The sequence below is a fragment of the Clarias gariepinus genome, chromosome 21, assembly GCF_024256425.1.
Source record: "Clarias gariepinus isolate MV-2021 ecotype Netherlands chromosome 21, CGAR_prim_01v2, whole genome shotgun sequence".
Classification (NCBI taxonomy): domain Eukaryota; kingdom Metazoa; phylum Chordata; class Actinopteri; order Siluriformes; family Clariidae; genus Clarias; species Clarias gariepinus.
The window spans coordinates 7,742,497-7,807,490 of NC_071120.1; the positions used below are offsets into that span (position 1 = coordinate 7,742,497).

Consider the following 64,994-nt stretch of genomic DNA (forward strand, 5'->3'; position numbering starts at 1 on the left):
CTCGAGGATGTGGAGATCTCACATATTTTTAGGGGCCACAGCAGTCACTGGTGCAGGACATATTGGTAGCACTTTTTTTTTCTCTGTTTTGTCCAAACCTTCACGCAGCTGCTGAATGGTTTCTGGAGCCAGGCATTTATCTGCCAGCCCAGTGGGCTATTCTCTCCAGTGGATCTGGGACCTAATACCCTGTTCCTATACATAGAAAGGATATTAAGTCATTTCTGGCTCCTTTTTGAACACACTGCATTATATATTCTGGCTTGATTTTCATCATATCCCATGACATTATCATTATCATTTTAATGGTCGAGACCTTATTGCAGTTGGAGTGACTGCACCATCTGCCTAGCCAAGATCAGCATCACCTCAAAGTCTTTTCAATTCTTGAATAACTTTTCGAATTGCATTGAACAACTTCTGAATACACTTTGGGCGTTTCTTCAGTGACCTCGTTTCACACATGGAGTCTATTACCTCTGCTTGTGATGTGTTCTGTCAGGTATAAAAACCTGCAAAACATCTGGAGCTGTCCTTAAATGATTCAAACATTTAGTAGTGCAGAATTTTCTCCTTTCTGACCCATTTAAAGCATTTTTTAATCTCATTAAATTATGCACAAACTAAATATTTAGAAAAATTTACTTTTAGTGTAAAATTCTTCAAAGGCCCATTTAAAGCATTTTTTAAATCTCATTAAATTATGCACAAACTAAATATTTAGAAAAATTTACTTTTAGTGTAAAATTCTTCAAAGGCCCGGCTAATTTTGTCTAATTTACAAAATATTTTATTTTTTTCTTGCTAGTTGCTTCATTATAATTTTGCTAGTCCTCTGTGCCATCTTTTGACACTGCTGAGCACTAAACTAAATCCCATGGCTGGTCTACAGGAGTCAGTGCTAAGCTTGTTTGTAGATCAACTTATTTTTCTCCATTAATATTTTCACAAGACTCTATATTTCATACTTTTTTTACAGAGCAATGGCATTGGGATTGTACAATGGTTTCTTTTTATTTAATTATGTCCCAATCTGTTCATTTCTATGGCTGTGGCACTGCTGGAATTTTATCCATCCATAAATCCATCCATCTAGGAACCTCTGTAGTCCGTCTAGGGAGTATGTAGGCCAATGGTGACCATTGTATTGTTTGTATGACTGTGGTAGGACCATCACTGATGGAATTTATACTGGTAAAATTCCAACAATGGGATGAACACAATGAGTATCCGACTTAGCATAGACTTACAGAATTTATCAGCATTCCTGAAGACGTGCTGGAACTTGTCTATGATGACAAAATACTGGAAGTTCTCAGAATCTTCCCCTTACTTACCCTGACCAGGAAAAAGCTGAGGAATATGAATGACTGGGGGAAAATACTATAGGCTTTAGACCATGGGAAGGTCTTCAGGATAGAAAAGTTTATATAGAAAAGTTATATACAGTATGTAATGTGCTCTCTCTCTCTCTCTCTCTCTCTCTCTCTCTCTCATAGCACTGACATGATCTGTCCATGTTAGTTTCTAACACAAACCTCATTAATTTAAATCTTTAACTCTACAAAGATAACATAGTCAGTAACAAATAGTAATACATCAAACATCATGCAAAATCTTTGGGACAAAAATAATTATTGGTCTAACTAATTAACTGACAACAAAATAAACACGTACTGAATGCTTTATTTTATTTTTTATTTCAGCAGCATAATTTCAGACGCAACTTCATCCGAAACATCAAATACTAAAAAAATACAGCTTGGAATTCTGAATAACAAAATTGCTTTTAATTGTTAATTTTTAGAGACAACTATAAACTTATATAAATCACAACTGCAATATTTTCAATATTAATAATTATGACAAGTTTGCACATTTATAAAAAAAAAAAAGAGAGAGAGAGAGAGGGAGAGAGAAATATTTAGCAGAGGGTAACACTGCCTGAACTTGAATATAAGTCAGAGTAATTCAACCCTGGATAAATTGAGCAAGTCACGACATGTGTTCTAAGTCTGCACATCTCAACTCACCACCAAACAATTTCTTTTGTACATTTTTCTGTCAAAACCAAAACTGAGTCAAAAACTATATATAAAATAACAAGCAAGAATTAATCCATTAGGGATTAAAAAAACAACAACATTAGGGTGTTATGGGGAAGTTTATTTACTAAGGCAATACTGTGCACTGACTGTGTATAGATTCTATAAGGATTCTGATGTGACATATCAATTCCATGTAACCAACTGAAAAAGGTCTCATTCTTCAGTTTGAAGAGTACAGCATGAAAAAGCATCAACAGTTCCAACAGAAGAGCTTGACTCGCAGCTCAGCGTCCTCCAGTATCTGTCAGTTCCTCCAACACCCATCCGCCTGTCTAGACATTGAGCTGTTTGCGCATGGGCCAGTTACTTATGTAGAAATGAAAGCAAAGGCAGCAGCGTGTCTCAACGGTACCGTCAGATCTCTGTACACACATCTGAGTTGTTTTTTTTTGTTGTTGTAAGACAGGATGCACTGCTTTAGGACGAGTCCCGAGGCTCACGTTTAACAAATGAAGCGACTCCTGAGCAACCATCGATAACAAAGCAGTTCAAAGCAGTTTTTCTTTTTTTTGCATGTCATTAGGGACCCTCTCCCTCATTTTTCTTAGAGCCGGTTAGCGAAACAATCAAGACGATAATGATGGCCAACACCACGACTCCAACGATGATGGCCAGGATCACCTTCAGCTTCATGTTCTCCCACTGCTTTTTCTGCTTCACTTGGGTGGCAGTTTTGGAAAACACCTTGCTCTGTAGGAAATCAAGCACAAAAATAAGATCCATGAGCAAACAACGGAATGGTGACATCATTAAGGGCCTTTATCAGCTTTTTATTATCAGCCTGTCATTATGAGAAAGTGAACGTTTTTATCTCGAAACTGACCTCAGAGCTTGAACTCCCCAATCTAGACAATATTTAGCTTTTTTTTCCCTAAAGGAAGTAGAGTTCTAAACTTAACCCTGTCAGCAAAAAATCAGGATGTAAATTCTACATTCTTCTGTTCCCATAATCTCCAGCCTCCAGGTTATTTATAGTGCGTTCAATATGACATTTCCTGTTAGGCCTTGGAACTGTGGAAAGCATGATTAGTGTTTTAACTGCCCTTCCTGATTTTCATGGAGAACGCTGTTAATAAAATAAATAAAACTTCTATTCTAAAACACGGGCTAACAGGATGTGGCCTATCTTACATAAAAGAAAGATAAAAAAAAAATTAAAAAAAGAGTTACACATCTCGAGAATGTTATGATGTTATGAACCATTTAGTTTTTTCCTATTTTGTTCACCTGTTCGAGCAGCTGGTCAGCTCTGTCCTCCAGTTCTCCCAGTTTCCCCTCACGCTCACTGGCCTTGTTCAGGTTGTCCATCATGATATCGCAAACCTCGTCCACGTCCTGCTGAGCCTGCTGCAGCCGGCTCCGCCCGTTCTCCTGAACACATACAGAACACGTAGCTCAGGATCAGCAATCAGGTCAGGAGACTGGGACGTAACAAGATAGCAGAAATTGGGAAAAGACTAAAGGTCGACTGATATTGGTTTCTCTATGACCAGCGTCGACCAGATCATTAGAAATCAGGACAGCTGATGGCCGATATATGATGATTATTTATTTATTTATTTTATTTTATTATTTTTTTTTATTTTTTGCTGTGTTTGGAGTAAACAATGCAATTTTTTCCAAAAAAAAAAAAAGAAATACAACTTTAATAATAATGATAATAATGAATGTTACGCAAATTTTTTTAACTTAAAGGTACATTTATTAATTATTTAAAAAAATACAAGGCAGGTATTTTAAGTGATTCATTCTATAATTCCGTTATTCCATGCACATCACAATCTATCTATACTGTGTTGTTGTTGGTGAGGTAGCATAAGCCTAGTCTGACAGATAACATTAGCTAACAGCTCCTAGTAACCTGAAGAACTCACATAAAACATGTTCATAATCATTCCCCTTTTCATCATCATAAATAAGATTTAAACATTTCACATAATTATTAGCTAAACTAGTAGGTAACAACAGCTAGAATTTAGCACATTTTAGCTAGCGATTCCCACTATGCTAACATAACATTATAAATCCCATAAACATGCTAGCTCAAGTCACATCATACTGTTATAAATTCGCTACAAGACACAAACAGCTGTTTCTATGTTCTTTATTAACTATGATGATTAGTGGGTGTCACTGACAGGCAAAGAGTTTGTGGAAATAGTTAAAAGGTTAAAGCCAAAAATGAGCTGATCAGCTGTAATGTAATCAGTGATATTATCTCTGGTTGAAGTCCACGTAAATGTCTGTCTGTCCTTCTGTATTGAAGAACTTTCTGTCTAACTTATAAATGCAAAGAAATAAAATTGCGTAATTGTGAATATCTTACACCTTGTTTGTGCTAAGCAGTAATTCTTTTATCATCAGCCAAATCCACTCCCTGTTCGGTAATCGGAGAGTGAATCACAGATGAGAAATAAAATTTAAAAAAAACGACTCCAGCGTGTCAAAATTCACTTTATTATTTAAATTCACTTTTTTACACTATACGTTATTTAATATAAACTAATCCCAGTAGAAAAAAATATCCAGTTTAGCTTTTCTAATTAATATCTATTGGTGCAGGTGTTTGTTTACATTGAGCAAGCATTAATGGTCATTAAAATCTGTTCAGCCAGTTTTGCATGATAAAATGATGTTTTAATAGATTTTACAGCTTAGTGTCCTCCAGTATGCAACAGTTTCTTTAACACCCATTCACCTGTTCGCACAGTGGTCAGTTACTTATGGAAAATTGGTACTGGCACATAACTTGTCATAAAGTCACGTCTACTTAACTTATTTTATTTACTATATAGGAAAAAAATGTAAGGAAAAGAACATCAGTTAATGTGCCACTCAAGTGGCTTAATATTCTGAGGTATTGGCTGATACCAACTATTAAAAAAAAAGGCCAAAATCAGCCCAGTCAGTCAACCTGTAAAGAAGACAGTAAACATAAACAAAAATGGGAAAATATAAGTATATACAATATTATTTTTGTAAATTGTCCAGCTAAAGTTTTCTATATCTGTATAAATTTCTCTTATTTCATGTTAAATTTCTTTATTTGAATAGTCTATTTACCTTTTATTTAAACTTTTAGGTCACTGGTGGTTGTGTAAGCATTTCACTTCATATCATACTGTGTATTTGAATTTGATAAGAGGAACATTTATAATGAACTGGAAATTAGAGGTAAAATATAAAAGGAAACTAAAATGAGTACATAAGAGTCCAACAGGAAAGAGGAGAAGAATGTAAAGTGTGAAACACAAGGGTGTAACAGGACACAGAAGTAGATTGTAAAAGGTAACAGCATACAAGGAAACAGGGTGCAACTATAATAGGATGAAAAAATTTTATGTCGAGGCGGGACGAGAGTGTAAAGTGTAACAGTATTCCAGGGAATGTAACAGGAAACAGGTTCGGACTGTGATGTGAAAAAAACTTATCAGGAAAGTGGAAGATAACAACATACCAGGTATTGGGACACAATCACCTCGTATGTTGTTTTCTTACAATAATATTACCAAGAAATTGATAATGGGTTGAGATGGTGAAGGGAAAGAGCATGTCCAGTTTCTTGGTATATTGATGCCTCAACCAGTTAGCCATTAAGTTAAACTTTACAATATTTTGGACATACTAGTGTAAACATGCGATACAATGGAATGTGAATAGGAAGCAGGAAATGGGATGGGATGGAGGCTGACAGAATAAGTCATCCCCCCGAAAATATAGAAATCTGAAGATGTTATTAAGACATAATACAGGAAATAAAAATCAGGGAACTCATCAGGAAACTGCAATTATTACAGGATGTTTGAGAGGACAGGAAAAGAAAATGGAAGTCTGCGTGGATGTTACGATAGGATAGGGGTGGAAACCAGGCAATAAAAATATGACAGGATCAGGATGTAATAGGACAGCATTACAAAAATACCAAGAAATGAGACATAAGTGAGAAACAGGAAATTCTAAAAATCTAGTAAGGACTGGGAAACAGATGTGAGAAGGATTTTACAACAAGCAAGGCAGAACAACTTGTGAGGGATTATAACATAATACAAGCGAGAATAGCAAGTGAGCTGTCATGTTTCATTAACATGTTAAGTCCAACATTAAAAAATGACAAAGAGTATGACATCTTGTAAATTAAAATAATTTAATAATTTGCAAACTGTTTAATTAATTACGTTGTTTCTTAATTGTGATAAATGTGTGATAAATAGATTTGTAAGAACCACTGACTCAGTCTTGAGTATTGTGGCGTGGGCGGGGCGGCGGCTGACGACCAGCATGCCTTGTCGGTGTGTGTTCACCATGTTGGGGAAAGGTGTTTGGGTTGGTGGCTTCGGCCCTGTTTGTGTAAGGGGTGTATGACGTGTGATATGTGCTCCAGTTCAAGCTAGTGCTGAATTGGATGTAGGCTCCTGAGTGAAGGTGCTGCTCATGCCTTACATGCTGTGTGCTTAATAAAGTACTCCCAGCCATTGCATTGGGTAGCAAATAAGCTCACTCGTCTCTCCAGCATTCTTCCCGGCGTAAAAACGCTACAATATTAATATCTACATAAACTCTGTTCTGGATCATATTAACAGGGGTATGGATTGGGTGACCACGCAAAGAAACATAGTAGCATTCCCTAATCAGAAGCCCTGGATGAGCCGGAAGGGTCTGCCTTCTGCTCAAAGCCTACAGCCTTCAGGTCTGGAGAGCGGGAGGCCTACTGCGTCGCCGGAGTGAAGGGGAATCTGCAAAGCCAAATAAGAACACAAACTGCGGATTGAGGAGCACTTTATCCCTGATGACCCCCGACACATGTGGCAGGAGATCCAGGCCATCGTTGACTTGAAACCACACAGCTGGGTACCTCCAACCAGCTCTGCGTCACTTCCAGACGAGCTCAACCTCTTTTCAGCTCATTTTGAGAAAGGGATAGAGCCAATGGTCAAAGCAAAGCTACTACCAGGTGAGAGGCGCTCACAGTCTCCACCTCTGAAACTTGTGCTACTCTGAGAAGAGTGAATGCAAGGAAATTCCCAGCCAAGTATTCAGAACATACGCGGAGCAGCTGGCTGAGGTCTTCACAGACATCTTCAACCTGTACTTGGCCCCGTCTGCTAGTGTCAGTGCCAAAGCACTTCCCTGCAACAACACTCAGTGACTTTTGACTCGTAGCACCCATCCTTGCAAAGTGCTTTAAAAGACTGGTCCTCACCCACCTCAAAGCCTGTTTGCCACCCACTCTGGAGCCAAATTAGTTTAATGGTCAACTGAGGATGCCATTACCACGGCGCTCCGTTCTGCCCTGACTCATTTAGACAACGCTGACACCTACGCCAGGATGTTGTTGCTAGATTGTTGCAACTGGACCCTAGACTTCCTTTTAAACAGACCACAATCTGCAGTCTCACCTTCAGCACTGGAGTTCCTCAGGAATGTGTATTGTATTATACTCCCTTTTTACCTATGACTGCTACCTGCCTTTGTCTTCGACAGCACTATCAAGTTTGCAGATGACATCACGGTGGTGGACCTGATCAGACATAATGACGAGACGGCTTATAGGGAGGAAATCAAGCATCTGGTATCATGGTGTGAAGACAACAATCTGGAACTAAACATTAAGAAGACGAAAGATTTTCGTCATTGTGGATTTCCAACGAACTGGCAATCACACTCATCCTCTCATTCACATCAACGGAGCTGCCGTCAAGAGTGTAACCAGCTTTAAGTTCATTAGAGTCCATATCTTTGAGGACCTCACGTGGTCCCTGAACTCTTCTTTCCTGATCAGGAAGGCACAGCAGCGTCTGTACTTCCTGAGAAGACTTAAAAAGTCCCACCTGTGTTCCAGGATACTGGAGAACCTTTAGCGCTGTGCCTTTGAGAACATTCTCACAAACTGCATCTCTGTGTTGGACAGCAATGGCACTGCTCAGCACCCTAAATATATACCATATCTCTATTACCAAATGCATCTTCTGTTTGTGTAACACACTGTATTTATTTACTGTAATTAGGACGCTTATGCACTTCTGGTTAGATGCTAACTGCATTTCATTGGTTCTGTACATGTACTCCGCACAATGACAATAAAGTTGAATCTAATCTAAAACGAATACACAACACTGAATGATGTGTTGACAAGACGTGATAAGATTCTCGTCAGTGGTTTAGCTGAGCTAGCTTTTAGCATGAGGCAGTAAACTTTCCTTTTATGTAAGCCCTAAACTTGTTGAGAACAGAAGGGGGACAGTTTGTTTGGAAGGCATCCAGTCTGGTTGCTGTAGCTCTGGGAATGCAAGTCTGGATCCTCGCCTGTGTGTGGCGTCTCATTTTCGCAAGCTAAACAAAAGACAAAGTGGGCCAGAGCCACTCTGTGCTACCCAAAGCTCACAATATGCTCACTGTGAGTGTGGTGTGGGTTCATGACTCTAAAAAGGAGGCATTTAAAGATGTTGACCTGCCGTGACCTCTCTCAATTCCAGGGAACATGATTCATCAGCAAGACTTGATTAGATGGTCAAGCACAAATGACCTTTCTCATGTACAAATAAAGATAACAGTGCACAAGGATGAGCAGACGTGCAAGGAATTTATATATCCGTGCTGGAAAACCGTCATTCAGGAGATCAACAAGCTTTCTGATTGAACCTCCTTATTTTTCATTTTTAACTGCCTCGCTACACATAAATGACGGACACCTCTGAGCCTAAAAACAGGAAATGGCCGAGTGTGAGCATTACGATAAGGAAAACCCTTAACGGGACAATGACAGTAAAAGATATTAAAGGTTTACTCAAGGCACAGTGCTGCATTTTTATAGATATATAAAATTATTGTACAAATATTTTATTCTTTATTAGTTAAATTTACTTCTATCTTCTTTTCCATATATATTTCCTAATAATAGTCTTTTATTTTAAGGTCACGGGTGGTCGTCTAAGCATTTTACTGCATATCATACTGTGTATGACTGTGTATGTGACAAATAAAAATTGTAATTTTAATTTGATATATATATTTTTACTGTTCCCTACAATAGTCTTGATAGTCTTCCCATTGTCAGTCTACATGGGACATGATAACTAAATATTAGAGCGGCTTTAATCCACACACACACACACACACACACACACAGTAACTTCCAAACCGGGAACTTAAAGGTTAATGCGTTCTAAATTAAACACACTAATCACTATAAAGGGCACCAAAAGCTGGAAGTGTTCCAAACCACCAAAAAATCATCACTATATATGGCAATATGAGCTGGAACTGCAACAAAATTACACACCAATCACTATGTATGGCACTAGAAGTTGGCTGTGTTCTAAACTTCACAAACTACTAAATATATCAAGCACTATGAGCTGAAAGTGTTCCAAATGTCACATTTATTACTACATAGGACCCTATAAGCTGAAGAGATTCTAAACTACACACATTAATCACTATACAAGGGACAATAAGCTGGAAGTGTTCTAAACAACAACACAAATCACTATATTAGGTATTATAGGATGGAGGTGCTCCAAACTACACAAACTAATCACTGTATGGGGACTATAAGCTGAAGGCGTTACAAAATGCAGACACTAATCACTATATAAGATCACTTTGAGATGGTGTTATTAACTACATACACTAATCACTATATAGGACAGTATAAGATGGTGTTATAAACTACACACACTAATCACTATATAGGGCACTACAAGATGATGTTTAAACTGCACACACATCAATTACTATATAAGTCACTATAAGCTGAATGTATTCCAAACTACACTAATCACTATATAGGACACTATAAGCCAGTTTCTAAACCATACACCCTAATCGCTATATAAGGCATTATAAAATGGACGTGTTCCAAACTACAAGCACTAATGACTTTATGTGGCACTATAAGACAGTGTTATAAACTACACACACCAATCACTATATAAGGCACTACAAGATGATGTTTAAACTGCACACACTAATCACTATATAGGTCACTATAAGATCATGTTTAAACTACTTCCACTAATCACCAAATAAGGCACTATAGGATGGTGTTATAAACTACACACACTAATCACTATATAAGGCACTATACGATGGTACTATAAACTACACACACTAATCACTATATAGGGCACTACAAGATCACGTTTAAACTACTCACACTAATCACTATATAAGGCACTATAAGATGGTGTTATAAACTACTCACACTAATCACTATATAGGTCACTATAAGATGGTGTTATAAACTACTCACACTAATCACTATATAGAGCACTATAAGATGGTGTTATAAACTACACACACTAATCACTATATAGGTCACTATAAGATGGTGTAATACACTGCACACACTAATCACTATATAGGTCACTATAAGATGGTGTAATACACTGCACACACTAATCACTATATAGGGCACTATAAGATAGTGTTATAAACTGCATACACTAATCACTATATAGGACACTACAAGATCACGTTTAAACTACTTACACTAATCACTATATAAGGCACTATAAGATGGTGTAATAAACTGCACACACTAATCACTATATAGGGCACTATAAGATGGTGTTATAAATTACGTTCACTAATAAATATATAGGACATTATACAATGTTGTTATAAACTACACACACTAATCACTATATAAGGCACTATACGATGGTGTTATGAACTACACACACTAATCACTATATAGGGCACTATAAGATGGTGTTATGAACTACACACACTAATCACTATATATGACACTATACGACGGTGATATAAACTACACACACCAATCACTATATAGGACACTATACGACGGTGATATAAACTACACACACCAATCACTATATAGGACACTATACAATGGTGCTATAAACTACACACACTGATCATTATATAGGGCACCACAAGATCATGTTTAAACTGCTCACACTAATCACTATATAGGGCACTATAAGATGGTGTTATAAACTACACACACTAATCACTATATAGGGAACTATAAGATGGTGTTATAAACTACACACACTAATCACTATATAGGTCACTATAAGATGGTGTAATAAACTGCACACACTAATCACTATATAGGGCACTACAAGATGGTGTTATAAACTACACACACTAATCACTATATAGGGCACTACAAGATGGTGTTATAAACTACTCATACTAATCACTATATAGGGCACTACAAGATGGTGTTATAAACTACTCACACTAATCACTATACAGGGCACTACAAGATGGTGTTATAAACTACACAAACTAATCACTATATAGGGCACTACAAGATGGTGTTATAAACTACACACACTAATCGGTATATAAGGCACTATAAGATGGTGTTATAAACTACACACACTAATCACTATATAGGGCACTACAAGATGATGTTATAAACTACACACACCAATCACTATATAGGACACTATACGATGGTACTATAAACTACACACACTAATCATTATATAGGACACTATACAATGGTGCTATAAACTACACACACTGATCATTATATAGGGCACCACAAGATCATGTTTAAACTGCTCACACTAATCACTATATAGGGCACTATAAGATGGTGTTATAAACTACACACACTAATCACTATATAGGGAACTATAAGATGGTGTTATAAACTACACACACTAATCACTATATAGGTCACTATAAGATGGTGTAATAAACTGCACACACTAATCACTATATAGGGCACTACAAGATGGTGTTATAAACTACACACACTAATCACTATATAGGGCACTACAAGATGGTGTTATAAACTACTCACACTAATCACTATATAGGGCACTACAAGATGGTGTTATAAACTACACACACTAATCGGTATATAAGGCACTATAAGATGGTGTTATAAACTACACACACTAATCACTATATAGGGCACTATAAGATGGTGTTATAAACTACTCACACTAATCACTATACAGGGCACTACAAGATGGTGTTATAAACTACACAAACTAATCACTATATAGGGCACTACAAGATGGTGTTATAAACTACACACACTAATCGGTATATAAGGCACTATAAGATGGTGTTATAAACTACACACACTAATCACTATATAAGGCACTATAAGATGGTGTTATAAACTACACACACTAATCGGTATATAAAAAGAAATCGTCTAGTGAAAGAGAATCTCCTCTGTACTCTTCATGCTAATTCTGCACGTCGCTCATCACCCCATACATATTCTAGGTCAACTAGCTGAGGCGGGTCTCTGTGTCGTAAAGCCTGGTTGCATTCTGGGACTTTAAGTGAGTACATTTTCCACTGGATCTGTGCTTTCGATTCCAATGTGACATCAGAGTGAAACACAACAAATTAATAAAATGATCACCAGCATGACCAAGCCCATGAGAAGAGTCCCACTGATATACAGTTCAGCATGTCTCTAGGTGGAGGTTTGTCTTTAAATACATTCAGGGAGCACAATGCTTATAGTAAGTGGGCAAAGGGAAGGATGTACCAGTCTAAGCACTTCCTCCCGGAGCTTCCTTCCTTTCTTTCCTCTCTCTCTCTGTCCTTCTCTTTCCTGAAGCTGGAATTTCCTCCGATGCTCTTTATTCTCCTGTTGCATGCGATTGCTCATCTCATCATCATCACGCGCCATCTAAGAGGCGCTTCGACACTTTCAAGAAAAGGTTTTTTTCTTTCTTCCACATGACTTCTCTGTGGTATAAACCTGTGGGTGTCTAAATATGATACATAAATATCCCTCAGCATACAGAGTTATCTGGCGAGGACCAGCTGCAGGAAATAAACCATGTGGCGTGTGCGCGTCTGTGTGTGTGTGTGTGTGACTTGTGCTAGTCCAGTCCTTATGTAACCCCAATTGCTTAGTTTTATCTTACACCCATGCAGCAGATCTGCTCAGCTGTCACATCTTTTGTGTGTGTGTGTTGCAATCAAGTTAAAGGAGGGTGTGTTTAGACACACAGAAGAACGAAAAAGAAGAAAAAAAGAAGAAGGAGGAAAAAAACTTACCATGTTGATCAGGGTTTCTGACTTCCTCTCTGAACTTGTGTCACTGAAGTCTTCTAGCAGACATCTGACAAAGAGCCTTAAACATCCAGCTGTTCTCTCTGTCTTGGGAGCTCTCTTTCTTTGTGTGTGTGTGTGTGAGAGAGAGAGAGAGAGAGAGAGCGAGAGAGAGAAAGAGTTCTTGCCTCTCGTCAGGACCTCTGAGCTCAGTGCTCTGTGCTTGGTTTTTAAAGGGACCTTCTCTGCTCTGTGGTTGCACATGTGGGTGAACAAGCCTGTCCCTCGCCCTGGGTTGCCAGATTGACACAAAATAATTGACAATCATAATCATCATCTAATGTCATACACATATACAGTTCATAATGCATTTTATTAGACGGTAGATTAGATTTCGGTGTCTTGGTGTTATTATGTTTATATAATTAAAATAATAATAATCTTAACATATTTATAATGTACAGTATATTATAAACAGTTAGTTCCAACCGAGTAATCTGATTGGACGAGTGGCATTCCATAAGTGGTGATATAGGGAATACGGTGACAGCACTGGGATGTTTAATATGCATTACTGGTGTTCCAATAAGCGTTAATTACACTAACTCCCTGTCGCAGTATGTGTGGAAGTAGGTCGGTTCACCCCGTAATACTGAGGAGAGAGCAGCTGCCTGCCAAAACCCACATGCCAAACCAGTCACCAGCACTTTCAGCAGGAACACACATCTGATAACTTTATGTCATCGTAAACAACAATTTGTCTCCATTTTGTCTAATAATTGCTTCTAAGTCATTCTGAACTGTCCATGATGTTTATGGCTTAAGCAAGCTACAAAGCGAACCAGCTTCTAACACAAGGCTGAATCCCAACTCCCTCTCCAACCCCTGATCAATTCCATTTAACGCTATTCAGGATTCAACCCAGAACCCGCACGTTAACGGAGCTGATATTCTAAAGCTGAACAAGTGCAAATCTAAAGTAAATTGTAAGTTTCTCAGGACCATCACCCCCTCCATGGTTTATTCCCCTCACCTTTTGGCCACAGAGTATCAGGAAGAATTGAAAACTACTTTTACTCCAGTTAATTACGCTAACTGTCAGTCGCCGGGCTTCTGCAGGCTAGAAGAATAATAGCCCTTTCTTGGGAAAAAGTGGACATATTTGGATAAAAGAGATGACAACTTGTATGACACTAGAAAAACTAACTTACATAGTTAAGAGGAAGGCAGCAGAGTCGGCAAGTGTGTGGAATCCTTTTATTCAATTTCTTTAGCAAAAAGGTTTACAAATATTTCAAGCTTGTTATGTTTTTTTTACTATTTTCATTTTGTTTATTATTATTATGATTATTATTATTACTATTATTATAATTGTATTGATTTATTTATTTTGCTTAATGATTGGTTAATGATTCTTTTACGTCTGTATGTAATTGGTTGTTTGTTCTGTATATAAATATGGGAAAGTGATTTTATTTCTAAACATTTGCAGAAAGTGGACGATATTCTTTATACTTTAGTTTAATTCGTATTACTGTTATCATCTACTGTTATGCATAGAATTATTTGTAAAACTCAATTAAAATATTGTAAAAAAAAACAAGCAAACAAAAAACCTGTCAGTCACATGCTCCACCAGTCACGGTTAGTTAGTTCCACCAGTAAGGATATGTGTTGGTGAAGCAACATAACCAATTAAATATTTAAATAAATCATACTCATAATCTACGACCACATCGTAGCTCTGCTAAAATTCTGTCCAACAGCACTGATTTGCTTAATTATATACTTAATTAGATGCTGTATATAACATTTTAATTCAATTAAATATAAAAAAGTAAACCCAGAGAAGTCCTGTAAATTATACTATTTTATACATGTTATAATAATATAGCAACTATATAATAAATGTATTATTTAAAATACAAACATCTGTGCATTATAAGTGTAAAAACTTAAACATAACTTTAAAATTATTTTTACTTGCATTGTTATTTAGCTACAGTTATTTTTATGAGCTGCTATGAAAATGTAAATATTGTAAATATTAGTAAAAGTGTAAAATAATATACAATATATTCATAATAAAAATAAAAGTCTGTCACCATGTGTATAAATATTTCTAAATGAAATTATTATTATTGTTAGTAGAAGTAGGAGTAGGAGTATTGTTAGACGTTTAAAGTGGCTGGACCTGGCAACCCGTGTCCCTGCACTACAGTTTCCATCTCGAGCGTCAGCCCCCTCCGCCCTTCCCCTCATGTGAGCGGGGTAGTAAGTGGGGGCAGGAAGAGATTTTCATATTCGAGCAGCGATATCCACCCGGCCCTGATCCGGTTTCATCTCTCCAGCTCTACAGACCACAAGGATTATTGTAAAGCGTTACAGAGCAGCAGGATGACAGTAACTGCACCACCAGTGCTGAATGTCTGAGCAGTTGCACTTTCACTTTTGATTTCCTAACACAATGGAAAAGACCTAAAACCCTCAGTGAAGAGGGAAAGTGTTGCATTAAATGTGGGTGTTACTGGGTATTCTGGTATTTCCTGCCACACTTTTTGGTTCCACTTTACATGTAGTTATAAAAAACAAAACAAAAAAAACAACTGGGCACAAAACTTTCAGTCTTCAAGTCATCCTCGGTTCCAGCAGCACTGAAACACAGCGTGTGTGTAAATACAAAAAGAACTTGCTAATGCTAATAAAGTCAAGTTGTCTTTTACTATCATTTCAACCACGTACGGTCCAGAACACAGTGGGGAAAAAAGGACCATATGTTTTTTTGGTTTTATGTTTTTATGTAAAGTGGAACCAGAAAGTGAGCACGCTGCAGGAAATACCAGAATACCCAGTAAGAGAGAAGGTCAATAGTGGTGGCAATATTGTGCAAAAAACATTTGCAGGTTGGTGTGTGTGTGTGTGTGTGCATGTGGTGTGGGTGTGAGCGGGTGTGTGTGTGATGTGGGTGTGTGTGTTTATCAGTTCAGTCCAGTTGTATTGAGGTGACTGTGATCATCTGTGTGTGTGTGTGTGTGTGTGTGTGTGTGTGTGTTTAGAAGTTTACCATTCCCACAGTATTGAGGAGTCGGATGTCTTAAACTGTTACACAGTGTGTATGTGAGGGCCCGAACACTTCCCTGTACCTTTCTCCAGATGGCAGGAGAGTGGAGAGTGTGTGTGAGGGGTGTGTATGATTTGGGATACTTAGCTTCCCAAAGAGGTTCTACATGGAGGCCTTTCTGAGAAGGAAACCTCCTGTTGTGAGAGTTTAGTAATGTAAAGTAAAGTTGGAAATGATGCTGATCGAGCTGCATTATAAACCACAGTATATTAAATATATTATTTAAGTTAAAAAAAAAAAACATTGAAAAAACAGTTTTATAACAAGTCAGCATCACAAAATCAGTGTCGCGCCATTTTGTAATTTTGACACATGAATGCCTTGAAAGAAAGCGATTTCACGATATCCACTAGGAATTCATTTAGGACAAAAGAATTGGCCCCCTTTATGTTTCTATCACACGTCAGGACAGTACCGCTCCTTACCACCAGAGGTCATCACATATATTTCCTGGTTCGTACACTGTATAAAACATCTTATCTGCTAAGGAGAACGCTTGGAGGCTTGATGGTGTCACATCACATGCTCCATCAGCCCCATAACCCCATGACTCCGCCACATGTCCTTCCACTCACACTCGTTTTTAAACGTGAGTTTTCGCTGTTTAGCTACGAGGCCTCTGTTGTGCGTTTCTTCCTCCTGATTTCGCTCAACGTATGATTTTTATCTTGAGCATCTTTGTTTCAGCAGGCCTGTGTTTACTGCAGCCTCGACGTCCTGACGGAAAGCAGGAGCTCTTGCCTAACCTAAGTTGATTAAATTCCAAGGCTTTTGACTATTTAAATGTGAACTACTCTTAAGATGTGTTTAAAAACATAATTCATTTATATACTGCATCAAAAAAGTATATAACGGTTTCCATCCATCCATCCAGGAACCTCTGTGGTCCCTCTAGGAGGACTGTGGAGACCAGTGTGGACGCCGGTATTTATACACATTTTACAACAGTGGTGCAAACCTTCAGTCAACATTCACACACTACATTTGGGAACGCCAATCAGCCCAATCTGCATGTCTTTGAACTGTGGGAGGAAACTGTAGTACCCGAAGGAAACCCACTAGTTGCAAACTCCATGCACACAGTTTCCCAAGGTGGGAATCAAACCCTCAACCCTCAGGTGCAAAGCGACAGTGCTAAGCACTACGCCACAGTGCCGCCATATAAAGGTTTAAGCGTGTCCATTTAACGGGAAAACAGAAGAAGCAAAAGTCCCACTTGCTTAAGGAGGGAAATTTGTTCATGTGGACACATTTTTACCAAAACTTCTCCTTTTATTAGTTGTAAAATAACTGACACGTGTGTTTCCTTCACATTGCGGCTGTACCGTATATTAACATGTGATGCAGGAAGTGTGGAAATGTAGGGGTGCACGCGCTAGATACGCTAAACTAGGTACTACCATTTAGCCAAAATATACAGCTTTTTTTTTTTTTTTTACTGATTCGATAAATCTAGATCACGGATTGTGATTGTTTACTTATTTATTATAAATTGTTATAAATACAACAAATTTGATCCAGTATTTGTATGAAGTCAAATAGTGTGAACCTGGGAATGAACAAAACAGATTCAGGCCATAACAAGAGCACCGGAAGTGTAGAAACACAAACACACACACACACACACACACACACACACACAGTGCGTGCAATTAATTTATCTAATGGGATTTCCATGCACATCAGAGTCTTACTAATAAACGTACAGTTAATGATCATCTTGCATTACGTTTATCTGAGTCACGATGTTATGCACTCGAACAATGGTGTATTCATTTTCTTTGATGGGAAACACACACCCTGTCACTTACACACACACACACACACACACACACACACACTCAAAGCAATGTGTGACAGCAAAGCTTTTAAATCTACTTATCCTCCTGAAACAGTAGGTTCGTTATTTCTCATCCGAGTGAATAGATGCATGACGTCTCCACCACACGTCTATTATCTTCCTGTCATGTGTCTGTCTTTGTCAAAGACAACTTTCACATGCTACACTTACCGCGACCACATCCTCCATCCAGACTGCATACAGAAGTTTGTACTGTCTTTAATTAAGAGTGAAAATGAGAAGAAAAATGTAATTTATTGATTCCTGAAGTGTGACAAGTGTCACAAACCCTCCCTAATTATAATAATTATATATAATATCTATATAATGTATAATATCTATAATTATTATTATTATTATTATTATTATTATTATATATTATCACCAAACCAACACACACACACACACACACACACACACACAATGCTTAAATATCATACCTTAAGTATAATAATAGTGAGATCTATGAATAAAAAATGGAATGTGACCAACCAGAAGCTTGGTCTTGGTTAGAAGACGTTCTGCAGATTAACGTTTCGCTCCCTCTAGTGGAAACCACCCCTCAGTGCAGATATTTTGGGGAAAAACAACAATAAACGCATAACCAAGTTACTGACATTAGTGTCCTTACACTCAATAGCTCTACCGGCTTCATGCTTCATTCAACAGAGAATTAAAGAAGACAAAACCACATTCTCTAACACTGTGCATGTTACGGTGTTCAAACTCCTGATTGCTGAGTCCCCACTTTCATGAATGTCCTTCATCAATTAGATAGAGATTAGCATTGTTTACTTCAAAGAAAAAACGAGGTCCATTTTCAGATATTTCCCATTTTAATTATTTAGTGTTTATTTTCAAACATTGATTCATTTTCATATAGATGTCAAATTGACTTTAAAATTATTTCAATTTCTCACCTAAAGGTCAGCTTTTATCTTCTTATAATTTCCATATATGTTTAAAATGCAACTTCTAAATATTTAAAAGTTTTCAGAAAAAATCTAAATCCTAAAACCTATCTATTTTAGGCTAATTCTGTATAGAATTTCTTTTTATCTCGTGCTTTAACATAGGTTTTCCCAATGTTTGCTCATTTAACTTTCATTTCCTAAACATTTTTTTATATGTAGCTTATAATATCTTTACTTTACGGTTTCCAGATAAGTTCAACATGCAATTGTGTAAAAACCTCAGATTCCAGTGATCTGTGCGAAATTCTTATAAATCTGTTGAAGAACCAGCAGAGATTTTCAAATATTTCAATGAATTTTAGGAATAAAAAAAAAAAAAATGCTGAGGAAAAAAAAAACAAAAGAAAAAAAGCAAAAACAGTATTGTGGTTTATATACAGTACAATTTAGTGATTATATCAAGACTGAATACATTATTACATGTAATTGTATATTTAAACAACAGTTCATGATATAGTGTTTTACACTCCTTTTGACTTACACCATACTGCTGATTGATATCAAATTTTCAGGAACCGAAGCTCTGACACTAATGTAGATCACAAGTTTTATATTAATGTACTTGTTTAAATGCAATATCGGTTCTATTTGAACACCAAACACACATGGAAGACTCTGAACAAAAACAGATTACAAAATGTATGCAATTTTCTATAAGAGGAAAATACAACACAAGATTTCGCATTAATGACGCAGTTTATTTTTAAAAATACAGTAGCTCTACAGGCTTTCATGGTTTAGTTCTTCATTACACTTGATTCATATTCAAAGCCCCAGCACCAGCAATTAATCTGAACATGAAAAACACCACCCTTTCATACATGCACAAAAGTTTGTGACGAAGTAGCTAAATAAATGCAATGGGACATTGGGGTGCATGGTGAAAAATAAATACACATGCACAGTTTAGCCCTTAACTAGAATGAGACTAGTGATTTAAAATGAGGCAGTGTGTATTAGTTTAATTTAATTAAATATTTTTTTTTATGATTCAAGTCAGGACTAACATAATAAGGGCCCCAAAAACAGCTTTAGTATGGAACAGGAACAATAAATAAACTTAGATAAGTAACATTTCAATGTTATTAGATGCAACTGAATGAGATTCGTGTAGACAGAAAAAACTAAAATATTTACAGAAAGAAGAAATTTGGACTTTGCTAGATTTACATAGGTTGACAGCAAAACCACAAAGAGCTAATTTAATAGAATTTAGAAAAAAATAGGCTAAGACTAATTCTGAGTTTACTATTGCACATAACCATAGTTTTGATACTGTATAAGATTCTGTATAAAATTTATTCTAGATTTTTCTACTTGGAAAAAAATGATATTAATAATGGTACATGGAGCCATGAGATTATTAAATCAAAGTTGTGCAAACAAAAAACTAAAAATAAAAAAAAGGAAAAAAAAAGTTGGAATCAAGACTGGCCGCTAGATTTGTAAAGAGGCCTTGAAAAAAAAAAAAACACACAAACACTTGCGCTATTGTTCATATAGATTTTAACTGTAACTCAACAGTTAAACACATATTTAGACAAACCCTTTTGAAAATTTCACACATTCACTGCATCACTAATATACTGATATTTGTGTTGTTGTTTTATCCAATTTACGTTTGTACTTAATGTTAACCAAACCAAACACCAAAGAAATTTCACTTGCATGTAAATGTATATGCTGAACAAACTTATTCTGATTCTCACTAAATTAATTATTTTGCAATTATTATTAACTTGTAACATCTTGTCCAGCATTATGTAAAAATATTTTTTAAATATAACCTCTGATATTCTCCTAAATTGTTTTGTGACTTTCATGAGGCACTTATGATCAGTTCTTAAGTTTCATCTCCAGACATTTATAAATGAACAGATAAATCACCAAATGCTTTCATTGTATACTTCTTATAAAAATCTAAACCCATTTTCACATAATTTTTCATTTCCATTATTCAACGTGTTAGTAATTTATTTTCAACCTAAGTGTAACTTCAAGTTCTCACATTAATAGTTGAGGTTCATATACATGATATCAATCAGTTAATTTTGTTAATGTCTTTAAACTCAATCACATTATCTTGTGTTCTTTTAAATATTTTATTTACTGTCCTATTAGCTGTAACTTGTAATTTCTTAAAAATATCCTTAAACTTTTTGTTTTCAAGGTAAATTTCTGGATATATTCAATTAAACATTTAATTTTTTTTATTTGTGGTTAATTCAACATAGAATTTTTGAATCCTTTTAATTTTATAGATATTTTCAGTACATAACATTAATATGGTTATTATATCTAGGTAAATTATCTGCACATTTTCACTTAATAAGATGTAAGTTTCACAATATTTTCAATAAACAATTTTATGAAGATCTAAAAATTCCAGCGATCTGTGTGAAATTGACAATATTTTAACGTTGAAGTTGCAGCATTCGGATTTTACTTTTTTTCATAAATTTTTGGAATGTTTAAAGAACTCTGGGGGGTAAAAAAAAAAAAAGTTGGAACAGTGTTGTGGTTTGTTCCAACATTGTTTTCCTGCCAATAATAATTGAATTGTGTGCCAACATTATGGTTTCACAATTAATTATTCAAGAGAAGAAATCTCAGTGTTTTGTAAGAATTTGCAGGTAGCAAGCAGGTCGAAAACAAGCACAACGCTGACAAACTTCATTGTAAGCAGCGTTAAAAGTTGGGTGATGAGCATGATTGAGCTTATGACTGAGCTAAACATTAAAATACAGCGCGCATCACAAAACTGTGCAGTCATCCAGGTGAACTGCTTCTGCAAGATTTATTGGGAATCCTGATCTGAAATATATTATATTATATTATATTATATTATATCTTGGGGTTGTGTGTTATTTAAATATGTCTCAATATCACTGTGTTCGAATGGGACTTTTGTTTTTAAGAATTAAATACAAGTGTATATCTGCCTTCAGGTTTCTGCATGAAATTGGTCTGTGCGGACGAGTGTGAGGGAGTTATGGCTTGGGTGTCGTTGGAGGCGGCGTTTGGGAACTTGTCGGGATGACTCCTGTAGCCAGCAGCACAATGATGAGGATAATGATGGCAACGATGACTATCAATACGACCATCAGCTTGACGTTCTTCCACCAGTAGTGGCGGGCTACTTTCTGCGACGTGTGCTTAAAATTCTGCGCCTGTAGAAAAACAACACTGAAGATTATTATCGCTAACTTTTACCACTAGTTTTAACCCTGTATAAACCCTGTGTAACATTGGGTCCTACATCAAGCGACATTGGGTCAGTCAGAAAAAACATGACTTTGGTGTTGTAACAGTTACTCGGCTCCATCACACCACCCTGACGTCAGTACTTTTACTTCACGGTTTTCTTTGGATATCATATGTTTAAATCATTGATGTAAATGTATTAATCACAACAACAGTCTTAACGGAAGAAAAATAAAGCCTGTTATTTACGTCTGGGCTATATTTGTGTCTAAACAAGGCCTCACCCCAGCCTGCAGGTCCTCGGATTTGTCCATCAGATCATCTAGGCGTTCTCCACGTGCCAGGATTCGCTCCACGTTCTGGGTCATGATGTCCTTCACGCCATCCACCTGAGACTGCAGAGTCTTCACCCGGTTCGCGTCCTCCACCGGGGCTGCTGCGCCCTGCTCCTGCACGACAGCGAGATTCAGGAGAAACAAATTAAACTGATCATGAACATCTCAACGTCACATTTCTAATCCAATCCAATCTAATCTACGTTTCAGGTCTGTTGTCTTTAAACGGTCCACCTTCTTCTTCACAAAAACTCAATATAAAAGGATGATGTTCTTGGTCCCCGAGTCCACTAGGGGGCGAGTGAGACCTGAAACGCAGCTTACCGGGGATCCACGAGAAAACCAGGAATTTAACTGCAGTTTGGTTTGCGGCAAGAGCATAACTGTTAGCGCCTCTGCATATGACCCTCCCGACACACGCCATGTTCTGTTTGTTTCTTACTGACTACAGTAACACCCAGGGCAGTGTGTCAGCACAACGGAAACACTACTGTTCGAGTATGTGTGTGTGTATAGAATTACTACGTTTTGAGCAACAGTATTTCGAGACAGTGTGTGATGATGTGCTGTACAAGCGTTAGTAGCCACAGAGCTCAGAATTTCACACATCACGTTTCTTAACTCGCATTTAGAGCCACCCGATACTTTTCCCCTCGGGTCGTTCTGTGGCGACACCATTTAGCACACACACACACACACACACATATATACACACACACACACTTGATCAAGACCACCTGCTGAGCCACAAAGATGAGCGCTCATGTTACACTCCACACCACAACACGCCACACAAAGCTCATTTACCAGGTCAGCTGCAGCATTGGGGTTCTCCAGGTACACGCTGTGTGAGAACATGACTGCGCGCGTGTGTGTGTGAAAAAGTGTGTTTAAACACTCTGTACAGGCCGAGGCTTTATAAACAACAGAGCTGGGTAACCGGGATACCAAATGGCTCGAAGACGTCACTACCTGCAGCTCTGTGTGTGTGTGTGTGTGAGAGAGAATAGCAGAGCGCTATCGTGTAACATCAGCTACTGAGAGAGAGAGAGAGAGAGAGAGAAAGACAGACAGACAGACAGACATACAATATCACACTGTCTGTGTATTAAAAGGACAATTGGCTTTAAATAGTGATTTAATATTTACTATACAGTGTGTTTTAGCTGTGAAATGTAGAGAGAGAGATATCAGAGTTTTGTAGGAACTTGATGAAGTAATGAATATAAGCAGGTAGAAAACAAGTGTATGCTAAAACTTCATTGCAAGCCACATTGGATGTTTTGTGTTAAGCATAATCTCGAATCAGAGAGTGTGTGTGTGAGAGAGAGAGAGGGAGGGAGAGAGAGAGTGTAAGAGAGGGAGATGCAGCTCGTCCACATTTTTTGCTTTAGTTCTGGTCTCTCACATGCCTGAGCCATGTGACCCGCCTCGACTCCTCGCTCCTTTTGTTCCATTGCTGGTGCCCTGCAATCTCACCTCACACTCATATCTTCTCCTGCCCCAGCATCTGCATCTGCATCTGCCCCTATTTATGGCCCTGCCCCTACTGGTGCTCCTGGCCCCTCCCACCCCGCTCCTGGCCCCTCCCACCCCGCTCCTGGCCCCTACCCCTGCATTGACCCCATTCCTACCTCTGCTCCTGGTCCCTACCCTACTCGGAATGATGGGAGCTGCTGAAGAAAGAATGCTGTGAAGGACAACCTGAGTGAGACCTCCTTATTATCCAGACCTCCTCCTTATCATCATCATCATCGTCGTCGTCGTCTCATTCCCTTTAACGTGTGATATGTAAAGAGCAAAACACAACCCCAAGTTGTCACTTACTTACGAATAAAGAACGGTACAAAAATCCCATTAAACTTGTGACCTGCGCTAAAACTTTCCTTCCTGTAGATAACAGTTAATCAAACCGCAGCTTTATACCGTCACGGAGCAGCGGGAAACGCTAAGCCCCGACACCGAAAACTCCTTACATGAACGTGTCCTTACAGACGAACTTCAACGCCTCAGCTAGGTTTTATCTGTTAAATAACATCAGGTGGGTTGGGTTCATGTGGCGCGAGTCCCGTGTATAAGCTGTTACCATGGAAACCATCACGTATTAAAACAAGAACGTCATCTTGAGGGACGTAAGAGCGTCCGGGGTGAGCGTCCGAGTCACGAGGTTAGACTTCATATCAGGACAAAAACTATTTCATTTTATTAAATAAATGTAATAAATTTTATTAAATATAAAGTTGAATGAAATGCTGTGGTGGTTAAAAAAAAAGGTAAAATACAATAAAATTATAAATAAATAAGTTTAATAATGATAAATACTAATAAACAACAGTTTTATTGTAGGATTACAAAAAAAATTATAATACAATAAAAATTCACTTGCATGGAAAAAATAAAAAACATAAAAATAAATCTTAGTTCACATCTTTTGTTGTGGCACGAAATCCAAATATCACGCTTCACTTCATGATTTTGTTTTTGTCCCCACGATCAAAACTGTCATGGTATTTGATTTGATCAAACATATTTGTGTTTATAAAGGAAAAAAGAGAGAGAGAGAGAGAGAGAAAGAGAGGGGTGGAGCGACGACACACAACAACAAGCAGCTGAGTCACATTTCTTTTTACGGATGGTTGCTGTCATTAGTTAGGACTCCGGTCAGATACAAACTGGCGCAAATTAAGCTGTGAAGCGCTCCTTCTTTCCTTCTGTACAGTCTGTGATTCATCCAGCATAATGTATACAGTTACATACACTTTAACACCTCAGTCATGACATTTTAATTCTATTTTGTTAAGCAACCGTGTAACTATTGGACATTTCCCAGCGTGAACGTTACATACTTATTACACTGTGGGAAAACACTACTTTTTAACTAAGTAAAATTATTGTAATTCTTCTTTCTAGGCAACTTACAGTTCTTTGTATAAGCATTTCACTTCATATCATACTGTGTATGTGATAAATAAAAAGTGTTGCTGCGTACAGGTACGTGTGAGTGTTTTTCTAATACGAGGACATGTTTATGTTGCTTTGTACGAAACAAACAAACAAACAAACAAACACAAACAAAATGAGTTGATAATCTGGCACTAATACAACCTTATTGGGCAACTGTTACTAATCTTCTGGACTGCAATCAACTAAACACACATACACACACACATACACACACATACACACACACATACACACACACATACACACACACATACACACACACATACACACACACATACACACACACATACACACACACACACACACATACACTTCAACCGTATACAGTATAAATCATGACAGATAGGTGTTTTGGTTTGTGCACTCAGGCGCTGTGTGTGTGTGAAGCTAAAGAAAGGAGCCACAAACTCAACGAGCCACTGACACAACGAGCAGGCTGAGCCTTGAGCAGAGAGAGAAAATGGATCTTTAACCTCTCTAATGAGACTTGCTTTTGCTTTACACACGTGCATACAGACACAAAATAAAATGTCTTACGGACACACACACGTGGTCACAGTGTTATAGTAAACAGTACACACGTGCATGAATGTTGATTATACCAGTGAGAGACGCGCACTAAGACCCAGCAGGGAAGACGATTACCCACAATTCCGCAGCGCAAAAGAGAGAAAAACCGGTGGCTCAGTTGTGATCACGTGACGCTCGGTGTCAAAACAACAAGCGCATGCGTGATACATGATACTCAGTGCTCGTAAACCAAGATTTGTTCGCTTTCCAAGTCAAAATTTATAAAAAATTTTGCTCGTCCTGTGGAACACTCGCAATCCGCGTTACTCGCAATCCAAGGTTTTACTGTATCTGTGATTAGAGAGAAAAAACAACAAGCAGCTGAGTCATGTTTCTTTTTTTGGGTGTATGTTGTCACGCTTTAGATTGAACCGGCGCAGGGTCAGACTCAAGTGTGAGAGGTGCGTGTGTGTGAGTGTACGGGTACGAGTGGAGTCCAGATATGAGGATGTGATTATGATGATTTGTACAGAACAAACAAACAAGCAAAGAAACAAAACTAGTGAAATGGTAAATCTGACAATGATACAGCCTTGTTGGGCAACTTTTACTAATCTTCTGGTCCACAATCACACACACACACACACCTTATTCTATTGTACACCTGTGATTAGAGAGAGAGAGAGAGAGAGAGAGAGAGAGAGACTTTTCTGGCCTTTCATGCTGTAAATAATCCCTCAGGGTTTTTCTTTTTTCTTCCCTTTTCCACTAAATCTGTCTCCTTAATCAAACCTCTCTGAGAAAGTGTTGAAACTGTCAGACTGAATCGAGGTGCAGATTTACTCTCTCTTTTTCCAGAAACATAAAACATAAAAATGGAGTCTCTGGACTATCTGACTGTTCAAACCTGTTGAGCACAAAAACAGGAACTTTAGTGCAGCTTCTCTAAAACACTAACTGTAGACTGAAAAACACCTTCACAATCACAAGCAGAAGCACAACCAGTAAAGCTTAAAACATGAATAATAAATGAATAAATACACAAATAAATAGATAAAATACTAAGAAGGGAGATTCTGTTCTAGCTCCACCAGCATGTTGTATGTTTTAGACCCAAACTCTTACCATACTGTTCGGATCTCCGACTCCCATCGTGTAAACCTGACGGATGATTCAGTAAAACTGCCACCAAACCCCACTTTAATCCTCCGTGTTTCCGTCAGACTTTCCGCACTTTATCACAAACACACGAAGCGTCGGGGACTTCCTGAAATACTTCACGTCTTTTCTTCTCTTCTTTTCTTTCCTCGTTTGAATTCCTCCGCTAAACGGGTGCGATCCTGATTTCAGCCACTAGGGGGAGAGAGCGCCTAACAGAGCAAGTCCCGCCTTCTTCCTTCTCTGTGATTGGCTCAGCGTTCGCACTCTTCGCGGACGACTGGTTGCCTGCACAATCATATTAGCCAATGGGAGCGCAAAAGCCGGAATACGGATAGGACAAGAAATCGTATATACCCGAGCAACAGGTTGAACTAAAAAACAAATAAATAAACAAGAAAAGTGAAATCTGGGACCAACTGTTTGAAAAAAGAAAAATATGAATGTAGGAACATCCTACATGGTGGTTTTACGTTTCAATGTTTGTAACAAATGTTTTATAGTTGTTATAACTTTTATAATACATGTTTTAAATATTTTACGCGGTACGTCAGACCGACAGAAAGCAGAAAGACCTGTCTCACAACCTAAAAAAAAACACATCTATTTATTCATTGTTCTTCATGTTTGCGTCACTGAACCTGAATTCCGCCCCGCCCAGGACAGGTGAGTCTGTGACGTCATCGCTAAGCCACACCCACACGCTGCCCTTTTCAAATTTGCCTCGACATGTTCGCTCACGCGCGCGTCTGTTGAACAGTGGAGGAAAGCCTGAGAAATATGCAAATCAGGCGCCGCGCGAACAGATTCCTATTGGCTGTTGCGATGAGGGAAATTAGCATATGTAAATACAGAACGTTCTAGTGCTCATTCTGTAAACACGCATGTTGAGGATCTTATTAGAATATGCAAATGAGTTGCTGTCAACCGTTTCCTGCCTTCTATAAGGCTGTAGCAGGACCTAATTAGAATATATGCAAATGAGCTGCCACTAGCTCTGTTTTGGACATTAGTGCTGTGTTAGCATTTTATCTGAGTGAATAAAATAACTGGTATCATGTCAGTAATGTTGTCTTGCTAGTTAAGCAAAAATATTTTCTTTATATTAATTAACAAACCTGCACAGCTCACTCTGAAACTGTAGAAACTAGCTCGCTAACGCTAGATAGCTATTAGAGATGCTTTCAGTTATGAATCACAATTCATTTGTGTAGTGATTGACGTATCACCCCACCGACTACAAAATAATAATAATAATAAATATTCATATGTTTATAATAGAGATCGATGAGAACTGTCTGGTTTTCAGTTTGATTAGCCATGATCGGTGATCGGCTGATCAGACTCGGATATAAACGATGCAAAAGCTTCTGACTGGTGCAACAGATTTTTATGGCGTTACATTTTTAAAAATGACATGCATTAGAAACCCTGCGTGCCCTTGTTAGAAGCCGGACACACTCCACACTCTTACAGCCACTCAACCCACCCGTCACGGTCATGTTGAGTTTTGAGAGATTGGAGGCATTTAAGGCGGTAAAACGTCGCTTTATAATCCTACAGGTGGTGCACTCTTTCATTCCGTGTGGTAGGAGTGACTTATTTGCTAAGTTTGTGTAGAAATAATTATGGCAGATGATAGAGATACATGCTGCTCCATTAAATGTTAAACTCTTGCATTTGAAGTTAGTTTGTATTGTTTAAATGCTGCGCATGGTTTTTAATTGAGAAAACTAATGTTATTATGAACGGGCTACATTTAATTACTCTTTTAACTTTTATAAAGATGTAAAATTGTAACAAATTTATACAATCACATTTTTAATAAAATCAGCACTGAGGTAACATATCAGGAGCTGACTGTTGACTCCAGGACATGTTTAGATCGTTCGTTCACTTAAATTAGCTAATGAATAAGTATATGCTTTGAGCATTGCACTGACAATCTGCATCATGGCCACAAGCAATCAAAGCTGTAAGGAAGATATTTATGCTTTATAATCCAATCACACTGATTTCTATATAAAAAATATTGAGATACTAGTGATGGGGGTGGGATTGATTGTGTGGTATCACGATTCTTTTGCATGACAATTCATGCATCGCCACACTACGAGTCCAGAATAGATTTATCCTTAATGGCACAGGAATATTCCAGGCCTCAGAGCGAGAATGAGGAAGCAGTTTCACACATGAACTGGCCAACAAAGTGTTTGCTGTAATCAAACCTGAAGGTGACTGAATGAAATCTTACGCTGCGTGACATTTTGTCCCACTGGCCCATTTTAGCTGCTTAAATGCTAAATCATCCATCAAGTTCGCACAAATGGCTGACAATTATCATATGCAAATAAGATACACACTGGATTCTAAACATAGTTTATCTGTGCTGATTTAAGGATGAAGTTATATACACACTTTAAAGACGAGAAATACTCAGATTTAATGACACAAAAGGAAAAGAAAACAAAAAACATCTAAATAAAACAATGTTTAAATTAAGTAGACAAGACATAAAAGAGGTCCATGAAGCTGAGTGAAATGTCTGAACAAGATCCAAGCGCGAACATGACGACCCGATACAAAAAAGGCTCATTTTCATGCATTATTTTTTTTCACATGATTCTGAACAACAGAATTACCACAGTTAAAATATTTTATTACAAATTTAAACCAGAGGAAATATTCTTTACTGTAAAACAGCTGCTTCTTACATGTGGAATAAAACATACTGTACACTGTTTATATATATATATATAAAAAAGGGGAAAAAAAGAAATAAATCTAAAAAAAATTCTTCCTTAAAACACTGGAAAATAAAACAAAAAACCCTGGCAGCATGTGCATGTCCTTAATGTCCCTGCTTGATGATGATGTCCGACATGTCGTCCACTTTGTGAAGCTCCAGGTTCTGCAAGTAAGAAAACACATGACCTTCTCATGACCAGGAAATGTTTTCTGTACATAGACTTACAGTCACTTTATTAATAATATACCTAACCTATGCGAACTAAATGAAAGTGAACCAGTGTGACTGAATTGTACATGTTTGGATATATTTATTGTGTCATAAAAAGACAAATGAGTAAATAGGACTCACCTTCTCGTTGGCCAGATGAAGGAGAGCGACAAAGGCCAAGGGCACAGACAGGTTACTGGCCATAGTGCCAGGCAACCTGGGATAAATTCAAAGAAACAAATTATTATATAAGGGTCGTTCAAGTCAAACAGAACTTGTGATGAAATTTCTGGTGAATCAGGATGTGACATTTACAGAAGACTTCAAGCGCATTACAGTGATGAGACTCTTAGTCACAGTGGAACATTTAAAAGGTGCAAACGTTTTTAAAGAAGGCCACGTGCACGTCCCCCCTGTACTTGAAACTGCAGTTGATCGTTCTGATGTCTGTACACATTATTCAGTTCACATGATAAGTCCCGGTTTGACTCGAACACCCCATGTATGATTCTTTGTGAGCAAAACAGAGGAGCTGAGTGTGCTGACGCTCCGTGGAGGTACAACAGCTGGATGAGGATGGGATTTATCTACGAGTAGAGCTTTCTGGACGAGTGTCGATGGCAACAGGTTTTACACCATTTCCTTTTTTCTGATCTGTCCAGTGAACCGGTGATGAAATCATGTGTACATATGAACCGAAGAACTGACCTAAAATTACAAGCATGTGATGCATGTTCGTGTGTCTTACTTCTGTAAGAGCGTTCTGGTGGACTGGCTGAAGGATTTCTCTCCCGGGATTTCGGAGGACTTCTCAACCTCCTGAGGAGCAAAACACAGAGCAAGATGAAGCTCGACACCTCAGATCAACAAGAAGGCAGTATTAAGATTACTGTTATTATTACTGCTATGCACTCGTCTATCGTTCTGTGTGTATATATGTGTGTGTGTGTGTAACAGAGAGAATACCGTGGCTGGTTTTTCGGGGCTGTCCGTCAGGAGGCTCCACATGCTGCTCTTCAGGCGCTTCATGTCCATCTTCTTGGCCGTCTTGGCGTAATTAATCTCGATGATGTTGACCTGGAAAAAAGAAAACAGAGACGGTGTGAGTTGATGCGTCTCCAGAGGACAACCGGTCTTATTCGCATTGCTCAGCTCTTTTAGGGCAACGTTTCCCGCTCAGTAAATATTTTCTCTCCTCACGGGAACCCGACTCGGACCGTTTGTCACTCCCAGTGGGATCGTATTCACAATAAACAAGTTGTAATAATAAACATGACGGGGGGAAAAGCAACAGTGAGAAAGCGAGCTGACTCCAGGACTATTTGTATATTATTATTATTATGGGGTAAGAGTTACTTTATATGGCTCGGGCACCAGGCAGTCTTCTCCGTACGTGGAGACACCGTCGCCATCCAGCCTGTCCGACATGGGCTGAGAGTCATCCGATCCTGGGAAGCCTTCGACATCATCGTCGCTGTCCTCGAGCTGCCAGATTGTCCACAACAGGGGTCACATTACTGATGACATCATAAAGAACGAAGAAAATCATGTCCTGTGTGTGTGTGTGTGCGTGCTTGTGTACCTGCAGCCGTGGGCAGAAGTTAGCAGTGTCATTGGCGTTGTTATAGTCGTACTCTCCGATGTCCTCAGCGAGCTCACCCGATATCCTCTTCTTGTCTTTTGTAATCAGCTACAGCGCACAAGCGCAAGAGGCACAATAAGCCGTTAGTGTTCGTGTAAAGTCAACAGGAAGCAACATTTCGTCTGTGTATTGTGTAACAGTGCTGAGTCACCGTGCTGGCAGGTTTGAGGCTGAGCTGAGACAAGTTGCTGAGGGGATACTGGAAATCTGCAGGCAGAGTGGTTTTCTTGTTGCTGGTGTTCAGGGCAGATTTACTAATGGTGGTCGCCGCCTGGAAATGACAGATGAGTCATGGACAAAATGGAAAAATAAATAGAAATATAAATGAAAGAAAAGCAAAGAATGATAGTGAAAGCAGGAGTGCAAAAAAAAAAAAAAAGGATTGCAACATTGATCACAATGCCCGTCATATACCCTGAAATAAGTAAGAATTAGAAGATCTGGCAACTTTTTAACAGTGGGAAAAAATAAGGATTTTTAATCCTACAAGTTAAAAAAAAAAAAGTTTGATATTCATTAAAATCTCTGTGTCTGTGCAGCTGTTATTATTGTTTCAATGATTCAGTTGCGTGTTGTGTATTCCTGCACTAAAGTGACCCGTGAATGAGATCTCACTCTGGTGGTTCGGAAGTAGTTGTGAAAGTGGACGTCCTCGCTGAAGTCGATCACCAGGGGGTTTTTCGGCGCTCGCTTTTTAGTTTCCTTCTCCGGCTTGTGATCCTCTATGAAACGAACACAAAGAAAAACACATTCTTATCAACACACATGTCACATGACGTACACTGCTAACACTTTACTGCGCGGTTGTGTATGTATGTGTGTGCGAGCGAGAGAGCTCACGTTTGTGCGTGGGTTTGAAGAGCCAGTATCCCGGGCCGACCCAGGTCGCCATGGTGCGAGGGCTGAAGTACGAATACTCTCTGGGTTTGTCCGACAGCTGCAGGCACATGGTGGTGATGTCCCCCTGTCCGATCGGTATCACCCCTCTGCACAGACACGTCATTCATGTTCACACGACCGGGAAAATCTATGAAAAGCCTTGAGCGCTTTGGAAACACTTTGTATCGTCTTTCTCACCGGATTTTCTCGGGGCTCCTCTTAGAGCAGGCGTCCTTGCGCTCGTCGAAGGGGTCCGCGCAGTCTCCCGGTCCGTCGTCGTCTCCGTCTGCATCAAAATGGTCCGCGAAGTCCGGCGCCTCATCTGCATCCGGCTCGATGTCAGCGTTGACATCGAACGCATGCTCGCCCTGCTTCATTTTCTCCAACAGCTGGTTCAGACTGGTCGTCTGTGAACACGAACACGGCCGAGGGTTAGCAATTACTTAAACAACAGAAGACTGCATCGTGTTTGGACACAATTTTTTTTTTTTAAATAAACCTGGTCAGGCGTCCACTGGGTGAAGGAGAAATCTTCTAGTGATGGGCAGATGGGCATCTTTTCCTCCAGAGTCTTTAAACTGACTGCAGGTAAAAACAAACAAACTCTGTCTCTCTCTGCTCAGACTTCACGTGACATGTTAAGGGTGCTGAAGTACCTGTAAAGGGCGAGGCAGGTGTGTGCTGTACAGGTGTGGGCGAGCTGGGTGGTCTGGAGTGCAGCAGGGTCATGTGGGACGGAAACCGGAGCTCGCAGCGGCTGTCCTCGCTGAACAGCACGGACAGGAAGACCCCAGCCGTACTGTTCTCGTCGAAAGACGCAGCCATGCGCTGGAACATGGGGTCCACCTGTAACGGCACGCGGCGTTGAGACGAGAGGTTTCGAGACTGTTGGATCTTGTGCGAACTCGGCGTTCTTTACCTCACACTTCATCTCTGACTCTGAGAGGTTGATGTTGCTCAGGTTCTGCTCCACCGTCTTCTTCGGAGGCCGCTTCTTCGGCGCTTGCTTTGTGGCTGCCTGCTCACTCGCACTGCCGTCTTCCGTCTCCCCGTCCACTCCTGCCTCCTGGTCTAGTAAGTACACAAACAAACAGATTTGACTCTTTATCTAAAACACGGATGTAAAATGTACCGGTGTGCTGGTATGACACACACACACACACACACACGTACCATCCTTCGGTTTGGTCTCGGAGCCCAGGCCGCCCAGGACTCTGTAGGCGTCGGCATGGACCGCGTCCACCCTCACTGCGTAGATCTTGGTGCTGGCGTCCAGCGTTCCTGCGGCCACCTGAACACACACACAGCATTGCGTAAAAAACAGACATGAGTGTCGTTAGATGATTTCCTGACAGGAGCGTATGAAAACATTGCTGAAGTCACCCTGACCTTAAAGTTGAGCTCGGAGTCTTTCTCCTTGAGGATATCTGCCATATAATCGATGAGGTGCAGGCCAAACGCGTTCTTCGTTGTGATTTTCTACAGACATGTCGATTAAGAAAAACAAAGATTATGAATTTACATAATTATTTAGCTCTGTATGTATGTGTGTGTGTGTGTGTGTGTGTGTGTGTGTGTGTGTGTGTGTTTAAGTTTTCCGCTCACGTTTTCCGTTGAGAGTTTGATACAGGTCGAGTAATGCTCTGAGATCTGCGCAGATGACAGCTTGGGCACGGCAGCCGGAGTTCCTGTGCTGCTGAAAACACATTAAACACATTGTTTTAAATATTATAAACCCTGCTCGCAATCAAATCTCCATTATATCAGAATAATTACATAAAACAACAAGATGAGGATTAGGGCTCGGCTCACCCGAAGGCTTCGTTGATGGAGGAATCGGCTCCTGCGTGAAGATCTATGACTCTCGACCTGCGCCTCTGCCGTCGCTCCTGTTCATCATCGTTGCTCTGGATGGAACCGAGAAGCGGCGTGCTGGTGGCAGACAGGGCCGTCTTGTGTCCTAGCGCCGGAGAGGACCACTGCCGTGGCCGGGAAGTCGGTGTGCTCACTACACTCATGCTGCCTGTCGATCAAATCTAGAGTGAGGCATGGAAAATATTTACTGATTACCAGAGGTGTCAAGTAATGAAGTACAAATACTTTGCTACATTACTTAAGTAGAAATTTTGGGTATCTATATTTTACTGGAGTAATTATTTTTCAGCCGACTTTTTACTTCTACTCCTTACATTTTCACGCAATTATCTGTACTTTCTACTCCTTACATTTAAAAAATAGCCTCGTTACTCATTTTATTTCAGCTTATCATTCAAAAAACAAACAATGATAAATCGCGCCATCCAGATGGAGCGAATTTGGTTGTGGTTGGATGAGAAGTATAAACATACCATTCCGACACCCTATTGGTTGGTACGCGATCCATCGCACCTGCACATGACGTCACGTCACACACTCCAGCAAGGACGTTTAAATAAAATAGCATTTCCGGTTGATAAGGTTGTGATAAGTAGACAAAGATGTCCGTGATAGAGACTCAATGCGAAATGTCAACCAAGCACCAGCGAGGAAGGTGTGTATATATATATATATATATATATATATATATATATATATATAAATAATTAATCACTTGGATTAATCATTCATTCTGACAGCACTAATGTTTATTGTAGACAACCATACAAGGGTAACTGTTACTAAGCCTGCCCTGGGTAAAGTAATTTTCTTGTATGTTGCCCTCACAGATTCCTGCAGCTAAGCTTGGATGTACATTTACATTCCAATAAAGGTTACCGATGACATGCCTCTGAGGTTTTACTTTTTGCACAATTAAAATACTTATAGGCAACTAGTTTTCATATCTTCTTCTCTATAAAACATGTTAATGCTCAGTAGTACACATATATGATTCTTTAATGTATTTGCACTGTACTAAAATGCATTCTTTTTTAATTGCCATATACAGTATCCCAAATAACTATGGCCTTAAATACAACAACAAAAAACAACAATAAATTTTGCTTTTTTTTTTAATAAGGCATTAGTGCAGTATATAGGCCCGTGGCACAGCCTAAGCTTTTACTCTTAATGATTTTTTTCCCCCTTATGTTACTTTTACTTTTATACTTTAAGTAGTTTTGAAACCAGTACTTTTACACTTTTACCTGAGTAAAAAGCTTGAGCTAATACTTCAACTTCTAAAGAAGTCTTTTTAAACCCTAGTATCTATACTTCTACTCAAGTAATGAATGTGAATACTTTTGACACCACTGCTGATCACAGAGTCCATGAGGGTCTCGTGCTCTCTCTCTCCCGCTCATCGTCAGTACCGCTGTATACAGGAACATCTATCCTGGGAGACTCAGGGCATGAGACAGGGGTGCCGATCCATCACAGGGTGACACACACAATCACACACTATGTGCCATCTGTGAGAGGCAGTTAACTTAACCTGCATGACTTTGGACTTTTAGACTCCCCGAACTCAAACATAATTATGACCTGAGTAAGACTGAGTAGAAATAAACACATGAGGTGAGGAAAAACTGTTCTATTTAATGATCGAATCATCTGAGTCGACTCTCTTAAACGATTCATTTGTGAATCGTTTGATTTAAAAACACAAATAGCCCGAATATATTCGTCTTTTCTTATTAAACTGAATCATAATTCACGTTTTATTTTTCAAATAACTATACACCTTGTACTTTGAAAGATGAAGAATTATTCACTTTTATTCTGAAAATCATAATTTGTTTTGTACTTTAACATGTATAAGTGAGTGCTATCCTGCAGTTTTTCTTAGCTATTTATTTAAAAAATCATAATTTTTATGTCCTTTCATGACAAAAACTTTCTCTAAGGACAAACCTGAGGCGAAAGACATAAATAAAGCATTACAGCTAGCATGCTAATGCAGTAGCATGCTAGCTCGGGTTGCTAATAAACAACACGAACACACACATTTCAACAAACGCGAATAGACTGAAACACTCACCCTGTTCCGCCGCGAAACTCTATAATGAATATCCAGTTACTTGTTTGTGATTAAAACAAATATATTTATTAAAACAATAAATCCTGACTTTACTAGAAACTAAACCGAACACGGGACCAGCAGCGTCTCTTTCTCCTCTATTTGAAATTTAGCGCCGGACGGTTGGTACGTCATGCGTCCGTGATGACGACATCACGCACGCACCCCACGCACGACGCCTGAGCATAAAAGCTAACTGCTGATCCCGGATCGGAAACGTAAAGTTAAAATTGCAGCGCATTCCAATCAGTGGAAAATCAAAACTGTTTTGAGATCAGTTTGAGCAAGCTTGTCACTGTTCCAGTCAAAACTGTAGTCAGTTTCTCTGTCTGTATGTAAAATTGAGTTTGGACAACAATGTGTGGAAGAAAGTGTTTTATTTATTTTATTCAATATTTAAAAATAACTTCTTTAACAAACACATATAAATATTATATGCTTCCAAATTAATCATACACACCATGGTGCAGTAAAAAGAGCTGACATGTAACATATTTAGCTGACTGTTTCAGGATATACTACTGTTGGACGAAACCAGAGCACCCAGAGGAAACCCAACACACACATGGAGAACATACAAACTCCAGACAGGAATCAAACCCAGATCCTGGAGGTGCAAGGCGGTAGTGCTAAACACTACACCAGCAGTCACTTTCAAGCTTGTAGGAAAATCGAATTGTGAACGTTTTAGGAACCAGAAACTGTTAGGTCGGTTAACTCAGGATTTCATTACAAGGTCAAAATGATGATCGTGTTTGAATTATAGAAATTAATATGCAAGTCATACAAGGTGGCTATTTGTAATGTTTCCTCTAAGGGACATGCACAGAAAATTAAAACCTGTGTTTAGAAAAGTGATGCAGAAGGCAAATGTGTTTAATAATAAAAAAAAAAGGTAAAATGCACTAGATGGCAGTAACGTTGCATGACCTCAGGATGAATTCAGTCGGGCAAATCCATAAACCGTAAAATGTTTGAAACTTTTACGATTGAATTAACTAAAACTCAGTTAGGCAATAATTGAAAATGCTCTGAAACTCAGTTAGGAAATAATTGAAAAATCTTTTAGACTTTCATTATCAGCCACATCTCTCTCTCTCTCTCTCTCTCTCTCTCTCTCTCTCTCTCTCACAGAGGCTAGTATCCTTCCCTGTCACACACAGACACAAACACACAGGGGAAATGAATGGGTTGGACTGTGTCAGAGTTCACTGCTGAAGGCCAGAGAAACTTTTTAAAAGGTCATAAATTAACAAGGGATTGTGTAGCGCAGCCAATTATCTCTCCACTGCTGGGAAATGAGCGTCACATCACTACAGCACCTCATTCCTCATCAGCTCTCATTAATGCTTTGAAGTAAGCGCAGTCTCGGGCTATGCTCCAATCCTCTAATAAGCCTCGGTCGAGCGTTCCCCACCGTTTCTTACTGGTGGATTCCCCTCACCATGTTCAATTCCCTTTGGGATGTTTATAGCAGCTCTAGAGGTTCATCACGTGGTGCCTTGAGGAAGCGTGACAGCGACTGTGGGCTCTCATGGGTACCAGTGTGGCTGGGATGGTGCTATCACGGCTGCATACTGTGAACCCTTTTGGTGTATGTTTACCTGGAAAAGGTCATGTGATTCTTAAGGTCCAATTGTATCCTTTAACTTACTTTACATTTTCATGCACACAACAAATTTAGTTTCTTCTATCAGAATGACAAGGAAAACAGGACGAAATGTGACCGTGTTGAATTAGAAACCACATCTGTTTCTGTGGAACAGGTTTATCTACGCCGCTGCACCTTGCCTAAATTCTGTGCACCATTCAGAAACAGCTAAAAGCATCTGTTATTGAGTACCGATGTGGGAGGATTTAATAATGCATGCAAACAATTGCTCCTGGTGTAGCGTGTATATGGTCAGGAAAGCAAAAAGCTAAAAATTCCTAAACTCTATGGCCGATGACGTGCTTTTTATTCCCGCTAAACCAAACACGCCTCAAAACGCTCCTTTTTTTGCAAGTTGCTTTCAGGCCACACTACATTCTCACAGAAATACATTCTCATTGAAATTGGTGTTGAACTAAAGAAAAAGAAAAAACTGAAGATTGAGTTTTGGAAAGGGTTACGCGAGATGAAATATTTATAGATATGCGGTCCTGAGGCGACAGCAGATATCAATTTCACCCACCTCATGCTACGTGAACAGATATCAAAGGAGTAAAAAAAAGTTGTCATGTGTCATGTATTACAGAATGCTATGCATAATCATAAAAAGAGATGAAAAAAGGCAAATTATGCCTTTCTTAAATGAAACAATGATGGTGATGTAGAAGGGCAAAAAATGGTAACAAATACAGATACAGTTTAAAAATCAATCGTTTATGTAACAACCTCAGCAGCGACCTCATTTCCCCTCTCGTCTGTTCCAACCACCCAGCATCCAGCATCACCAGTACACTAATCACCGGCCTGTTCATCTGTCATCATCTGCACCTGTTTCTCACTGAATCATGCCTTAAGTTGGATTAAAAAAAAAAAAATTTATGCTTGAATAATTCATAGGTCACTGTGTGGCTGAACAAACAAAACACACTCCTCTGAAACCGCTCAGGTACAAGACTGGACTGAAAATGACAGGTAAAAAAAAAAGTCCTTCAGGAAGCCTGTTCCTACATTAAAAATGAATACAACCTAAGCAAATTGCCTTCACATTATCACCTTAATGCAAATATTCTGATCCACATGCACAGCAGACACTCCTAAACTCTACACAGATGGGATCAGTTTTTTTGTGTACCGTATGTCTATAAATCACTGAAAAGGAAGTGGTTTAATAATGTATGCATGAATGCATTTCATAACTCAAAGACCTTATTTTTCGCCAAAGCTCGATCATTTACTAGGTCACATGACCGGGACCTAAGCCGGGAACTTCATCTACAATTTACTGTACATTTCACTTAACAAGGTTTCCTTGTACTGAAGAAAAAGCCTAAAACATTTCTATGTAAATACTTCAAACTATTTATTTCCATCTCCATCATTCTTCCGTTATAATTCCCGTTATATATTTTTAGTTTTTGTCCAAACATACATTTAATTTTTTTTTTTTTCAAAAAAGATATACAGGATTAATGTGGAACAGATGAATTTTTTTGACTGACAGATATGTTTGATGTTCCTCTGCTGTGGGCTGGAGGTTTGTTTTATTCCATGTTCCATCTGATAACTGTTGGCATAAATGCATTTAGATGGCAATCTCACCTTCTCTGATTACAACCAGGTCTTACAGCCATATTTCTTCACAAAAAAGGGAACCATTAACTCAAGTAAATAAAAAAAAAACTTGTTTCACAGGATTTAATGCAACTCTAACCAGATAAAAATATATGACATGCCATTCAACTGAGAGTCCGTCGCTCTACACTGTGGTGTTTTCATTCTTTCTGTGTGGAGCATGCAGAAACATTCTGTACACCTGCTTCATAACCTCATGTAGTTTCTCTCTCTCTCCCTCTTGCTTTTCTCTGGAATCCGAGCACGATCATAATGCCAGATCTCCCTCCTTCGGTGTCCTGACTTCGCCCTCCGCTGCTTGCACAAAGGTCTTAAAACTCAGGCTTGTTTTGCCCGTATGCGCTTGTGTATGTATTTTTTCCAGATACACTTCCTCCACTGTGTTTATGCATGGCCAGCACACCCCTGGACATAAATGAAATATAAAGTGGACAGGTACAAATCTGTGCGGTGTTGCTCAGCTAGGCTTATATCACACTGTTTGTGACAGTTTATCAATTGTAAGCACTCTGTGTTTGCCTCTTGTTTGACAGCACAGCAGTAACGGAATGATTTACATGATGTGCTACTGACTGGAAGGGTCAAAGTTCAAATCCCAGGACTGCCACTGCCATATTTTTTTTCCACTTGAATGCTCAGCTCAGGGTTTGTATTGGATTTGAAGTCTATGAAATGAGTTTCGTTACTCACTCACTCACCGTCTGTACTGCTTCATCCTGTATACAGGGTCGCGGAGGGCCTGGAGCCTATGCCAGGGGACTTAGGGCACGAGACGGGGTACACCCTGGACACGGTGCCAATCCATCACAGAGCACACACACACTCACTCACACACTACAGGCAATTTGGGAAACGTCAGTTAGACTAATCTTCATGTCTTTGGACTGTGGGAGGAAACCCACCAAGCACAGGGAGAACATGCAAACTCCATGCACACAGAGATGGGAATCGAACCCGGACCCTGGAGGTGCAAGGTGAAAGTGCTAACCACTACACCACCGTGCCGCCCAAGGATATTTATATTTTAATATTAAACATTTTTTCTGTGTGCTATCTGTGTGCATTTTCTTCTAAGTGCTAAATATGTGCTCTAAAATGTACTTCAAGCACAAACCTAAACCAGGTAAACCACAAAGAAACTGTTTTTTTCAGGATATCTATGGATATCTGGATATGTGTGTGTGAGACCAAGTTACTGATAAACAGTATTTTGAACATTATTGAAGTTGATTCTGTTGATAACATTAATGTGCAAAGCTAGTAGATTTTTTTTTTTTGCAGAAATATTATTTTATTTTTTTATTAGAACAAAAGTATAGATTAATAATGAATAAATAAATGTGCACGTCATCAGCTGTGTTCAGGTTCTTTACAAGTTTAAGAATCCTTACAGGCATTAAAAGCGTTATATTAAAATGCATTAAAGGTGATGATTTCCCTGGTTGGTTTAGTCATGGCTGGACAGAGAGGAGTGAACACTGTGTAGGTTTTCAGATAAAGGCCATTACAGCCAGAATGTAGAATAACTTTCAGCACTGCTGAGTTTTATGGATAACGATGGAATCACATTAGGATGATGAAAGTAGCGGCTCTGCTGCGCTTGTAGTTTCATTTCAAATGAGCTGTGGCTTTTCAAATGATATAAATAAATCATTGATTAACTTGGTTAAATATTAAAGGTTTCAGCTTCTAATAGCCTGTGCTGTTGTGGTTGGCAATATGCCTTGAAATAAAAAAAAAACAATAAATCCTGAGAAATGTGCTTTGTTTTTATTCACAAAGGCAGATGGAAAAAAAATGATAGCTGAGAGATTATTGAGTTACTGCAGCTAAAGGACAGGAGGCCTGGACAGGATGCCATGACTTGTTAATAGACACAAGATCTGACATTAATTAAACGAACAATGAGAAGAACTGATAACGTCTTTCATTCCTTTGGTGGTCAAACTTTTTAGCATGGCTACCATTATAATCCTCTAAATGGATTTATAATTTATATAATATGTTTTATATGAATTTATATAGTTTTTATTTTTATATGATTTATGATTTATATATAATTGTCTACACAATTAAATATGGGCATCCTGTTCTTTTCACCATTCGTTTAACACAACAAAGGTTGCTATTGGCGTGAAGCACGATCCATGAAAAGTGGGCGGGATCTGAAAAAGTGGGCGGGAACCATTGCTCAGTTAACCACTTTTAATCACTTTCTCTGCTAACCAATCAGCGCTTTCGCAATGACCTGCCATTCATTTCTGTAAACTGGGACTGGTGGAATTGTTTCGTTCCTGTCCTTCCCACATGGAGGAGCTCAGATCGGAGCTCAGATCAGTACGATGTGAGTGACAGTGTGAATGTGTTTTAGAAAAATCAATGCATGCTAAACAGATGAGTTTTAAGCCTCGATTTAAACGTGACTAATGTTTTAGCACATCTGATCTCTTAGCAGTCATAGAAGTGAATACATTAAGTATGATAATGGTGATCAGGATGAAACCTGATAAATCTTCTTAAACACAAAGAGCTCGTCCTTCTTTAATGTTGTTCTTAATGATCAATCCCTATTGGTTATTAACAATGATCGAATGAAAACAGAAACATACTTTTTAACCGTAACTGTATGAAAGCGCACAGCAAAAAATGAACGTTTTGCTACAGGAAATGTTTCCCTGATTGACAAGTACAAAAGCACTCGCCTTCAAATATACAAAATAATTTAAAACAAATAAAAGTACTGGGATTTATAAATTAATTTGTTTGCTCATTTTAGTTGACAGGGCTCTAATGTCACTCTGCACACACAGATTAGTTGATACAAGATCAATAAATTAGCCTGAGACTGATATCAGTTAACATAATTCTGAGGTGAAGTTTAAAACTTTACATTTCTGTACATGGCATCGCCATGAAATACGTCACACTGTCTCTCTTCAATTAATATAAACCAGTGGTTTGTATGCTTAGGGTGTAATACGGTGCTGTGAACAAGTTTTTGCCTGCTTCCTGATAAAGTAATTTTTTTTTTTGCACATTCTTTTTTACAGTTAAATGATTTAGGTTATCAAACCTATTTTGGGCCTTGTTCGCACGGGCGTTAAAATCGAGTGTTTTTCTTGCGTTTGTAGCGTCCGGTGAGCGTGGATCAAGCGCTGAGTGTTTTCTACACATAGCAGTTAATGAGAGTGTTCACACGGGCTTCGGTGACGTGCGTTTGTCCGGCTGCGCGTTTATACGGCGTCAAAAAAACGTTACATGCAGTTTTTTCTTGGTGTTTAAATCCCAACGAACGCAAGGAAACCGTTTTCTGCGCGTTCATTTTACGCTTCAGAGGACCGGATATATCCCATGATCCTACATGCTATACACAGGGAAATGCGGGAAAAAAGCAAAATAAAATAAAGACAGAGACAAACGAATGCCGGTGTAAAAGTCAATCAAGCGCCACCACAAAACACAACATAAACGTCTAGGATGTTCAGAGCACGTTCATTTATCCAAAAATTTTACACCCGTGTGAACAAGGCCTAAATCTTACAAGAAGATAAACTAAATATAATAATACAAAGTACAGTTTTTAAATGATGATTTCATTTATAAAGGAAAAAAAGCTGTCCGAATCAACCTGGGAAAAAGTAATTGTGAAATGTTTTCACTGCATCCAAGCTAACTAAAGAAAATAGCTAATTATTGAAAATCTGCTAGCTAACATTTAAAGAACAAGCCTGGAGATGCAAACTTATGAACGCACGTATGATCGTATGAACGCACATCTACATGCATAAATTAAACCTTCTCAGAATGTAGTTACATTAATCGAAACAAAGTAGGTGCATCAATCATTGCCATGTTTCATATATACCATTATTATTTTTATTTCCAGAAACAGATGTGTCTTCTGTTAAAACGCCTCGAAGTTGATACAGTATTACTTTGATATTTCTGTGACTTTTTTTTTTGCTAAACGACTTAAATGATTATCAACTTTTTCCCCTCAATCCATAGTGCATATGTAGAGGTTTTTATCACTCAGAGCCACTCTCTTGCTGTCTTTGCTGATGATTTGAGATGGATTTAGAAAAGGAGAGAGAGAGAGAGAGAGAGAGAGAGAGAGAGCCAGATGGCAAAAACAAGCCGTCGGGAGAACATCTAATCACAGTGCTCTGCGCACACTTTTATCGCTGTAGTCCTCCATCGCTCCTCTGTCTTTTTCCTCTTTCAGGCCAGAGCGCTGACTCGAAATGCCACGTCTTCCTAATGAGAAGATTTGCCCTGACACAGGTCAGAGATTGGTGGAATTTACCAGAGCAGAGCTTACGCAGACGCTACCGCCCTCGCAATCCGCTCTTACTGTGTCTAATGGACGCATAATCTTTTAATGCCAATACGCAGCCGTTATCAGAAAACCACCATCTAATATGGCACGGATACGACAGAGAAAGATGGAAACAGAGCGGAGAAAGCTGGCAGCAAGAACATGACTAGTGCCGCTTTGGGGTTTGTCTGTAATGCAGGGTCTTGGAAAGACAGCTGTCTTCCCACTGCCGTCTGGATGGGATTTTTTTTTTATCTCAGCGGCACAAACGCTGCCTAAACCGCTGACAGCCATTTCTCGAAATCCTGCCAAGTGATAGCCTTTCGTATGTGTCACGTCGATGGAGAAACACTGTGGGATGAGAGGTGCAGGAGGAAACTGACAGGTTTTCCCAGTGTAGTTTCACCTTATAAATTTATTTTACACTCGCACATGTCCGCTTCAAATCTCTGCTCTTCTACAGAGGAAGGAATGAGAGATATCTTCTTGGCAAATGATGGTTTCAAGTCCAGATTCAAGTCCAACACCTTAAATTCTGTTGACACACACACACACACACACAGCTGGTGTTGGCAATGGTGGACGAAGTACACAGATCTTGTTTGTGAGTAAAAAGTAAGTAAAAAGGTACCCGAGGTAAAAGTAGAAGTCCTTCACTTACATTGTACTTGAGTAAAAGTACAAAAGGACACGCCTTCAAACTTACAAAAAACACAATAAAAGTACTGGGATTCATTCATTAGTCTGCTTATTTTAGTTAGAAAGGCTCTAACGTCACTTTGCACACACAAGATCATTAAATTAGCCTGGGACTGACGTTGGTTAACGTTATCCCGAGGTGAATCATTTCCGTTTAGAGAGATCTGAGCGGCTGTGAAGTAACTTAAAGACAAAAGTTTCCTTTTAAGATCAAAACCTTTTTTTTTTAACAATTTTAACAATTAAAAAAACATTTTAACCAAATATTAACTATTAGACTATATAATATCTCTATATATATTTATCTGTCTTTATTTAATTAGTTTAGTGTTTTGTGTGTAATACAGTGCCATCAAAAAAGTATTTGCCCCCTCCCTGATTAAAATTTCATTATGCATATTTTTTTACAGTTAAATGATTGAGATCATTAATTTAATTTTAATATTACACGAAGATAAACTAAGTAAATGCAAAATACAGTTTTTAAATCGATTATTTCATTTATTTAGGGAAAAAGTCATTGCCTGGTAAACCTAATAACTGGTTGTACCACCCTTGACGGCAACAACTGTAATTAAGCGTTCGCGATAACTGGCAATAAGCCTTTCACAACGCAGTGGAGGAATTTTGGCCCATGCTTCTTTGCTTTTTTTTTTATTCAGCTACATTGGAGGCTTTTCAAGCACGGGCGGCCTGTTTTAGGATCTCAATGGGAACTGCTAACTGCGTACCTTGACTAGGCCACTCCAAAACCTTAATTTAGTTTTTTTTTGAGCCATTCAGAAGTGGCCCTGCTGGTGTGTTTCAGATCATCGCCTTCCTGGGTCACCCAAAGTGCATTGAGCTTGAGGTTATTTTGAGCAGGGTGTTGTGGTAGAGCGCAGTATTCATGGTCCCATGATTTATGGCAAACCGTCCAAGTCCTGAAGCTGTGTTAGTTGTACACCAGACTTAATGAGACACAAAAGTTCAACTTTTGCCTCATCAGTCCTTATAAGACTTAAGACTTATAATAATATTTTAAACAATAATCCAAAATTTACGATAATTGCCGTCTCCTGGGCCAAGTATAATGAGACGCATATGTTTGTGTGAGATGTGCCTCCGTGTTCTACATTTTGTTTTACTGGGTTGTCTTTGTGTAATGCTGGATTGTTTGGAGATTCTGGATTGGTTGAACATTTAGTTTCACCATCTGCTGCAAAACTAGTCTAGATAGATTTATTTCCCTTTCCTGCCCAAGAGTTACAAATTACCTAGTTAACCCACCAACCACACACACGACGAAATTGTAGAAATGACTGGTTTGATTTAAACATTGACACAGTCAAAGATTTCGCTGCTGCGAGCTAACATTAGGTGTCCTGTGAAAGGAAATGATCGCTAGCATAAAAGCAGACTGGCCTCCATGTGTTTGCCCAGATTTAAGTGAGGATGCTGGGAAGAAGAAATCATATGAGAATGTAAAATCCACACCTTAAAAAAAATTTTCTATACTGGCCATGGGTGTTGAAGTGTCTAGTTGAAGTCAGGATGTTTTTCCTGACATTTTTGCAGGTGCAAATATTGCAGGCTGTTGCGTTGATTTTGTATTAATTATCTATGTTCTAATAGGTGCAACCAAAAGGTCAGAGCAAATCAGGCAAAATTAAACACACACTGTTCCCTGATCAGCGTTGCTTCTATTTATTCCATTCCTACTCATCACCCAATGGCGCTTGAGCTTGAGGTTATTTTGAGCAGGGTGTTGTGGTAGAGCGCCGTGTTCATGGTCCCATAAGTTATGGCAAACCATCCAGGTCCTAAAGCTGTGTTAGTTTTACACCAGACACAAAATTCAACTCATCAGTCCTTATAAGACTTAAGGATAATAATTATATTTTATATAATAATCAATTTTTTATTTTTGGCAAATATCAGTTGAGTCTCTGTGTTCTTTTTGTTTAGCAGTAAAAACTACATTTTGTATTTACTGGGTTGTCTTTGTGTAATGCATTCTAGATGCACTGGGATACTGGATCATTTAATCCTTTTGTGTCATCATCTGCTGCATGCAAAACTAGTCCAGATTAATTTATTTCCCTTTCCTGCCCATAAGTTCCTACTCATAAGTATGAAAGATTAACGGATGTCACATAATGTTGTAACATAAAGTATGATGTTTTCCTTTGAAATACAGAGAAGTTCCCAAAAATAAAATACTAGAGGTGTTCAAGTCAAACCAGGACGTGTGAAGAAATTTCTTGTGAACGACGACGTAAAACCGATTGATGTTTACAAAAGGCTTCTAACACAGAAACGGTGATAAGACTCTTAGACTCTTCATTAAAACATTTAAACGTTCCAAACCATTCACTCACAATAAAGAAGGCTGTATCTCCATGAATGAGGTGGCTCGAAGCCCACTGCAGTCGCTCCTGTGAATATTCAGCGAGTGAAACACCTGATCCTTGAGAACAGACAGATAACTCATCACCAACTTGCAGAAGAGACGCATATGTTTGTGTGAACTGTACACAAAATCATTCACCAGCACCACTTGCACGTTACAGGAACTCGGCTGGGAGTTATCGCCTCATCACTGTACATCCCTGACCACGCTCCAAACCATTTGTTTTGTAAAATCAAAGGAGTTCCTGGGAGGCCAGTGTTTTAGACGTGAAGCAGGCCCAGATGATCGTGGCACCTTTTTACCTTGATGAAACACTGGGATAAGTGCAGATACTTAAAAAAAAGTACTTGACTGTAGTAATGGATCACATTTTCTTCATTACTTTCCACCGCTGTAAGAGTGTAGTACTGATATTTGTGAACAATCCAACCTTATTACATGCGAGTCTTCATTTTCTCTCTTGCAGTGTAATTTAATTGAAATGGTTCCGGTGAAACCTTGTGGAATGTAATGAAACCGTTTCAGTCATCTTTAGACCAACAGGAATGTGCTCTGACTCGAAAGAATGAGCCGTTTGGGAGGGAAAAGGAGTTAAATGATCCGACTCACTGAGACGAGCTGCTTGGTAGCATCGCAAGCAGTTAAATTTAATCAAAGTAATCAAAAACGATTTCTAAAGTAATCTCCAACATCCGAGCTGTTCTTTAGTGTGAAACGTGAGTTGGGTGTTATCGGTGAGCTGAGTCAAACGATCTGACTCGCATAAAAGAGCCGTAATTTCCATCGACAGCGTGCTTGACATCATTTATATGCAAATGGCTATAGTGTGGGAAATCTAAACGTCAGGCTCGAATGATTCCTCGGGCTAATACTATGAGTGATCCGACGGTTCATCAGTTCCCCGCTCACAACCTGGAACTGGTTCCTATTTACTGTAATGCATGAATGTGGAAGAACCATGGTTTCATGTCACATTATGTACAACCTCCAATTAAATGCCTATAGCATCATAACAAAGGAAAAATAAATCCTGGAAGGAAGTAGCACTGACCGTTGGTGCTGCTCCTATAGGACTATAAGTACTACACTCTTCAGGTTTGGTGCACGCCTGAAAGATTCTATGTAGAACCTGCCAGCAGAGAAGGTTCCATGATCAACCTCTTTAGAACTATTAAAAGGTGAAGGGTTTGTACAGGTAAAAAAAAAAAAAAAGCCACAAGTCATTTGGGATTAAAAACCATCTGACTCAGTGAAAAATAACTGAAAGGCGCAATTCTCTCCCCTTGACACCTCGTATCGCACATCCTTGGGTTTTATTCGTTATTTCCTCTCTTTCTACGGCGCACAACATCACAGGCAACGCGATTAGATCAGTCGTCTCTTCTAGAGCTTAATAAAGTAATTATTAAGGCTCTCTCAACCCCTTTGGGATGAAAACGCTGATTAGTGAACAGTCTTATTAATATACGCAGACTTAATTAGTAATGTTCAGGATGACAAGGACGAGAGATAAATAGAGCTAGAAAATTAACTGGTATTAAATTTGAAATTTCACATGGTGACGTGTGGATGCGCTTATCGCTGTCTCAGGGGCTCTTTTTGCCGTGTTTATTAACATTTCATAGAAAAGCGTTGAGGAATTATCTTCTCAAAGATTGACGCATACAACACTTTTTCTTTAAAAAAAAGTCCTTTCTTTAAAATTATTTCATTTTGCAGAAATGGCTATTATTTGCTTAATCTGCTCCAGAGTCTGTATCTGATTAAGTAATGATGTTTTAAAAGTTTCAGTATAAAATTTACCATAGAAAATGCTTGAAAACTTTTTGGTAAAAAAAATCAGTTCAGTGTTTCTAGGGCAACTCGCATTTCTAAAATGTCAAATCAGTTGTGGAAATTGTTGTTTTTCCATCCAACATGCTGTCCAGTAAGGTCAGATCATCAGATCATCAAATAGCACAAACCAAACAGAACACTCAGCTTTTCCTGTCGTGTGGGATTTGTATAATCCAGTGATAATCCCTTGTAAATATGGCTACACCACATGCATTCTGTAGTGTGGGGAAACGCTGACTGTCATATAGATAGATAAATAGAAAGAAAGAAAGAAAGAAAAAAAGAAAGAAAGAAAGAAAGAAAGAAAGAAAGAAAAGACTGCATAAATACTGGAAACCCAATAAACCCATTATTTATGGACTGCCATGACACCACTTCAAAGAACACTCATCATTCGCCAGCTTCAGAGTCAAGTGCAAAGACACAAAATTCAGCTCATTCTGATTCATGAGGATGGTCAAGAGCACTTTTGCCCAAAAATGGACTGGATCTTGGTGAAGCGCTGCCCATGTTTATTCTGATTTTTATTCAGTTCTTGTTATTATTTGTTTCTTAGGCAGTGCAGAGTTTTCGCCCCCCCAGGAGAATTTATCTGGCTGCGCTGAGCATTTCTCACTAAGACTAGCACGCCGGGCTGTAACTTTATGAACTATATTAAGGCCAGTCTTTGAAGTTTAAAGCTTCTAACGAAAGATTATATAGCTGTTTATACAGCAAATTAAACATTTAGTTTTAAACAGCCTCATTCGCTGTTTATGCAAAAATGACATTTTGATCATTTTCGTACATCAACATGGCTCTAGAGTGTGTGTGTGTGTGTGTGTGTGTGTGTGTGTGTGTGCCAGAACCAAAATATGGAAAATAAATGATTTACTCCCAGTTTTTGTCCAGTAATGTTCTTGAAGACGCTGTTCAATGATCACACCTGGTATAATATCATTCTAAGCAAGAAGAAATAAAAGAAGACACTTGACTAACAAGTGGACATCTGGATTTTCTTTTTTGAGATACTGCCTTCTCAAGTTCAAGTTCAAGTAGGCTTTTATTGTCATTTTTACCTTATACAGTTCGGTTCACAGTGAAACGAAACAACGTTCCTCCAGGATCAAGGTGCTACATACACCATAAATGAATAACAAAATTGAATAAAAAACTAATTAGCTAAACTAAGAAATCTAATTAGCTGACTAGCTAAAACAAGACAGATTGACATTTTATGTTAACAGAAAAGAGACAACATAAAGTGCACATACAAACAAGAGTGAGAAAGTGACAATGTGACAACATGGCAGATTTCAGTACTTTGTGGTCATGAGGTAATGAGTTGAGGTAGCGGGTGGAGAAACAGCAAGCAGTAAACGTTCTTTATGAGTAGCAGCAAAGATAAAAATAGTTTGTGCAAATGAATGATTGGCTAGAAACGTACACTTCCACAAAGGCTCTCGTCCCGAGCTGTATTTCAGCTGGAACATTAACAGATCGATTTTAGAGAGATGATGACCTTTAATGTCGCCTCACAATCATCTCATCCTAAACTATACCGTATACACATACTGACCCTGTTTTCTCCTCACTTAATTTTAAGCTGGCACCACAAAACGTCCATCTGCCACCCGTCATGTTGGGATTTGTTCATGAGGAATTTGGCGAGATCCTAATGTGCGAGTGCGTGAAGCAACGGTGACAAGAGAAACGAAATGTCACTTATGTGTCATGGCCTGGGAAACCTGTCACGCTGAGGTGATTCTCCTGACGGATGAGAGACTATTTTCCCTCTTTGCTACCTTGTGCAAATGAAAACTAAGATGATACACAACAAGAATGCGATTTTGGAGATTCATGTGACATTAGCGAGCCGTTGGTTCGGAAACGTAGCATGTGTTACTATGGAGAGAGCGAGCCGTGATGAATGAGTGCAACCTTAACGTCTGTTTCTCTTCCGGCTGTTTTGTACAGGCGTCCTAAATACTCCGTCGTCCTTATGTGATGAAGATACGTCTTTTAAAGTCAGCACTCGCTTCACATGAACCGTTTAATTTTTTTCTCTTACTTTGTAAGAGCATTATTCATGTTAATTGGCAATAGAAAGCATAATAATAATTAATAGGTGACTATGAATCAGCCAATAAAAAGCTTGCACTTGGTGTTTTAACACCTGCAACAGAGCTTTCTGTCAGCCTGTAATTACACCTGAATGGAAAGAGTTTTTTCCTCTTTGTTAACATTTATATCTAAAACCGTTCCATTATTATCGCTATTTCTACATTCAGAAAGAAGGAGATTTTTTTTTACCGTACTGTACTTTCAATTCCAACATCAACTTATATATTATATTATATTATATTATATTATATTATATTATATTATATTAGACGTTTATTTGACCTCATAATACATTGTGGTTTCTATAATAACGGCTCGTTTAAAGTGATTCTTATTGAATTCTTTTTATTATTATTCTTATTAAGTCTACTCATTGACATGGTGAAGTTAAGCCTTTATTTGTTACTTATACAATACTGCACAGTGAAATTCTTACTTGAAAAATCTCAGTGTAACTGGGGTCAGCCATGATACAGCGCCCCTGGAGCAGAGAGGGTTAAGGGCCTTGCTCAAGGGCCCAACAGTGGGAAACCTGATAGAGCTGGGGCTTAAACTGCTAACCATTTGATCAGTTGACTCAGCACCTTAACCCCTTGGAGCCACCACTGTCCCTGTCTCTGGTATTCTTTTCCTCCCTCTTTACAAACACATTGTTCATTTTCCTTCACGTTCTCCTCTTTCAAATCTCCTCCAAATTTCTCTGTTTTCCATTCTCTTTAATCTTCTTTATAAATATCAGAAGGGTTTTGTCTGTACATTGGCCAGAACTCAATCTTTTTTGTCATACGTATGTTTAGGTTTCATACATTGGAGGACCCGAAACCAACCCGAAAATATTATCCAGCGTTTTTTTTTTACATTTTTTACTCATTCAGTGGTTTTGACTCGAAGGTGGGCGTGGCTTCATGCATCACTCAACAGAGCCAACCATCGCAAAAGTTTACCGTGTATGTGGAGGACAGAAATGATGGAAATGAAACCTATATGACACATGAATCCTACTGCGATTCATCATGGAGTAGATGTGAAATTATGAGCAGTTTTGTGCCAGATTATGAACCGCAAGTTTTGACAGCATGCTGCGCATACATCAAACTGTGGCACGTTTTACATCAACTGTCTGGGCAGAATTTAATAAAACATTTGCACTACTTGGATATCTGCCTAAAGTTTAATCTGCACCATAAATGAAATCAAAATGTTGAGTAAAAGTGATGTTATGAACAGTTATGTGGTGGATTTAATAATCGACTTTAAAATAAGTTACTAATGCGCTACTTGCTCAATGTGAACCAGCTCCTGCACCCATAGATATTCATTAGAAACGCTAAGGTGAACATTTTTATTGGTATTAGTTAATATTTTTACTGCTAAAATAACGTACGTGGGCTTCAACCTGAAATAATAATATCACTGATTACATTAAAGCTGATCAGCTTATTTTTAGCGCTAACATTTTCACTACTTCTACAAACTCTTTCCCCGTCAACCACGGACAGGGTGCTAACGCTAATCTTCTCTAAACGTAGCTCCAGCTCCAGTTCCCCCGGGAAAACTTTCCCAGCTCTTCTTTATGTGCATTATTGTCACGTTAATAAGCAGAAGGTAAGGGCTTCTTTTCGGTCAGTGCTTGCTTAATAAATGTTGTGTGGCGGCCAGACTCTTGCAAATTGCCTCCTTTTATATTCATGGAGAGCAATAAGACAAAAAAAACAAGAAAAACAACAACACATGCCTAATACAGCAGGAGGCCAGGCTACAAAATTACACCTGACTCTTTCCTTCCCATTCCGCATGTCAGATTTAACAGCGTATGCGGCGCTCCACAGCCATGCCATTTTTTTTTTCAGAAGTATCATTTTGCGCGTAATGAAACGTAGCAGAGGAAATGGCCGAAGAGCATTAGGGGATGCAGAAAGCGTCGATTTAAAGCTGCCAGGGTCACTCGTGCCACCTGGCATGACTGAGAAGTGCCTAAACACTTGATGGATGTGGCAGTGGATGAATACTGACATACAAAAGTGTTTCCTAAACAAACAAGCTGGGCAATCCTCTGGAAAAAAAAAACATTATCCATTTTAAATTGTACTGGATGGCTGCATTTGGAGAGCTCCTCCAGCTGGACGAGGCAGAGGAAGCTTCACTTTTCTGCAGACTGAACCCATATAGAACATTCCTGGTTTTTAGACCTCACCTGAGACAAAGAAGTAAAGGATTTCTTAAAAGAAAATGAGTCCATGAATGGACTGTAGGATATCGGAGGGGAACACACATCAGGTCCTACTGGCGCTCTATTGACCACCATTTAAAAAAACATGCAGAAATCACCTAGGCAACAGTGGTGCAGCGATTACCCGGCCCTCACGCCAGGACCCCTCACATCAGGCACACACAATGATGCTCTAATTACCAACAAGGAGAGGTGAAACTACTGATTTCAGCCAACGGGGGGAAGCGTCACTGTAGCCGGGACCGTTCGGTACTTGTTTGGAGCGGCGCTTCACTGGTCATGACCGCAATCCGGCACTTAAGATAATGATGAGAGGGAAAAAGATGAAGTAAGGTTAATGAGAGCAGGAAAGGTTGGGACAGAAAGCGAGTAAGAGAATGATTGCTTAACCACAACAAGGCTACATTCTACGCTCCGATAGGTCTGAAGGTGCTGATTCTTTTCCCGTAACAGTACCTCTGAGAGGAGCGCAACTACAAATCACGGGTTTATACAGTATTGTAATACGTTATCGCGATGTATAGCGCATATATGATATGACATGAGATGAACAATTCTCGATCTGGGTAGTAAATGAACGTGAGGTCAGATGCATGTAATCATGAAGATGACACTAATTATGTCGGCTCTGACCTCATGGCCTGCTGGAGCGTATTTCAATTAGTGCTCGGGTATCGCGCAGGGCAGCGTAATTGTGTGGTGTTCGTACTGAATATCAGCGCGGGCGGGTCATGAGTCGGGTTACTGTTTCATTTCGGAGAAGATGTGATGATAATCTCCACGCACCTCCACTCACATTCTCTCTCTCTCTCCCACAGACACACACACACACACACACACACACACACACACACACACACACACACACACACACACACATCATTACCAATGGTCTGATCTAATGTGTTGACTGACACACTCATCTATATCACTAACAGTAGGCTATGTACAGATAGATATTCTCAGCTCTTTCAGTGAACACTTTTTGGTTGGAAAATTCCATTTCCAAGCTGTCTGAGAAAACCATGTGGCGTTGCCGACACATCATGGTTGTCACACCGCCAACACAAAGTGTTAGATTTTGACATCTTTCAACCCCCGACCCTTGATATCAACTCAATTATCACATCAATCTGCACTATTTATAACACGCCGCTCTCGCATTCTCCGTCCTGATTGGTCAGAAGGCGACAGTTTGCCTATTGTAATGCGGCTGAAAATCACAGGGTTGCGCCGCGCACTGTGTTTATGTGTTTCGTTTCTATAGAAACGCCTCGTTCACGAAATCTATAATTTGGTGTTATTAAGCAGCCGTTAATCTCTTTGAGTCATTTGTATGTATAGTACGTATAAACAATTATAGCATTCATATCATCTGTCTTAATATTTAATTTGGAGCTGATTCTCTAAAGCTCATTAGACACAGATTTATATCTAATCACTTAAAGATCGCCTTAGAAAAAAGTACGAACAAAGTAGAACAAATTCAGTCAGCAGGTTATTCTGTACCGTTCTGGAGCCTGAGGCTGGGACCAAGCACTTCACGTCGAAGGAAACTCGCCTATTAAGTCAATTTACATAACAAATGAGGCGGTTAATAATACACACACCGGAGCATGTCAACTTAACAACATTACAGGCTAACAAGCGTAAAAAATATGATTAGCATTAGTCTGGTTTGGAGGTGGTTTGCTTAACATAAGGCAAGGAAATTGTGAGCACTGGCTCAACCCACACACTCACAACAGCACCCTTACATCTGGATTAACTAGCAAGGAACTGGTTGAATGCTTGCCTTGTAGCATCAGAAAAATAAATCCAAAAGAATTTGTACATCCAAGCTATTTATTATTGGTATATTCAATATATTGGTAATTTAACATGTCACAAATCTACTTTGTCTAGGTTTTATTTTTGGTTTGTCTCTTAGCTTGTGATCTGATCGCGGACTGTATGGAGTCATTGCTGGACATTTGATCAGACAATAGCCGTAGTTGGCTTCGAAGTTAGGAGTTCAAATCTCACCTCCGGTTTTTATGCTCTCCCTGTGCTTGATGGGTTTCCACAGGGTACTACGATATTGGTGTTGCTAAATTGCACATGGACGGATAGATTCAGACAGACCTAGCTTAAAGTATTAAAGTATATATTGAATATACACACTTATTTCATTAAATTTTTACTCCACTAAATGTCATCATCAACATTGTCATCCATTCATTTTTATATTCATTTGATGAATACAACAACACTGGCTTAAATGAAAGAAGGAACACTTCAACAAAGTTTGTTCTCAAACGAAGGATCTGGCTGCAGGGGTCCCAATCTTCACTGTTCTGTTTTATTCCTATCATTGTAAAGCACTTTGGTCCACTTCGGTTGTTTTTAAATGTGCTATAAATAAATTTGACTTGACTTGTTCACCAGGACATTACCAGCAGATCCTTCCAGTGCTGTGTGTTGTGGGGTCAGGCCTTCATCGGTCAGACTTGTTTGTCCAGTGAATTCCATGAGTGCTTGATCTGGGGAGTTTTAGGCCAGAACAACAACCTTGAAGTCTTTGCCTGTTAAGCCTCAGCTCTGATTTTTTTTTCATGGCTGTTTGTGCTGTATTGGCTTTTCTGTGGGATTGGGCAAGCCTTTGGTTCCCACGGGAAATGGGTTTTGGGTGACCGTGATCTTGTTATCTATTTACTGGTATATAATTGATAATCATTTTTTTTATTTATTCATTAAATCATGAGGCCTGTTTGAGAAGAATTGCGCACAATTTGGTACATCCTGGACAGGGTGCCAATCCATCGCAGGGCACACACATACTACAGGCAACTTGGGAATAAGCCTAATCTACATGTCTTTGGACTGTGGGAGAAAACCAGAGTACCTGGGGGGAAACCCACCAAGCACAGCTAGAACATGCAAACTGCACAAACACAGACCGGAGGCGGGAATCAAACCTGGACCCTGGAGCTATGAGGCCACAGTGCTAACCACTACACCACCGTGCCAGCCTTCGATATTCAGTATTATTTTATTTAGTTGGTTTGGCTTAATATTATTAATATTGTGTTGTTTCTTGTTTAAGTTCTTAATCAGAATGTGATTGTTCATGTTAACAATGATGGAAGGGAAATCCAATGGTGACTGACTTACATAAAATGGTTTTGATGATGAGACCGTGATTGGTTAAAAATGTTTTACATCTAGTAAGTGGCTGAGGTGCTACAGCTAGTGGCAGTCTCTCTTAATAGCATTTTGCCAGAATTCTGAAAGCCAAATGTCATTTGGACCAAAGAAATTGCATTTTACAATCAGGTTTGGGTAGATTTTCATCAAAAATGACAGGCCATATGGCACTTTGTAGAAAATCTGTGAGTCATTAGTTGCAAACCGGCTTGCTTTTAAATAAACTAAACCCAAAAGACAGAACGACAAACAGGCTAAACTCAAAAAATGATAAGCAGGTGTTACATTAATTAATAACCATAATCAGCAGCTCTTGAATATTGATATGTCTAGTGGTTATTTTCTGTGTGTGATCTGACATTCGTGTGCATTGTTATGGAAAACACATTGTTGGTTTGCTTGATTAAACAGGACCAGACAATCCTAACCACCAGCATAATCAACATGAGCTGAGAAAACCCCAGAGATCTGATGTGGTGTAGCGTAAAGTGGAAGCTCTTCTCAGCTGTCCTCCGTCCTTCATTAATATATACAGTGCCATGAAAAAGTATTTGACCTCTTGTCTATTTTATTTTTCTTTCTATAGTAGTCACACTTAAATTATTGAGATCATCAAACAAATTTTAATATTAGACCAAGATAACCTGTGTAAATAAAAAAAAAACAAAGATTTTAACAGTATTTAAATGATAAGTTCATTTTAAAAAAAAAGGGAAAAGAGCTGTCCAAACCTTTCTCTATTTGGTGAAAAAGTAATTGCCCCCTCACTAAATTATGAATGAAGTGTAAAATTTTACTTACCACACCCAGGCCAAATTGTTGCCACACCTGCTGAATCAATAAACCACTTAAAGATACCCTGTCTGACAAAGTCAAGCATGCCTCAAGTCAGTTCATGATTCAATTATAAGAAAGAGACTGGGGACAAAGGTTGAACTTTTTGAACGGTGTGTGTCCTGTTTCATCTGGTGTAAAATTAACACAGCATTTTATAAAAACATCATACTAACAGCGAAATGTGGTGGTGGTGATAGAATCATGAATGAATTCTGCGCTCTACCAGAAAATCCAGAAGGAGAATGTCTAGCCATCAGTTTGTGAGCTCAAGCTCAACAATGACCCTAAACACACCAGCAAATCCACCTTTGAATGCATCAAACAAAAAAAGATACAAATTAAGGTTTCAGAGTGGCCAAGTCAAAGTCTGGACTGAAATCCGGTTGAGATGCTGTGGCAGGATCTTAACCAGGCTGTACATGCTTGAAAATTGTCCAATGTGGCTACTGTAAATTAAAAGAATTCTGAAAAAAAGAGTGGGACAAAATTCCTCCACAGTTATGTGAAACACTCATTGCAAATTAGTACGCTTTACAATTGCAGTTGTTGTCGCCAAGGGTGACACAACCAGTTATTAGGTTCAGGGAGTAATTACTTTTTCACATAGGGCCAGGCAGGTTTGGACAGCTTTTTTCTCCTAGTAAATAAAATCATCATTTAAAAATGTATTTTTTTACTCGGGTTCTCTTTGTATAATCTTTGTGTAAAATGGTCTCAATCATTTTAGTGTAACGGTTAGACAAAAAAACAGAACATCAACATACTGTTTCATGGCACTGTATACATGAGGATGAGGAAGAGGGAATAATGTTCGGTAGTATGTGCTGTCCACCTTTCTTTTCCACATGTTGGATTTTTTCTTAGAAATCTCATCAGCATACTCGGAGTCCCATAGGACGTCGCTGATGGAGTCCTAAATAACGGACAGAGCATCAAGCATTCCATAGGGTATGACGGAATTATTAAAAGGGATCACATACTGTATGTTAGTGAGGACCCTGCTTCTACTTGACTTGACTCTATACTTATAATAATGAGGTAATGTGCATTGTGAGGGTCAGGCAGCGTGATCATTGGAACGGTTAGAGACGCCAGTGGGACAGCTGTGTCTGATGTCATTCTGTGTGTTTCTGAAACCTCGCTGCTGTATTCAGGCACTTATTAACTCCCAAACATGTTCAAGATAAACGCACGTGTAGCTACTTCAATCCACTTTCTTATGCACTCGATGTAGGGCCCCCTGCTCGCTCAGTTGATTAAGGACACACATGTACGTCAGGCGTAAAACATGTCCCAGCATAAGACGAAACGGGCTTTTGCCAAACGACTCGTTCTTAAATTGATGAAAAGAAAAAAAAAGCACTTGCCTTATGGGGACAGGCACACTGCAATTTCCTTGTTTTCCCATCACAGCATGACATCACACCCACGCACCCACACACACACACACACACACCATCACCACCATGAGGATAAGGGAGAATGATAGAAAGTGACAGAGAGACACAGACACAGATAAACAGCTAAAGACAAAGACGAAGGCAAAGATAGAGATAGAGTGGCTGAGACGGAGAAAAAGAGAAAAGACAGGCAGAAAGAAAAGAGAGATGAAAAATATATAGAGAGAATGGCATAGAGAGAAAAAAAGAAATGTAAATAAAGAGACAGACAGACAGACAGACAGAGAGAGAGGGGAGAGAGAGGCATATAGTAAAGAGAAATAGATGAAGACAAACAGAAAAGGAGACAGATAAAGACAAGGGCATAGACAGGCACAAGGAAAGAGAGACAGATATATATAGAGAGAAATCTAACTGTAGATTCCGAGAGATAGATAGAAAAGAGAGAAAGGGATGTAGAGAGACAGAGACTAATAGTGACAGGGAGAGACAAGGACACAGGCAATGAGAGGGAGAGCGATAGATAGAACAGAGAGAAAGAGAGATAGACAGACATATGGACATAATGCTGAAGAATATAAATATGAATGAATATGAATATCTTAACGTTCTTTTTATTATCTTGTTACTTTTGATGTTGTCCTCGTCTCTGAGAGGAGAGAGAGAGAGGGAGAGAGAGAGACATGAGACATACAGAGAGGCAAAAGGCCAAAAGAATGAAAGGAAGTTACATAAAGGGACAAGGCGTGTATCGAGATAGAGAAACAGCGCGAGAGAAAGAGAGTGAGACAGACAGACTGATGGACGGGATGCTGAACCATATTAATGTCTCATAATGGTGTCTTTATCATCTTGTCACTTCCGATCTTGTCCTCGTCTCAGCAGCAGCAGCACGCGGCGCTGAGCGGAGAGACGAGGTGAGGCGCGAGATAACGTGAGCGAGCGAAGTGAGGTGTGAGGGAGCGCGCGCTCTGGAGGAGACGATAAGCTTCACACACACACAAGTGCGCGCGCGCGCGCTGACAGGATTTCGCTCGCGCTCCACCCTGCTGTGAAGCTGTGGAGTCAATCCTGGAGTTTCTCTTCTATCATCTTTTATCCTGTGTTTAGCCACACACACACACACACACACCTTCACACTAAACCTTCCACCAGACTGAATGAGTGTGACAGTGTGTGTGTGTGTGTGTGCTGTATCTCAACACCCAGCTGCTCCGTCTCTCTTCTCTGTCTCTCTAAGAACTCGCCGTTATTGTCTGCGCTTCACTCCACTCCAGAGCAGACACACACACACACACACACACATCGATTTCTCATCACCTGCGCGCCGCACGTTATTACCGAATGATCGTTAAGAGAAGCAGCTTGTTATGTGCAGCGCGTGAAAGAGGCGCGCGGCCGCTCTGTTAACGTCCGACTCGATTAAACGGGCCGTTTCGTCAGCGTCACCCGGCTCGAGCGCAAATAGCCTTTTTTAATTAATAAAAGCGGTGCAAATCCGCAGCATTACAGATTTTAAATGAGGTCCTCGGGATGGATTGGAATAGAAATAAAAACAGAATAATGCATTGAAGATGGCTTATTATGTACAAGTTACCTGTGTGTGTGTGTATGAGAGAGAGAGAGAGAGAGGGAGTTTGCTGTGTGTGTGCAGTAGTGATGGGTCGTTTGTGAACGATTCGTTCTTCTTTAATGTGACTCAGAAGAGCGAGTCGTCTCAGAGAGTGATTCGTTCAAGTTCTACTGGGCGCGCATGCGCAAAGCATCGCAAAACCACCGTAGGTTATGTACAGGAAACAGAAGTGAGTAGTTACCACGTGAGTCTTCTAGTCCGAGTCGTCCGTTCCTTTGTTACGTGACTCCCATAGACGCCATGCAGTACAAAGATTCAATAGAACGAACGACTCAGACCAGAAGATATGAGAGGTGAGCTACTCATTCTGTTTATTATAACATGTCCTTAGCTGCACTGTAATATTTTCATTACTGGAACTATAGACAAAATTTGTCTATGTAGATGTGTTGGGGGTCTGTTAATTGAAAATGTAACATTTTATTTTATTTCTGAAGAAAAGAAAGAAACATCACTAGTGTGTGTCAAACAAAAAACCTAAGTTTTGGATCGTCCATGGGCTTTAACAAGCCAATCAGATTTTCCCCCTAAAATTACCACATATAAGAAGAGCCCCTCCCCCAACTTGCGGCTCAGCTCTGGGGTTCTCTGGAGGGTGAGGTGGCTTAGCAGTAGCCCATTCACATAGACACGAAAACAGCATTTTTTTTGAGGGGATTAAAATAAAGGGAGTTTGAGGTGTATTTTAAATGGAGCATGAACACACACTTTTGAGGAAGTCTAAAACCTGGGGGGACTTTTTGTTAAAAATAATAATATACATGACCTTTAAAACCTCCATGCTAAAGTTAAGTCTTTATTTGTCAAATATACCTTACTGCACTGTCGAATGTTTTCTTCACCTATCCCAGTTTGGGGCATAGGGTTAGCCATAATACAACACCCCTGGAGGGCACAGGTTTAAAGCCCTTGCTCAAGCACCCACAGTGACAGCCAGGTAGAACAGTGGGTTGAACTGATGACCTTCTGATCAGTAACCCAGAGATTTAACCTGCTGAGCCACATGAAATGCATGCATCCTCAAATATTTCTAATGTTTTAAGTGATTTTGGAGTTGAATTTAGTATTGCGAGGGCAGTTTAAAAAATGCACAAGCTATAACAATTGCATTTTGATTTTTCTGGTTAGCTCCTAGAATGTCAGATCCTGTAAAGACAGTATAAATATTGGGCTCAAACACCCAATGCAATGCAGCTTGCTTTGGGCTAGTTATGGAATGAGAAGAATGATGGCGCTAGTAGTGGAATTAGCACCGAAAGATGGGGTGGAGGATACAGAGGAAGAGATAAAACAGCTGGACAGACTAAAAGATTAAAGCTCTGCTGCATAGTTTTTTTGCAAAATGTTTTCTTTTACATTTATGGAAGGAGTCTCCAGTGTCAGAGCTTCGTAATAACCGTGCGTTTTACAAACTTGAAAAGTTGACCTAACTTAGAAGACTGTTTGTCCGCGTTAACCACAAAGTGAATTCCTTCATTCTACGGTCCGCATTTAGATAATTACTTTCGGAGAGTTCTACACAAGCTGCCTCTGCACTCAAAGTGGTGCTGCACGGATGATCTCTGAATTATTACTGCATTTAATCTCCCGCTCTAAACCTGCCACAGAGAGAAGCTGAGACGTGAAACACGGCTAGATTAGCACAGAACGCGCCTAACAAGATTATTTTAAATGGATTGTTTTATAGAGCCCTGCTGCGAGGCCCATTCTTCACAGAGAGAAAGAGAGATGGAAGAGATTGACCACTGAATAGCGTTCATTATAGAGCAGAGTGAGAGATGCAGCGGGGAATAGACCACGTCCACTGCATTTTGTATCAGCACTCCTCATAAGGGCTGGACGTAATCACTTACAATTATATCTCAATCATAATGAGCTTGGGGGTTACCGCGCGCAACGAGATAATCAAGCGGCACAGAAAGTTTCTGTGCAGCTGCATTTTGTGCATCCAGAAACATTTACATAGAGACACAGTATGAGTAAACAACGCTCTATGCACCAGAGGAAACTACTGTGTCTGACTGCTTTTTCATTATAAGTGTGTATCGGAGCGTGTTTGAGTGAGGTGATGTTTATGACAATGATCTTGCATAAAAAACTGTCACATAAACCGTTCTTTGTTCTGATAAAAATGCACACAAAATTCTGACAACATATTTATGCTTAAAAAAGCTCTCAGATTCAAACAGAACGCTCTCATATTCATATAATGTTTTCGCATTAACAAAAAAAATTATGTTTAAACAAAAATATCTCACATTTACACGAAAAGTAAATTTAAACAGAATTGTCACATATTCAAACAAATATTTATGCTTTAACAAAATGTGCTGAGATTCATACAAAACACTTTTGGATTCAGGCAGAATGTTCTGAAATTCACGAAATTTTTAGGAATAAACAAAATCCTCTCACATTCATACAAAATATTCATGTTTAAATAAAATGCTCTCACAAAAACAGCTTTCACATTTACAAGTCTTTCCAAACTTGCTCCAAAATGAATATTTTCACTTCATTTAAATGCTTTTGCATTGACATATTATTTATGTTTAAATGAATCACTTTTACACAAAAATGCTTTCGAATTCACTAAATCGCTCTTACATTATAACACAAAATGCTCTTATAATTATTCAAAAACCTCCCAGTTTCACACAAAACACTCTCATGTTTGCACAAAATGTTTCACATTCATAAAAGAAACTCGTGTTTATCTCTAATGTAAAAAAATCTCACATTCATCTAAAATGGTTGTCCATTCACCACTTTTCCACAAGGTCACACACAATGTTCTCACATTCACAAAAACACTTTCATCTGGCACAAAACCCCTCCACATTTACACAAACCCCTCTCACATAAATTTGAATAGAAAGTGGCCGTTTCATTTCTTTGAGAGTGACATGTCAAGCTTGTGTGTGTGTGTGTGTGTATGTGTGTGTGTGTTTATTGCTGTATGTTTTCCACAATGCTGTTTGTTAGGCTTCAGGAACAGCTCTTTGATTCCATTAAGAGGCCACCAAGAGGGCAGAGTGCTCTTCCATCATGATGTCGCATGCAATTTACAGCAAAGCTCAATCGCGACCCCCTCTACCCAACACACACACACACACACATACACATATACACACAAACATCTAGTGGTGCGCCAGGTTTTTAATTTAGTTACACACTCGCACGGTGTCTCACTGTCAGATAAAAATGCTTCAGTGCGAGCGCGGTCATCACTCACTCACACTCTACTCCATCTCTTCCTGTCTTTCTCACACATTGATCATAAAGCTCTGACGTCTGCCACCTCGGGAGTAACTCGTGATGCAGGTTCATAAGCAGGGTCGAAGAATTATCGACCAAGACCAGGAGGATTACGAACAGGAGGAAGACAGAAACATCCCAACTGTAAATTCCTCTTTCCATCAAGTCAGGATAAGACTTAAGTTCTGCAGCGACGTGTTTGACTGGCAAAATATATCGGTGTATGCGTTCAGCCTGATTGATCATATATCATTTTTAATAACAGCAGCATTGACAGTAGTGTAGCTGCAAATCATAGGCTTTTATTAACAATACTGAAGTGTTATGATTACCATAGTAACAGCTCCTTTATAGGAATCAAGGTAGCTAAATTTAAATAATAGAAATGATGCTTCAGCGTAAAATGTGCGTCAGGTTTGATTCAATTTCTGCAGGTGAGTCGATTCGCCTGCTTCTTTATAGAGTTCACTTCCTGAGTTTGATTCAGCGACGAATGATTTCCTCACTAGAGTTTGCTCTCTCTGCATTGATTCTGAGTCAATTTCTGAGTGATTTTGAGTCGATTCTGTAGAATTCACTTCCAAATAAGTTGATTCAGAGCCAAATGCATTTCCTATTAGAGTTTACATTCTGCAAGTGAGAAAATGTTACGTTTAATTACTTTGTCACTGAAGTTGGCTTCCTTCAGCTGAGTCAATTTAGAGTCAAATCCATTTCTCACTTAGAAGAGCTCACTTCCTGCAGGTGAATCAGTTCAGATTTGAATCATTTTCTCACTAAAGTTCACTTTTTACTGGTGAGTCAATTCAGAATCAAATCACTTTCTCACTAAATGCAAATAAATGGTTTCAGGGTCACATAAATTTCACAGTTCACTTCCTGTATCCGAGTCGATTCCTAGTCTAACCCACTTCTTACTAGATTCCACTTTTTGCAGGTTAGTCGATTCTCAAATTCATTTTTTTAGTAGAGTTTACCTCCTTCAGATACGTAGATTTAGAGTCAAAAGGATTCCTCGTAGAATTTACTTTCTACAAGTCAGACAATTTCAAGTTTAATCAGATTGTTACTTAAGTTCACTTCTGTCAAGTGAGGTGATTTAAAGTCAAATAAATTTCTAACAA

The 64,994-nt window shown here is 39.0% G+C and overlaps 3 protein-coding genes across 6 annotated transcripts; all 3 read right to left on the bottom strand.

Moving 5' to 3' along the window:
- Positions 1-1,666: 1,666 nt before the first annotated feature.
- vamp5 (vesicle-associated membrane protein 5) lies at positions 1,667-13,328 on the bottom strand. Its single transcript, XM_053481566.1, has 3 exons — positions 13,119-13,328; positions 3,336-3,479; positions 1,667-2,798 (listed from the first exon to the last, which is right to left on the bottom strand). The coding sequence occupies exons 1-3, from the start codon at positions 13,119-13,121 to the stop codon at positions 2,628-2,630; spliced, it is 318 nt and encodes a 105-aa protein (XP_053337541.1). The 5' UTR covers positions 13,122-13,328; the 3' UTR covers positions 1,667-2,627.
- An 8,555-nt stretch (positions 13,329-21,883) lies between these two features.
- Positions 21,884-27,393, bottom strand: vamp8 (vesicle-associated membrane protein 8 (endobrevin)). 2 transcript variants are annotated; one of them, XM_053481429.1, is made up of 3 exons: positions 27,186-27,393; positions 22,536-22,700; positions 21,884-22,217 (listed from the first exon to the last, which is right to left on the bottom strand). In XM_053481429.1, exons 1-3 carry the CDS (start codon positions 27,210-27,212, stop codon positions 22,038-22,040), a joined length of 372 nt encoding a protein of 123 aa, XP_053337404.1. In that variant the 5' UTR covers positions 27,213-27,393; the 3' UTR covers positions 21,884-22,037. The 2 variants fall into 2 exon arrangements, with proteins under 2 accessions (XP_053337404.1, XP_053337406.1); XM_053481431.1 differs by lacking the exon at positions 27,186-27,393 and adding an exon at positions 23,394-23,459.
- Positions 27,394-29,642: 2,249 nt separating this feature from the next.
- ncaph (non-SMC condensin I complex, subunit H) lies at positions 29,643-36,798 on the bottom strand. 3 transcript variants are annotated; one of them, XM_053481119.1, is made up of 18 exons: positions 36,657-36,798; positions 34,511-34,721; positions 34,304-34,394; positions 34,088-34,177; positions 33,872-33,989; positions 33,618-33,769; positions 33,355-33,544; positions 33,198-33,280; positions 32,897-33,105; positions 32,660-32,805; positions 32,435-32,541; positions 31,971-32,090; positions 31,760-31,867; positions 31,534-31,662; positions 31,144-31,254; positions 30,926-30,996; positions 30,319-30,394; positions 29,643-30,129 (listed from the first exon to the last, which is right to left on the bottom strand). In XM_053481119.1, exons 2-18 carry the CDS (start codon positions 34,714-34,716, stop codon positions 30,070-30,072), a joined length of 2,067 nt encoding a protein of 688 aa, XP_053337094.1. In that variant the 5' UTR covers positions 34,717-34,721; positions 36,657-36,798; the 3' UTR covers positions 29,643-30,069. The 3 variants fall into 3 exon arrangements, with proteins under 3 accessions (XP_053337094.1, XP_053337095.1, XP_053337093.1); XM_053481120.1 differs by having other exon boundaries at positions 34,304-34,391; positions 34,511-34,734; XM_053481118.1 differs by having other exon boundaries at positions 34,511-34,734.
- Positions 36,799-64,994: the final 28,196 nt, after the last annotated feature.

What these genes read in the sequence shown, in the direction of transcription:
- ncaph (XM_053481119.1), bottom strand. Translation starts at nt 34,716, where the DNA reads ATGAGTGTAGTGAGCACACCGACTTCCCGGCCACGGCAGTGGTCCTCT. An exon ending in CCCAGTGGACGCCTGACCAG is followed by an intron (nt 33,106 to 33,197) that starts GTTTATTTAAAA and finishes TCGTGTTCACAG; the next exon opens with ACGACCAGTCTGAACCAGCT. An exon ending in ACCAGAACGCTCTTACAGAA is followed by an intron (nt 30,395 to 30,925) that starts GTAAGACACACG and finishes AATTTATCCCAG; the next exon opens with GTTGCCTGGCACTATGGCCA.
- vamp5 (XM_053481566.1), bottom strand. An exon ending in CTGACCAGCTGCTCGAACAG is followed by an intron (nt 2,799 to 3,335) that starts GTGAACAAAATA and finishes GATTTCCTACAG; the next exon opens with AGCAAGGTGTTTTCCAAAAC.
- vamp8 (XM_053481431.1), bottom strand. Translation starts at nt 23,444, where the DNA reads ATGTTCTCACACAGCGTGTACCTGGAGAACCCCAATGCTGCAGCTGAC. An exon ending in CCAATGCTGCAGCTGACCTG is followed by an intron (nt 22,701 to 23,393) that starts GTAAATGAGCTT and finishes GCTGTCGTGCAG; the next exon opens with GAGCAGGGCGCAGCAGCCCC. An exon ending in CCGAGGACCTGCAGGCTGGG is followed by an intron (nt 22,218 to 22,535) that starts GTGAGGCCTTGT and finishes GTTTTTCTACAG; the next exon opens with GCGCAGAATTTTAAGCACAC.